A 55,431-nucleotide genomic window follows, 5' to 3' on the forward strand; every position below is an offset into this window, starting at 1 on the left:
ATATATATATATATCATAATGATAACAATAATAATAATAAATAACGATAATAGTAATAAGAATAATATTAACAGTAATAATAATAAATATTGTTAACTAATAATATACATATTTTACTGATAGGATCTTTAGCTTAATATTAACACGCTGTCAAAGATATGCAACACACATATGCCAACAATTAATTAAAGAAACAAATCGAACTTAAAATTAACGTATGGAAACCAATGAAAAGGGTAAGAAAATAATTGAGCTTATGGAAACAAGTTATCGCCAAAATTAATGTGTACCTATTCAATATGGCAACCAAAAATAATACACAACCATGAATTTACAATTATTCAACATAAAATGAATACAATAATAACCAAGACACCCTAAAACACACACAACAATGAATATGGCCTAAACCCTAAATACTAATACAGAAATAATATGGACTTCCTAAAATTAGAAAGAAGAAAAATTCTGCCATAAAAGACAAATTGATATCAAATCTACATAGCTTAAATAAATATTGCTACAAAAGGAAGAAAAATCCTGCAAAAAATAAAAAAATAAAAATAAAAAAAAAATAAAATAAATTGACGTTAGATGCAGATATATATATAAAAAAGAATGATATACAATGAAGATTTAAACTTTACAAAAAATAAAGAATAACAATAAAAATAATAATAATAACTGTTAAATATGCATGTGATAATGATAAATAATCATCATAATAACAACACACAAACAATAATAATAATAATAATAATAATAATATCCCAATATTAGAGTAATAATAATAAGAAAAATAATAATAATAATAACGTAACCAATATATATATATATGTTGTGTGTGTGTGAAGAGAGCAAGGAGACTCACCGTGTGCTACTGGAGTTGGGTTTCCTCGGCTGTGTTGGTATGTTGGCAGCAGGGTGGTGAATCTTCTGGCTTCAGGTACTCGTGCTGGTATTTGGGTCTGCGATGGAGGTGTGCTGGAGATTCAAAAAAGCCAGGAGCAGAGGCAACGAGGCGATGACGGCAGAAACGGCGAGTGGTGGGGGCGACGGCGACGACGACGGTTGCTGAGCGGAGAACAGAGAAGCGTCAAGGCCTTTCCTGGGGTTGCCGAAATCAGGTTAAGACGGAGCAGGGATGGTGCGGTGGCTGAGGCGTTGCAGGTGGCCGTGAAGATGGCTGGGTAATTGCCGGAGCTATGGTGCTCTGTTCGGGTGGCTACTTGTGCTGGAGAAACAGCAGCAAAGAAACGAGGATGGTCTCGGCAGGGGGGCTGGGGTTTGTGTGTGGGGACTGGTATGGTGAGGATGAAGGAAAGATGGATGAGCCAAGGCTGCTCTACAGCCGTGTGTGCGTGAGGAGGAAGATGAAGAGCAGCGGCTGGAGTTGCCGCTGCTGCTGTGCCCCCGGCTCTATTTTTTTTTTTTTTTTTTTGTGCTCTGTCTCTGCCCCCGGCGCTGTGTATAGCCCCCCCCCCCCTTCTTATAAAAATAATTTTGAAAAAAACCCTAAAAACATTTCCTTTTTGGGTTTATGGTATTTTTCTTTTTTTTTGGAAATAATATATACTACTATTATAGAAATAATAATAATAATAATAATAATAATAATAATAATAATAATAATAATAATAATAATAGTAATAGTAATAACAAAGATAAATAAATAAATAAAATAATAATAATAATAGTAATAAATAAAGGTAAAAATACTAATAATAATAATAATTAAAAATAATGTCAATAATAATGAAAATAATAAATAATAATAATAATAATAAACAATATAAATAGAAATAAAAATAAAAGTAATAATAATAATACTAATGAAAAATAATAATAATAATAAAGAAAATAATAATAATAATAAGATTAGTGAAAATTAATAATAATAATAATAATAGTAAGAATAAATAAAATAATAATAATAATAATAATAATAATAAAATAACAATAATAATAATAATAGTAATACATATATTGGGCCTGGGTAAAAATGGGGTGTCTACAGCCCTGATATACAGATATTTAAACAACAATTCAGTTATATAGAAATCAGATTTTCAGTCAATTTATTTAGAATTTCAGATAAATTCTATGGGGTTGTGGTTATTTTAGAAATCACAGTAAAAACAGTATATTATAGATATTAGTTACCTATATAGTGTCAACCCCTGATGGATCAGACAGCAGAGCATGGTACCATAGCTACAGATATTCAGTTTAGAGTGCAACCACTTTACTCATATAGTAAGTGGTATAAGGTCGATCATGCCCACGTCGAGACAGGCTCTCCATCAGATATGGATTGAGAGGGCCGATCAAACTGTTGGAGTTCAGTTGACTTACCTTGGTCGGCCATCCAGGATAGGCCCCGCTTTTGGGCCGTACAACCCTATCATGAGGGGTTAAATCATGACATACAACTATTTAGGGAAATTTCTCAGATATTATGAGTACTATCAAACTCTCAGGAATAGTAGTATTTAATATGAAAAATAATTTCATACAGATTGACATGTTAAATTATGTAGTTAATGGTTTTATTATACATTATGTAATATCAACATTTTCAGTTTCAATTATTCATACTATTATTAAATCATATTATTTTTACTAAACTATAGCTCAGTGGCCACACACTAGTAATAGCATGTTTCGTCTTACTGAGCTTTGGTTCATCCCAATGTTGAATTGTTTTTTAGGTGAACCAGCTAGGCGAGCGGAGCAGGCTCGCAGGTAGAGGGGCTATTGTACTGCCCTTTTTGAGAGTGAGTATTTTTGGATGGCATATTTTTGTAAACCCTTGATATCAGTAAGGGTGGTTTCGAGAGAACAGTAATGATTGTATATTGTGGGTTGATTTGACACTCTGGTATTGTATTATGTGTCGATTTATTTTATATGATTGGCCTTCTATTGTTAGGGTTAATGATTTGATATTAAAATAGGGAAAAATGATTTTTATTTTATTAGCAGGACGTTACAATTAAAATATCCATACAACCGCGTTCATGATCTACTAGCAGCAAAAATATCACGCTCATATTCATATCATGTTCAACATCTTGTCATCTAATGGCATGCCCACATACATAAATATTTTACTGATAATTCTCAAGAATAGGGAAGCCTACTCACCCATACAAGTAGATTCCCTCTATTTTAGTACTAACACCAGGGCACTCATTTTTCTTAGTAAGCCCTCAGGTTATGTATCCAGGTAAAGTCTCCGAGATACAAGTGGCTTCCCTCTACTTTGGTATCCACAAATAATTACCAGAGTACTTGCCTTCCTCAATAAGCCCTCGAGTGGAGTAATCTACTTTACCCAAAATATTTAATTAATTAAAGTCACACGCAGCCAACCATATTTGTTTCACAGAACTTCACACATATATGCATATCACAAACAATCCACACAAGATAAACATACAATCTTCAATCATACCCACACAGGGTCTACATTGACACAATAGGTAATCGTCCACACAGGACTTCTATCACACACATCATACACGTCCACACAGGATTGTCAATTACAACATACATATCCACGCAGGACTGGTCCACACAGGACAAACCAATCACACAGATTACACGGTCCACACAGGACTGGTTCACATAGGACTAATTAAACCACACAGGTTATAAAATAAACACTCTATTCATGGTAAATAGGTAAACAACCTTCTCATACCACTGCCAATGTTTACTTTCCAATATAAACGCTCATATAATGACCTCCTCATACCACTGCCAACGTTATATGATGGTTATACCAGATACGATATAACGACCTCCTCATAGTACTGCCAATGTTATAATGCAATTTACATGAACCACAACACAAATCAATAACAACCTGACCATTTAATCACATCCACAGTTCTACCACAAAATACACAACATCAGTATCTGCAATCAACCAGACAGAAATCACAGCCAAACATTATTCGCAATCTTAATGATTCATCATTCCACAATGCTCACAATCATTTAATTAACAAGAATGGTTTAAACCACACGATTTTTCTTAATATAATATACATATATATAAAATCAGTATTCTCAATACCAGCATGTTTCATAAAAATTATACCTGGATATATAGAAATTATACCTGAAATTGGCCGTTTAAGATTTTTAAAAAGCTATTATAAAATATTTCCCCTTACATGCTCCTTAAAATTCCAGTCTAAAATCAACAAAACGAGACCCTATATTCCAAAAATTTCAAATTCCTCAAATCTCAGAAAAATACCCATATAATACCTCATAGGCTCCAAATACCTCAAAATAATAATAAAATCTTAAATTATCTCACTTACCCTAGTCTTGGGATGTTTCCCAAACTTCTCAAATCGAAAATCCGATCCGCCTATATTGCTAAGAATCTTCACAAGAGTCTCGTGATAGTTTCCGATCGTCGAATCGGGCTAAATCCGGCACGAAAATGAAGAGAGAATGTAGAGGAGACATGGCTTAGAGAGAGAAAGTGAAGGAGAAATAAAATTCTCACTGAAAATCTGATTTCTCCCTATTTATAAACAACTTGCCACGTGGCCTCATCAACGAGACGTCCAGACTCATCGACAAGCCCTGGACTCGTCGACAAGCCCAAGTACACCACTCATGGACGATACTGAAATCTCGTCAATGAAATTCAGGTATTCAAAACCCTCTCTCGGTAAACCCTCGTCGACAAGACAAACATACCCGACGACGAGGCTCTGTAGGTTGCTCGTTGACGAGAAAGTTCAACTCGTCGACAAGCGCCTGTTTATTTCCCTTTAATATTTCTTTTCACTTTTCTCCTATTTTTCTTTTTTCTTTTTTCCTTTTTATTATCTTTCTTATTATTTTAAAAAATTAAAATTTTCCTGGTCGTTACATATAAAAATAAAAAAATCATATTAGATCCAATGTATATACTTGATGTACCTAATATTTTCTCTTAAAGAATATACTCTCAAATCATAAATTTTGAAAAAACTTATAATGTCTTAATAAAAAAAATGTTATTGATGTTTTTAAAATAATTTTAAAAATTTAAAACCAATACAACATTTTTAAATTCTAAAAAAAAAATAAAAATATTTCTCACAACTTAAAAAAAAACCCAACTCTTAAGGAAACGTTGGGCTGGCATGATGAAATACTTTTAAGAAACGTTGGCCAACCATTCCTAGCAAAGGTGGGTTGATGGGGTCGAAATTGGCAGCGGGATAGGCCGCCGGCGATCTAGGTTCGACGGCGAATTTGTTGCAGAAGGGTATCCAATGCTTAGAGGGGAGGCCTCCAACAGAGCATAGAACGTTACCTCCGACGCCCCATCACCCGACACGTAAGTGCTCAATTTCTATAGCGGATAATTATACTCTATTGCCGATAGAACCGTGCTCGTCACCATAGTCATCGACTCTATGTTGGGATTCGTCGTGCACATGAAAATTTCCACTGCCGGCAACTTCTCTCCATATCTGCGTCCCGTGTACGCTGTAAATTCACAGAGGTAGCTAGCTAAGCAACTTCTCTCCATAATAAATTTTTCTTTATTATTTTCTACAATCTTTACTAGATATTTCCCCTTATAATTTTCATTCTACCATCATTCTCATTTGTTAGGACCGGAGGAACCCATGGGTGGGCTTGATGTACACATGGGTGAACACCAACTTAACCCAAAAACTTAAGCCTATTGAGTCTTGGGCCCAACCATATATATAAGCCCCCATCATCCACTCAAATTTTCCAATATGTAACAAACTCATATGTGAAATTCTCAACAATTTTCCCCTCACTTATGAGTTCTAACTATTCCCCCTTGAATGAAAACCATCTCCCTTATGAGAGTAAGCTCTATTTCCCAACAATTGCTCAAGTGGACCTTACCACTAGCGCCTTACATGACTTGGATTGTATTCCACGAGCCTCCGAACCAATCCTACGTCCCGCATATTGACCCTATTCAAATCCATCCCCAGCCTAGATGATCCTTATTGGCCTCCGTCATACACTTGGCCCTCCAACTATTAGCACATCAGGCGAATTAGTTTCACGTCTCAACTTTTACGATGTTGCTCACCCAGAGTTACAAACTGTCGGCTTTGATACCACTTATTATGACCGGAGAGACCCATGGGTGGGCTTGATACACATGGGTGAACACCAACTTGACCCAAAAGCTTAAGTGTAATGAGTCTTGGGCCCAACCATGTATATAAGCACTCATTATCCACTCAAATTTTCTAATGTGGGACAAGCTAACAAGTGGAATTCTCAACAATCTTTCCTTCACTTGTGAATTCCAACTGCTCCACCTTAAATGGAACTTGGTCCTCCAACTGTTAGCACGTCAGAAGAAATAGTTTCAAGTCTCGACTTTTACGATGTTGCTCACCTAGAGTTACGAATCATCGGCTCTTATACCACTTGTTAACACCAGAGGAATCCGTGAGTGAGCTTGATATACATGGGTGAGTACCAACTTGACCCAAAAGCTTAAGTTTATTAGGTCTTGAGTCTAACCATGTATATAAGCACTCATCATCTACTCAAATTTTCCATTGTGAGACAAACTCACAAATGAAATTCTCAATAATCTCCCCCACACTTGTGAGTTTCAACTGCTTCCCCTTGAATGGAAACCGTCTTCCTTATGAGAGTAAGCCCAATTCCCCCAACAATTGCTCAAGTGAGCCTCTTACCACTGGTGCCTTATGTCCGTCGAATTACATTTTTTCATGCCTCCAAACCAATCCTACCTCTCACGTCTTGACCCTATTTAGATCTATCCCCAGCTTAGATGATCCTTATTGGCCTCAACCACACACTTGGTCCTTCAACTGTTAGCATGTCAGGAGAATTAGTTTTACATCTCGACTTTTTACGATGTCGCTCACTTCGAGTTACGAGCCGTTGGCTCTGATACCACTTGTTAACACCGAAGGAGTCCATGGGTGAGCTGGATACACATGGGTGTTACCAACTTGACCCAAAAGTTTAAGCCTATTGGGTCTTAGGCCCAACCATGTATATAAGCACCCATCATCCACTTAAATTTTCTAATGTGGGACAAACTCACAAATGGAATTCTCAAAATCATTTATAGAGGCTATATTTATTACAGTTATGGTACTAAACCAGAGATTTGTGTGAAGTATTATTCTCAAATATTGATTTCTTTGGTACTCTCAAGACTTTTTCTCACCCTTTGCATTTAACGAGGCTTCCTCTACTCCAACTTCTAATTTTTCATTTAACTAATATTCATGGATTTATAATAAAACCATTGGATTTAGATAAAATGTAATATAAAATTATATTAAAATTTATTTAAATCTATTCAAATTCAAATTTAAGGTCTGAAACTCATGCTCTTAAAAGTAGTGCAACATCCTTTATTTCGTGACAAGTTACTCTCACCTATTGACTATAGCTAATGTCCACAAAAAACAATCAAAAGTTTAGTTTAATTTCTCCATCTATAAAAAATCGTATAGCCATCGTAAAGTTTGTAATCACACCTTTTTAATTCTTTCAACACCTTGATTTAATTTTAATAATGCATCACATGCCTCTTTTCTAATTTTTTGTGTGAACAACCTTCTCAAAAATTGATGGATCAATTACTTGAAAAGTGTGTTTATATTTTTTTTTTTTGCTGCAATCAATACCATTTCCCATTTCATCTCTGTGTAATCTTGATCCATAACTAATAACATCTCTTATATCCTAAAATTCAAAAGAATGCTTGCATCTGAATTTTTCAATGCTCAAAATTTAGTTTTTCATTGAATCTATTTGATGTCATCTTGATTAACAAGCTCTAATACCAAATATTAGATTCACAAAATTAACTCATAAAAATTAACTTTTTATTAGAATAATTAGGAACAATTTCTTAATTTTCAATAGGCATCAAGTAGCATAGAGGCACATAAATAAGACTTCTTAATTGTCTAGAGTTTTCTACACATACTAGACTAAATATATATAGAAAACATATAACAAGTATAAAGACTCTTCCCCATGTTCGGAAAGGTCCTGCATTTGAAGTTGTATTGAATTTGGATAAGTTGTAATACAAATTGTATTGAAATTTATCCAAATTCACCCAAATCCAAATTCAAATCCAAATTCCGAAATTTATCCTCCCAAACATTACCTTACCTAGGGGTGAGCATAATTCGGGGAAACCCGAATTAACCAATTTAACCGACCAAAATTGGTCGTTTCGGTTTGGGTAAAAAAATCGATTCAGTCGGTTCGGTTAAGCTTCACCAAAATTCAGTGAATCAGTTTTCGGTTCGATGAATAGGAAATATAAATTCGGTTAACTGATTTAATAATTAATTAAATATAAAATATAAATTAATATATGTTAAATAATTAAGCTTCATCAAAATTTTATTTTTAATAATTAGTTTTAAATAATTTCGGTTAAATTCGATTAACCGAATTACCCGAACAGGTAATCCGATCGGGCGAGGTTCGGTTAATACCCCTTATTTGGTCGGTTTGGTTAATGGAAATGATTAACCAAATTTTTTGGTTAATTCAGTTAATTAACCGAATTTCACCGAACCGACCGTTTGCCCACCCCTAACCTTATCCCATGTTTGGACAGGTCCTAGATTTGGACTAATTTGGATTTGCATTGGATTTGGATAAGATGATGTACAAAATTGTATTAAAATTTGTCCAAATCCACCAAACCCAAATCTAAATCCAAACTCCCAAATACTACTTAAGGTTTCCTACACACAAGACTAAATATGAAAATCCATATAATAAATAAATAAATAAATGACACTATATTTGAAAGCATGAATTTCGAATCTTGGATCTAGATTTGAATGAAGTTGAGTAAATTTAAACATAATTTTGTATTACATCTAATCTATATTCAATATAAATCCAAATCCAAGATCCATGAATCTAATTTACTTCATATATATTTTCTATAACACGCATCAAATGATCTATCAAACATTTTAAAAATAAATTCAAAAAATTTGTAAAGGGAAATAAGCTTTGAGAAAAGCATTTGCCCGAATATATTCTTTTTTCTTGTTGGGAACTTTCAGTTTTCTGGAAGATATTTTGTCGCTTCTAATTATATAAAGTTTTCTTTTTTGTTTAGTGGCTATTTATCATTTATTTGCTATTTGGTTGTCCTCTCTAGTGGCTTTGGTTTGATGCTTTTGCTAGGTGGGTGATGATAAATAATTATCAATCCAATTTCGTTAATGTTTATCGGCATAAATTTTAAAACTTAAATTTGAATTTGAATAAATTTTAATATAATTTTATATTATGTTTGATTTAAATTTCAATTATAGAATTTGAGTAAAATTTGAAGAAGACTTTTTTAGTGTTTTGGAAGAGTCCCTTCTACTAGTGTAAATCTATCCGCCTTTTTCTTCTTATATCTTGGGAATCCTTTGGCTTAGTAGAAAGAAAGGACAAGAGTTGTTAAATTTCACAAATGTGTAATTAAATTTGAGATTGTTTTGTTCACTTCATTAAAAAACAAACATTATTTTTTAATTTTTTCAAAAAAAATTATAAAGAACGAGGCATTAGCAATTAAACTTAAACGAATGAGAGGTACAATTGGTCTAAAAAATTTTAAGTAGCGAGATACCAATGATAGCAGCTGAATTAAGTTTTAATGAATTTCATCCTCTTGTTCAACTTAGTTTTTACAATTAGATATTAAAGCAAATTAAACCATGCGTTTTAAACTTTTGTTCATCCAATTTTACCCTTTTTTTTTCTTTTACACCTTGTATACTTCCTGCTTTGTGAGAGATTGAATGAAGCATAATAATGCTACGTTTGGGGACGGGTTTTGAATGTGAATAAATTTCAATACAATTTTATATTATATTTTATCAAAATTAACACAAATTCAAATCCAAATCCAAGACCTTTCCCAAATACAGGATATTTAGAGACTTTGAATTTAAATTTATACCGGATTTAGATAAAATGTAATATAAAATAATCCAAATTTAAAGTTCAAAATTCATACTCCAAAATACAATGTAAATAGATTTCAAAAGTATGAATTTTCGACTTTGAATTTGAATGTGAGTGATTTTGAACAAATTTTAATACAATTTTGTACTATATCTTATATAAATCTAATACAAATTCAAATTCAAATATATGACCTCTCCCAAAATGAGATGAGGGTATTTTAAATTTCTTGGGTTGCCTCCCAATCAAAATTCCCTAGCAATGAACCTGCATAGCATTTGGATACATTTTAACTTGGGATAATCTTAACCTATTTTTTGATAAGTGACACTAGCATTAAATGTAATTTTTTTTCCCTTTTTATAACTAAAAATGAGTGGGTTTTGAAGAGCCAATCACTTTTCAACATGTTAATGGGACTTTCTTGCAAACCGAAAATGAGTTCCTAACATTAGTTTTTTAATTCTTTTTGAACACTTTGTTGTCTAAATACTTCATTATCTAGATTTAATTTTTGTTAATCAAATCATTTATTTCATTCATATTTTTTAATTAAAATTTTTAAAAATGAACATATGATTTTAAGATACAATTAAAATAAAAATATTAATTATTTTCTTTAAAAAAATGGAAAAATAATAAAAATTATTTAAAAAATATTTTATTATTTTTCAATGGCCATATACAGTACAATTATTCTTGTACACTAATAATGGGTTTTGTAATATAATAATTCAGTAAAACAATAATAATATCATTTCTTGTTATCACATCTTAATTCTAGTTTTTTTTTTTTTTGTCCTAATTATACATTTTTTATTTAATTCAATGATAAAAATAAACATTTGTTCGATCAAGTTTTTTTTTTGTCATAAAAACATTAAACAAGCACATCACTATTTTCAGTTTTCAAATTTTTATATATTTTCAGCTTTGTTTTTGAATTTTGATAGAAATGCCAAATGATTCTTAAGTATTTTATTTATTTATTATCTATTAGAGACTCGTAATCTTCATGCGCACAATTATTTGTGTATACATATGGAAACATAGACTACATAGTTGTGTATAAGACTTCAATTTTAAGTGGCAGCTTCGAACTTGAGCTCAAATCATTCAAGCACATATGAAAATATATAAAATTGTTCATCCTAACAATATGGATAAGATTAAACTTGAATATGAATTTAATCTCTACTCTTTCATACTACATCTTATCTAAATCTAAATTTAATATTTCTTCGGGCACAAGGTTATTTTTTAGGATACCTTTCAAAAACTAGAATTTGAGACTTTCATGTTAGAGTTCTCAAATATAGACCTTGAAAGAATAGAAAAGAGTATAGGGTGAAGGAAGGAATAACTCCAAATGCATGTGTAGCCTAAGCCAATCACTATTATAAAAAAAAAACACACACACACACACACTTTTTTGTACTAATTTATGTTAGGAATATTAGCAGATCAAATCAAGCTCAAGATTCTGAGTTATAAAAAAATATGTTCCGCAACCCTTTTCATGTATATTGTATATTATTAAAATTATTTAAAATATAAAAAAATATTAAATCTTAGGCCTTGTTTGGAACTCAAAAAATATTAAAGAAAGAAAAAAAAACATTAAAATACTCACATTATCATGTAATTATCAAGGAAAGTGAGAAAAAATAAAAAATACATACAATATATGAACAAAAAATTTATTTTACATATATTTGACATTTACTTCCTAATTTTTACACATAGTAAAACAAACTTTTGTATTTGATAGTATTTTATATATAAAAAAAATATTAAGGAAAATAAATTTTATTCTTATTTTTCTTTCTTTTTCTTTTTTCAAATAAAATACTTAATCCAAATAGAGTTAGAGTCTATTTAGATTAACGATTTTATGGTCAGGGGAAAAAAAGAAAGGAAAATAAAGAAAAAACTCATTTTCCCTATAATTTTCCTAAATTCGAATCAAAGTTTAAAATTCATACTTTCAAACGCAACGTCAATATTCATGCATGCGCAACATACACTTAAATCTTGTATATATACATGCAAAAAAACATGCGACTAAATCTCATGAGCAAAACAATAAATTAAAAAATAACATAATTTGAGTAAAAAAATTATTAATCTGTTATCAAATAAGTAAAAATAAAAAAAAAAATTGACATTTAAATTAGAATAAGTCCACGACTCTAGTTACATTTGATTTATAAAACATTTAATCATTAAGAATAGAATAATAACAAAGTTCCAAAAGTTTACCTCAAAAATATATTGTCGGGATTAAGTAAATAGCAATGCAAAAAATTCTCATTAACGTATAATATAAAATAAATAAAAAATAGGATAATTATTCCTAAATTTTGGCATGAGTATGTCCACTCCTATCGTATTAGTAACTTGTTGAGTGGGATAACACGAGATTTTGTATGAATAACTTTTTCTAAATTATTATATTTGCATATAACTGATTGCATCACCATCTTATTTCATTATATTCTTAAGAATAAATATTTCAATCACCAAGTAAAAATACAAAACTTTATCCTTAATTTTATAATAAAATATTTTGGTACATAACATCTTAAAAAATCTCCAAAAAAAAATTGATCAAAATCAAGGTAGGAATGAAATTGCTTTGCAATGCAATTAATGCATTTGATTAAAATGCTAGTTTCAATTTATTTCCAAAGTATAAATGCAATTTCATTCCTAAAATTTGATACCATTTCCAGCTTAATTTCTCAAATCAAATTAGGGATTAGAATTGTGTGAATTTGAACAAAATATAATATAAAATTATATTAAAATTTGTCTATATAGATCCAAGCACTAACCCCAAAATCTATACTCCAAAATGCTAAAGGTTGGGGTTGAGGCATGAATTTAGGACTTTAAATTAGGATGAATTAAAAAAATTTTAATATAATTTTGTATTAAATGTTGACCAAATACACACAAATTCAAGATATTAAAAATTAAGAGAAACAAATATGAATGATGTATAAAATTAAATTTTAATTTATTAATTTACTATATATCTTTTTTTTATTTTTTATAATCAAAAATAAAAAATTTAAAAAGGCTAATTACCTGATATTCCCTGCGTTTATCCAAGACGGGCCCCAAGTCTTCTTCTTCATATCTACCGCTCCTTAACTCCCGCTGAGAGCGCAAGGATAACGTGTACAACCGGAACCAAATAAAAAACAAGGGAGTACGAAGTATCGGGCGAGGCGGTGTCATGAAGAGCGCCTTTTCTGGTGGGAGCCATTCCTCGTCACTTTCTACAATGAAAAGGACAAGTTGGGCAGAGATATGAAATGGCAGTAGTCGTGGACTCCTTCATTACCTTCCTTTTCAATTTTCATCAATGCCAAGACCCAAGGCCAAGGCCAAGGCCACCAAGCTGGATACGATTCATCTGTTCTCTAGAGCGTTGGTTTGGTGTGTGGCTGTCTTTCCTTATCCCCAACTACACCCCACTCCCTTCATAAGCTTCCTCTCCCCCCCTCCCACACACAATGTCTCGCATCATTTGCTTCACTTCCTTCTATTCCCCTCCTGAGTTTTCATGTCATTCGGTAGCATGTCGGGTGCAGAGAATGGCCTGGTGGAAGCCCCTGCATGGCCGGAGCTGAAGCTCCCGGACCTGCTGTTTACCGACACTGCTCGGGAGCTCCATGCAGCTATAGAAAATGAGTGGGATTCACTTCAGCGGTCAGCATGCCAAACAGCAGCGGGACGAGCGCTGTGGAAGCATGTCATCCATGACCCGCTTGCAGGGTTGCTTGCTGGAGAGACATACCTAAGAAGCCTCCACGAGAAGATAAAGAAGGACCGGCTTAATAATGCCCGAGAGGTCTCCGGTGTGATTCTGGCAGTTCGAACCCTCTGGTTTGATACCAAACTTGAAGCTGCTCTCAAGTCCTTCAATGGTGGAGAAACACAGGTGGTGTTGCTCGGTGCAGGTTTGTGATTACACAAGTCTTTCTTGGCTCCTTGCATTTTAGTGCTTCGCATATTTGATTGCATCCTAATACCCAAACAAAGAAGAATAAAGGCAAAAAGATTACACAGATAAAAATAGGTGACCGAAATGGAACAAATAAATTCCTTTGCCTCAATGGACTTAATTCCATTCAGCTGATGATATAGCACCATTAGGGGATATAGAACTGCATACTGTAATTTCTCTAGCAAAACCAAACCAGTATAATGACTAATGATGCTTGTTTTGGACAATTGCCGAGGCCACCAGTCTGTAGTCTTTTGTGGCAGAATGTTATTTGGATTAATCATTGTAGCAAGAAAATGTATCATGTTCACCATGGAGAGGCATAGAAAGGTCCAACCAGCCCAAATGCTGGGCCAGCCAATTCAGGAACTTTTAGAAATGGTTTTAGATTAACTTGAAATATATCATCAGTATAGCATCAAGGAGAACTAGAGAGGGGCCAAGGCTGAAGTTTATAAAATTATAATTTGCCTATAATATAAATTTGCCAACTGCAATTTATGTATATTCATTATAACCACTTTTATATAGCCCCTTTATAAGTCCATACTGTCATCCTCCCCATATAAGATCCCTGATTCCCTATATCCTTCTCTAGATAGCATGTGTCTTAGCAGATGGTTGTGTGGTCTTTTTGAGAGAAGTTGTCCTCATCTAGGAAATGAAAACGTGTTTTTAGTCAATAAAAATTTTGTTCTATTTTATTCTTTTAAAAAATTTCCAAACACAATTAAAATTTCAAAACAAAATAAATCCAATTCTTATTTTTGTATATGTAGGAATGGATGCAAGGGCGTACCGTTTAAGTTGCCTAAAGGAAAGCCACGTCTTTGAGATTGATTTTCCTGAAGTCTTGCAGATGAAAGCCACTCTTCTACGGGCAGCTACAGAATCAATAAATGAAAATCATCTTGTTCTGGAAGCAAAATCGTTGAACAGAGTGGCCGCTGACATTAGAGACAGTGACTGGCTCGAAAAGCTTCAAAAATCAGGTTACGTATTAGATAAGAATACAGTGTGGGTTCTAGAAGGTATCCTCTACTACCTCTCGCACTCGCATGCTATGCAAGTGTTGAATCTCATAGCTGACAACTGCGCTCTTACCCAGACAGTCCTCTTAGCAGATTTTATGAACAAACCATCGACCACAATCCCCAATTCCATATTCCATTTCTATAGCGATTGGCCTGATCATCTCCTTCCCTCTTTGGGGTTTTCGGATGTTAAGCTTTCACAAATAGGAGACCCAGATGCCAATTTTGGGCTCATGCATGACCCATTAAATCTGTTCAATAAGCTCCGCAGCTTGCCTCGGTCAATGCAGACTCACCCAGATGACGGAACACCGTGCCGTCGCTTATATCTGGTGCAGGCTTCTGGTTCACCCAATAAAACTATTCCTTAAGAGACAAACTGGATTCGAACAGAGATACCACACATGTTAGCTTCGATTACAGTGTAGGGGTAGGCAATCATTGTTTGCTACTGTTGCCTAGAGAAAAGAAATGCATTGGTGCAACAAAAATTGCAGAACATCTTATTTAATTTATGGACTCAGAATATTTTTAACAGGGGAAACTGCACCTACTCCCCCTCCCACTCCAAAAAATGGAAGAAAAACACCTTAGCTTCAGCAATGAAATTCCATTTATCATACAGAATATGAGGGAGAAAATTCGAACTGATATGAATGATGTCTTTAATTTTGAACTGGTTGGCTTGCAACAGGTTTTAAAAAAAATACAAAGAAACATTGTTTTGAAAGGCCTGCTCAGCACAGGATTTTCATTGCTCGCCCAAAAAGCTGGTGACTTTTCACAGCACAAAACAAAAATAGGTGGGCGATGGGAACCACACGTTTCATTAGTTGTGTGAAGTTAATAACTTATCATCTTTTATGGTCATTAGAAATTGGGATGCTCTACAGAAATTTGCTTCCTCAAAAGACAAGATAAGGCACCGCTTAGATACATTCTGATAATGCAGGCTAAAGCCTCAGTCCAGATACAAAGAAGAAAACTCCAAGTGCACAAGGCAACCATGTCATGTCAAGAGATTGGGAGAGGGTGTTTCCATGGCTTGAACCTGTGACTGAGTTTGAGTGGAAATCCCTTAATATTGGGTCAAGGCTCACCCTTAATCAAGATAATAACAAAATTAAAAAAGCAATGAATTATTTCATAATTCAGGCCTAATGCATGCAAAGTACTTTCCTGGACAAGGTGCTGTAAGCAACAAGACAGGCGTCAATTTCCAATTGTACAGGAAGAAGGGCAAATTAAGTAGCTTCTATAGAGACCATAAGAGACACCATATATGCTACCACAGATTTATTGTTACTTGCTCTAATTACATTTCAGACAGCTGCCATGTGCATTTTTACTGAAATGCCAAACTTGGGTGTGACCCAATGAACTAAAAGATTTTATTAAGAAAATACTGTGCTGAGATTAAGCATATGGTATCAACAGTTGCACCTGTTCTTATTCATGACAAACATGCATCCAGGTCCCCCAAAATAAGTGCAAAAGACTTCAACAGGCTACCAGAAAGCAAAAGAACACAAATAGAAAAATAGCAGCAGCATCCATATGCCTTATGTAAGGTTGGATCTGCTTCCAAGTTCCAACACACACCCCCTCTGAGGGAGGCATGGAGGGAGGGAAAGAGAGAAATTTCTTATCAAAGGCAACAATATAATTTAACTTCAAAACTTCATAATCATCGTGGTATTATATATTTTTTACATTAAAATATCATCCATAATTTAAGGCAATGTGCTCATACTATAATGCCAGAAAAATTATAGATAATTATCTAACCTGGAAAATGTTGAGAATTCCACTTGTGAGTTTGTCCCACATTGGAAAATTTAAGTGAATGATGGGCACTTATATATATGGTTGGACCCAAGACCCAATAGACTTAAACTTTTGGATCAAGTTGATGTTCATCCATGTGTATCAAGTCCACCTATGGGCCCCTCCGATGCTAACAACTGGTATCAGAGCTTGGTTCATATAAAATATGAAAGACAATGTAAGTACTATGTGTAAGCTCACAGCTTCAAATTATTTAATTTGGAAACTAAAAATGGAGGATATTCTTTATTGTAAGGATTTATTTGATCCGATTGAGTTGGGTAGTAATAAGCCGGAAAAACAAATTGAAACTGACTGGAAGAAAATGCATAGGAAAGCAGTTGGCAAAATCAGACAGTGGGTGGATAATAGTGTTTTTCATCATGTGGCTCAAGAGACAAATGGCCAAATACTTTGAAAGAAGTTGGAGAGTCTTTATGAGAGAAAGATTGCTCACAACAAAGCTTGTGCAATTAGAAAGCTTGTAAATTTGAAGCTTAGAGAAAGAAAATTTGTTACTGAGCATTTGAGCAATTTCCAAAATTTGATAAACCAATTAACCAACATGAAGATAATTTTAGATGATGAACTACAAGCTTCGTTGCTATTAAGTTCTTTACCAGATAATTGTGAGACTCTAGTAATATCTCTTAGCAACTCAACCCCAAACGGTGTGTTGACCCTATCGTTTGTTAAAGATAGTTTGTTTAATGAAGAGACCAGAAAGAAAGAAATGGGTATAGATAATACCCAAGTACTTGTTACAGAAGATAGGGGGAAAAGCCAATACAAAAATGAAAGAGGTAGAATTAAAAGTAGAAGCAAGTCAAGGTCAAGATTTAAAAATCTTGAGTGTCATTATTGTGGTAAAAATGGTCATATCAAGAAGTACTATTACAAGTGAAAGAAAGAAAATAAAAGTAACACTGACAAGTAAGAAAAGAAAGATCAGGATAATAATGATCGTGTTGCCACTACTGTTGGAGATTATTTGATTCTTGCTTATGATGATAATGTAATTAGTATTGCCTGTAATAAAATTAGTTGGGTGGTTGACCACAGTGCCTCTTTTCACGTGACATCAAGGAAGGATTTCTTCAGTTCATATACTTTCGGTGACTTTGGAGTTTTGAAGATGGAAAACGATGCAATGGTACCGATAATTGGCACTCGAACTGTTTGCTTAAAGACCAACAATGGAACATAATTGATACTCAATAATGTCAGGCATGCTCCTAGTGTTCGTCTGCATTTGATCTCTACTGGAAGACTTGATGATGATGGATATTGCAACTTCTTTGATAATGGACAATGGAGACTTACCAGAGGAAATTTAATTGTGACCCAAGGTAACAAATTTTCTAATTTATATTTTATGAATGTTTCTATTTGCTTGAATTCTATGAATGCAGTTGATAGCGATATCACATCAGAGTTATGGCACAAGCGACTCAGACACATAAGTGAAAAAGGACTCGAATGCTTGGCCAAGAAGAATTTGCTGTCAGGTTTAAATGGTGCAAAACTAAAAATATGTATTCACTGTTTGGCCGGGAAGCAAAAAAGGGTTTCATTTAAGAGTCATCCTCTTTCCATAAAAACAGAGTTACTTGAGTTGATTCATTCAGATGTTTGTGGCCTAATGAAGGTAAGGATACTTCATGGTGCACTTTATTTTGTTACTTTTATTGATAATCATTCAAGAAAGCTTTGGGTTCATGCTTTGAAATCCAAAGATCAAGTGCTTGATATGTTTAAAGATTTTCAGGCTTTAGTTGAGCGAAAAACAGGAAAGAAGATAAAATGTATTCGCACTTATAATGGTGGCAAATATTGTAGTCCATTTGATGTGTACTATAGACAACAGGGCATCCGACATCAGAAGACACCTCCTAAGACTCCTTAGTTGAATGGTTTGGCAGAAAGGATGAACAGAACACTGGTAGAGAGAGTCAGATGTTTGCTTTCAGAAGCAAAACTACCTAGATCATTTTGGGGTGAGGCATTATATACTGTTGTTCATGTAATTAACTTGTCTCCTACTGTTGCACTGCAGACTGATGTCCCTGACAGAATCTGGTACGGGAAGGATGTTTCCTATGACCATCTACGTGTGTTTGGCTGCAAAGCATTTGTTCATGTGCCTAAAGATGAAAGGTCCAAGTTAGATGTTAAGGCAAGGCAATGCATTTTTATAGGGTATGGTCAGGATGAGTTTGGCTACAGGTTTTATGATCCAGTGAAAAAGAAACTTGTGAGAAGCCATGATGTAGTCTTCATGGAGGATCAAACCATTGAAGACATTGGCAAGACAGAAAATTCTCAGTTTTAGGATAGTGATGGCTCAGTTGACTTGGGATCCGATTCATTCTGAAAATTTTCCTGATACAGTTGAGATTGGCAATCAGTATGATACAGAGGTAGATGTTCAGAATGATCATGTAGTGGAAGATCACGAAACTATTGATGAGGAAGGTAGTTAGACTATTAAACCACCTACAGCTTCACTCAAGAGGTTTACCAGAGACCGACAGCCCTCCACGAGATATCCTACAGATGAGTATGTTCTTCTAACCAATGAAGGAGAACCACAGTGTTATAAATAACCCATTGAAAGTGAGCAAAAGCAACAATGGTTTAGTGCAATGGAAGATGAAATGAAATCTCTGCTTGAAAACCACACTTTTGAGCTGGAAAAATTACCTAAAGGTAAGAGAGCTTTAAAAAATCGGTGGGTCTATAGATTAAAACAAAAGGAGAATTCTTCACTCCCACGGTACAAAGCTAGATTAGTTATCAAAGGCTTCAGTCAGAAAAAGGGGATTGATTTTGGGGAGATTTTCTCACCAATAATGAAAATGTCGTCAATCCATGTTGTTTTAAGCTTGGCTGCTAGTCTTGATTTGGAGGTTGAGCAGATGGATTTGAAAATTGCTTTCCTCCATGGTGATCTCAAGGAAGAATTCTCTTCCTGTTTTAATCTATAGACTCACCGATTTTTCAAAGCTCTCTTATCTTTAGGTAATTTTACCAGCTCAAAAGTGTGGTTGTCATGCAGAGATTTCATTTCAACTTCCATTGCACTAAACCATTGTTGCTTCTGCTCACTTTCAATGGCTTCTTCATAACACTCTGGTTCTCCCTCATCAGTTAGAAGAACATACTCATCTATATGATATCTTGTAGAGGGCTTTCGATCTCAAGTAGACCTCCTCAGTGAAGTTGTAGGTGGTTCAATAGTCGAAGTACCTTCCTCATCAATAGTTTCGCGATCTTCCACCACATGATCATTCTGAACATCTGCCTATGTATCATACTGATTGTCAATCTCAACTGTATCAGGAAAATTTTCAGAAGAAATCGAATCCCAAGTCAACTGAGCCATCACAATTCTAAAACTAAGAATTTTTTGTCTTGCCAATGTCTTCAATAGTTTGATCCTCCAGAAAGACTACATCACGGCTTCTCACAAGTTTCATTTCCATTGGATCATAAAACCTGTAGCCAAACCCATCCTGACCCAACCCAATAAAAATGCACTGCCTTGCCTTGACATCTAACTTGGACTTTTCATCTTTAGGCACATAAACAAATGCTTTGCAACCAAACACACGTAGATGGTAATAGGAAACATCCTTCCCATACCAGATTTTGTCAGGGACATCAGTCTGTAGCGCAACAGAAGGAGATAAGTTAATTACATGAACAACAGTATATAATGCCTCACCCCAAAATGATCTAGGTAGTTTTGTTTTTGTAAGCAAACATCTGACTCTCTCTACCAGTTTTCTGTTCATCCTTTTTGCCAAACCATTCAACTGAGGAGTCTTAGGAGGAGTCTTCTGATGTCGGATGCCCTGTTGTCTACAGTAGACATCAAATGGACCACAATACTCACCACCATTATCAGTGCATACATTTTATCTTCTTTCCTGTTTCTCTCTCAACTAAAGCCTAAAAATCTTTAAACATATCAAGCACTTGATCTTTGGATTTCAAAGCATGAACTCAAAGCTTTCTTGAATGATCATCAATAAAAGTAACAAAATAAAGTGCACCACGAAGTACCCTTACCTTCATTGGACCACAAACATTTGAATGAATCAACTCAAGTAACTTTGTTTTTCTGGAAGGAAGATGACTCTTAAATGAAACCCTTTTCTGCTTCCCAGCCAAACAGTGAACATATATTTTTAGTTTTGCACCATTTAAGCCTAACAGCAAATTCTTATTGGCCAAGCAATCGAGTCCTTTATCACTTATGTGACTGAATCGCTTATGTTATAACTCTAATGTGATATCGCTATCAACTGCATTCACAGAATTCAAGCAAATAGAAGCATTCATAAAATATAAATTAGAAAATTTGTTACCTTGGGCCACAATTAAATTTCATCTGGTAAGTCTCCATTGTCCATTACCAAATAAGTTGCAATATCCATCATCATCACGTCTTCCAGCAGAGATCAAATGCAGACGAACACTAGGAGCATGCTTGACATTATTGAGTACCAATTATGTTCCATTGTTGGTCTTTAAGTAAACAGTTCCAGTGCCAACTATCGGTACCACAGCATCATTTCCCATCTTCAAAACTCCAAAGTCACCAGAAGTATATGAACTAAAGAAATCCTTCCTTGATGTCACGTGAAAAGAGGCACCGCTGTCAACCACCCAACTAATTTCATTACAGGCAACTACATTATCATCATAAGCAAGAACCAAATCATCTCCAACAGTAATGGACACACGATCATTATTATCTAGATCCTTCTTTTCTTGCTTGTCACTGTTACTTTTATTTTCTCTCTTCCACTTGTAACAGTACTTCTTGATATGACCATTTTTACCACAATAATGATACTCAAAATTTTTAAATCTTGACCTTGACTTGCTTCTACTTTTACTTCTACCCCTTTCATTTTTGTATCAGCTTCTCCCCTTATCTTCTGTAACAAGTACCTAAGTATTATCTGTTGGGCTTTTGTGGAGCCTAGTTGTGTTAAATTTGGATAATGACACGACCTTTATTTAATGAGAGAATTCTATCCTAACGCTTAGTCCATGGAGCGAAGGCTTGGGCCATAGGCAACGCCCCTGGGAAAATTTTTTGGGCCTATTCGGAACGGAACCCTATGCGCAACATATAAAAGGATTGCATTTGGGTGATTAGGGTTTGTGATCAAACTTCGCGAGAGAGTGAGGGAGAATATTGTACTGCTGCACTCTCTGTAATATTTCTCCCTGATAATAGTGAAATCCCTACAACTCCGTGGACGTAGGCAAAATTGCCGAACCACATAAATACTGTCTTGTACGTGTGATTCATTTTTCTTTGACGTGTATTCTTTCTCTATTTTGTTTCTCACAGGTTTCGGAATTTGTTTTTAATTCCCAACATTATTTATACCCATTTCTTTCCTTCTGGTCTCTTTATTAAACAAGCTATCTTTAACAAACGACAGGGTCAACACACCGTTTGGGGCTGAGCTGCTAAAAGATACTACAAGACTCTCCCAATTATCAGGCAAAGAACTTAATAGCAACAAAACTTGTAGTTCATCATCTAAAATTATCTTCATGTTGGTTAGTTGGTTTACCAAATTCTAGAAATCGCTTAAAAGCAGATTTTCTTTCTCTAAGCTTCAAATTTACAAGCTTTCTAATTGCAAAAGCTTTGTTGTGAGCAGTCTTTCTCTCATAAAGACTCTCCAACTTCTTCCAAAGTATTTGGGCATCTGTCTCCTGAGCCACATGATGAAAAACACTATTATCCACCCACTATCTGATTTTGCCAACTGGTTTCCTATGCATTTTCTTCCAGTCAGCATCAGTTTGTTTTTCCAGCTTATCGCTACCCAACTCAATCGGATCAAATAAATCCTTACAATAAAGAATATCCTCTATCTTTGGTTTTCAAATTGAATAATTTGAAGCTATGAGCTTGCACATAGTACCTACATTGTCTTTCATATTTTATATGAACCAAGCTATGATACAACTTGTTGGGAAAGTAACAAGACAACTAACACAACAAATAAATCGTTCCCAAAAATTAAATCTATGACAAGCAAAAAAAACCAACCAACAATAATAATAAATCACACACCACGATAGGAACACCACGATTTTTAATGTGAAAAACCCCTCCAATGTGAAGGGTAAAAACCACAAGGCCTATGAGACCCAATAAAATCTCTACTATAATAGAAGCAAAAATTACAACAGTACAATCACCAAAAATGCTCACAAAGTTAGGGCAAAAAGGATTCCCAAAAGAATCGCGATAAAATAAGAATGAGCGGAAAGAAGTCACCCGAACTCAGTTACAGCTTTTGGGTCAAGTTGGTGTTCACCCATGTGTATCAAGCTCACTCATAGGCTCCTCTGGTCCTAAAAAGTGGTATCAGAGCCGACGGTTCGGAACTCTGGGTGAGCGACATCGTAAAAGTCGAGACGTGAAACTAATTCTTCTGACGTGGTAACAGTTAGAGGACCAAGTGTGTGATCGAGGCCAATAAGGACCATGTAGACCTGGGATGGATCTCAATAGGGTCAAGACGTAGGAGGTCGGATTGGTTTGGAGGCACGTGGAATGCAATCCGAGGCACGTAAAGCGCAAGTGGTAAGGCCCACTTGGGCAACTGTTGGAAAATTGGGCTTACTCCCATAAGGGAGACAGTTTCCGTTTAAGGGGGAGCAATTGGAGCTCACAAGTGAGGGGGAGATTTTTTAGAATTCCACTTGTGAGTTTATCCCACATTGAAAAATTTGATTGGATGATGAGTGTTTATATACATGGTTGGACCCAAGACTCAATAGGCTTAAGTTTTTGGGTCAAGTTGGTGTTCACCCATGTGTATCAAGTCCACCCATAGGCTCCTCCGATGCTAGTAGAAAAGTCCAATTGTCACCACATTATATCATCCATTGTCCTACAATTGAGGAATTCTCTTTATCTCCAACATAGTTTTTTAAACCAAGCAAGCAATATTTTGTACTGTCAATTTCGCAAGCAAGAAAACTTTGCTAACTACTAAATAAAACAAAAAGTGCCACATGGTTCAGATAGAGAATGGTCTAACAAAAGCAAATCCAGTTTTTGTACAATTACTAAAAACCAGATTGCTTTTTGTCTTTGGAATGCTTACCCATGGAACAATGAAATGTATACAGAATGATTAACATTCATCCAAAGATCTAATGCAAAGTTATTAGATTAGATTACTCATGCTCACACATGAAGCATAATCACACATTTTGTGTACATGAGAGAGAGAGAGAGAGAGAGATAATAAATATGAAAATAAAAATTAAAAATCAATATCAAAATAAAAATTACGGAGACATGGGAAAGCTAGGCCACAATATATAACTTCTACTTTCCAACAATGCTATAACCAAATAGAAAATTAATAAACAAATCAGGATCAATGGCACATTAATGAAAAAGAGAAAATCAAACAGAATTTATGTTAAGAATCTATCTTCCAACAATCAAAAATGTTGAAGCATCAAAATCCTTGAAGCGCAAAAGTGTATTACAATTCTGAAAGAAAACCAAAACCATCAAGCTTCTAGGCAACCCTGGACACCCTGCTCAAACTTATCAAAGGAAGATATGGCACTCACAAGTGCATCTACCACTTTCTCTCTGCGGCAAAAGCATAAAAGTAAACCAAGTGTCAAAAGTCACCCAATGAATATCATAAAGAGCCATAAGCTTTAACCAAACTTTAGTTGCCTAAGTTGTTCCTTAAGAGGAATGAACCCTACAATCTGCAGATTCACAAGTTCTCAGTGAATCCACATCAAAATTTTGGCTTTCTAGCAAACTAACTGGTAACTATCTGCCGCATATGCATCTTCACATAGATTGTGCACCAGATCACACATGTGCACACATGCTATTGGAGGCAAAAATTGGTAGAGATAGGGCTTGACTTGGGTCTCAAGACAACCCAACTGAACATTAAGCTAATACTTTTGTTGTGTTATAGATGTAACTAACACAACGTGTGTGGTTACCAACATTTTTTGGCTAAATACATACTATATTTGTATACTAGATTAAGATATATAACAAATATATGCTATGTATTAATATTAAAATATAATATAGCCAATTAGATGGCACCGTCAATCTCATGGCTTTCGCTTTCTTTAAACCTAAAGAACTTATACTCAAGCTTCTGCCTCCGCTTAGCAAATCAGTTACCTAAAACTAAATACGATTAATCAACTTTAAGTGAAAAATGATATACTTAAATTTCAATTCCATTACTATAAAATGACCAGGAATCTAGAACCAGCAACAAAAAACTCGAAAAAATTTGTCACATTTGCCAGGACACAATTGGGCATCAACCTTAACTTTAGGCCACCCAATTCAATTGCCAACTGTGACCTACGAATGTGTGAATGAGAATCTCTCTCTCTCTCTCTCTCTCTCTCTCACACACACACACACACACATTACAACTAAATAAGTTATTTCTTCGATGGACTTCATATACATACCGTTTCAGGCAACAATAAAAAAAAAATCCTATGAAACAAAAAATATAATAAAATAAAATTGCATATATTAGTGCACTATAAAATACTTCACAGTTCTTCAAGAACTTGACAAAAATACTTACCTGCTAGAAACAAGTTGAACATCAGCTTCATTTGCTACATTGTTAAGGGTGGTTAAAGATCTGTATAACCAGACAAGAAGCAATATTCAAAAATGTAAATAACAAAAATATAAAACATTAAAAGCATTAACAGAAAACATTTGTCAGGCAAGCATGCACACAAATACTAAAAGCATGAATTGTTCAAAACCATAGATAGCTCAAAAAGTTTCCAACAACAAAGTAGACAGTGTTTATACTTTATATATAAGGTAGAACTTTTGGCACTCTAGTATTAACTTTAGACACTCCATTTTCTCTTCTAGCTAGTCAAAAGGACAGCAATACTCACTTAAGTCCAGCAAGACTAGCCTAAAAAACTTTAAATACTAAGTGTTGTAAAACTACTAAACTCTGTAATCAAGCTCTGTCAACAAAAACAGTTAACATAAAATAAAATTATAGCAATCACAACAGATGCTCTCTAAACCTACACAATACTTTTCATACAATGTTCAAAGAAAAATTGTGGTAAGAGTTTCAAAAATAAAAACGACTGGTATTTTCTTACACAATTTTGGTGAATTTAAAGTAAATTGATTAGGTGGTTGCTATTTTTTTATTGAAAAGCTTAATTAAGGGTTTAGTCGTCAAAAATAAAAGGCTATTAATGTCTCTTCAGTTATGAAAAAGGGAGGATAAAGTGCTTAAAGCTAATATTAGAGTGCCAAATTGCCAATAGCTCCATCAATATGCATGCGAGTGATGGCAATTTTAAATGACAGCAATAAATGAGTTATGACAAAGATCAATTAATTGACAGCAAGAATATCATAATGATGCATTACAACAACTACCTTACAAGATCATCTAGCATAGCTTCAGCTTCCAACTTTGCAGGGTCATTATTGGCGAGCAATGAAGATGCATTCTTCACAATCAGTCTGAATGTACAAACCTGTATATTATAGGAATAATATGATAATTTAATTGCAAATCATGTACATACCTCCTAGACTAATCTTCCCTGCTTTATTTTTTTCCCCATCTACTTATTTATATTCATGATTAGCTGCTCTCAACTTCTCAGTTATCATAATAAGAATTTTCCACAATCTATTGTATATGTGTACTAACTATTAATGGCTCAGACAATGATAATAAGGTTGTCCCAATCTCTCCTTCTACGGAAAAATAAATACAATTGGACGCCTAACAACTTCATCATGTGTATCAAGGCAAATTAAATTCAATAAAAACCTGACCCATATAGAAGGTCTAAACAAGTTCACTATCTCTTTAAAGTGACAACTTAATTTAAAGCATACCAAGAAAGCCGCAACTGATTTATGCTATAGGAAACAAAAATAAACCTCAACTCCTGTACTAGCTTGAAACGCAACGAACAAGTTCCTCTCTTGCATAACGCAATCCCTAGCAGCAGATCTAAGCAGCCTCAGAACTTCCCCCATGTCCCTGTTCGAATCGTCAGAACCGCTCGGCGCTATCAAGAACTAACGAAATCAATCCCAAATTAACACAGAGAGAGAGAGAGAGAGAGAGAGAGAGAGAGAGAGAGAGAGAGAGAGAGAGACGAACTTAGCAAGCGATACGCAGTGCGAAGGCTTTCGCGGGAGGCATCGATAGGAGCGAAGAGGAACTTCGAGGCTTTCTTCTTTTGTTCTCTCAGCCAATCCTTCGGTCCCGCTGCATTCGCAGAGATAAGAAGAAGCACAGAGACTAAAGATCTACGAAGAAATTAGAGTTTCGGAGAGAGTGTGGAAGAACGTGAATAGAGAAAAAGAGATAAGTAATCACGCACAAATGCCAATGGTGAAGGCGGTTGCAGGAGGAGGAGGCACGAGCGCGAAAAAAGAGAGTAGGGCAGCGTCGCGGCGAGAGATCTTGATTCGAAACGGAGAAGGTTGAGGTTGGTGTTGATTGCGTTGAAGTTTAGGGAAGAGCTGCTTTGAAATAGGGATCTTTGGCGGGGATTGCACAGTGGGTGCGAGAGATGACGGGGAGGGGAGCACTGCGGGTCTCATGGTGTCTGATTTTCCGTTTTCTTTTTCTATTTTTTTCCGGCGGAGTGGATGAGTATTGAAGTAGTATTTTCCTAGCGGAAAAAATTGTTCTTAGAAATCGTTTACCGCTGTCAAATAAAAATAATAATTATAATCACAATAGTAATAATAATTCTCCAAAATTTATTTTATTTTGAAAATATAAATAATGTTCCCCTACTATCTCTGCCAGTTTGAAATTCAAAAATATTAAGAAAAGATAAATATAAAGAACTTTATATTTTCAATTTTAGTTAGCAAGAAAAGTAAAAATAAAAAATATACCAAGTCTATGAATAAAAATATAATTTTACAGATTATTAATATTTAATTTTTTAAAATTTTTGGTCATATTAAAATAAATTTTCATTCTTTATAGTATTTTATATAGAATGAAAATATAATAGAAAATAAGTTTCCTTCTTATTTTCCTTTACTTTTCTTTTCATAAATAAAATCATTAATTCAAATAAATTGCAAATGTTAGGAGTCATTTGGTATTGTTAGCCTTGGGGGCTACATAATCATATTTAATATGTTTTAATGATATTAATCTATTTGTGGTTCCTAATGTATTTTATCTTTGCAGATCATGTTTAGTACAGGTTCCAGTGACGAATTTATGAAGTACTAGATCAAAAGCAAAAATCGAATCGAGTAGACGTCGAATAGAAGAGATCATATGGACACTCACTCGGAAATGATTCAAGCACACACAAGGATGCTTAATGTAGAATTGTTTATTTGTAATGGGAGTGTTTGAGGTAATTTATTTTGCAACTCTTGCGGTTTTGTTTCTTACATAATTTATGAGTAAGAGTTGAGCAATTTGCATATACATATTATGACACTTGAGTTTATAGGTTTTCACTAAGTTGCAAACTCAATATTAATGGTTTTCAAAGATAAAACAAAGAGTTTGACAAAACATCTTATACTCAAATATGTTTTCAAATGAAACAAGTGTTAAGTGGTATTTGTGTTATAATCTTTTATATACTTAGTCTAAAATAAGTTTTATGTCCTAAAACCTTAAGAAAATTAAGTATATATTCATAATGACAAGTTTTAAATTATATGAGTGTTATAATCTTTTACAAATTTTGTACTAGTTGGGTCTAAAACCTTAGTTATGCACCTATCAAATTCCTAAATACCCTTTTGGTATCTGGGGCATAACTTTTGTTAGAAAAGTCAAAAAATGATGATCTTGATGTTTATGGAAAGTTAAGAAAAAATTTCACCACTTTCATGTTGATGACATTTTCTGATTTAGGGCACTCGTTGATGATTGAGTGCAACTGGTAGACGAATTCAGACAGAATGTTAACGATTGCTGGCAAAATGTTACTAGTCGACAAATGGGGTCACTAATCGATGAGTGGGGGCTACTAGTCGACTAATGAGGGTCAATAGTCGACGAGTGACATCGAGATTTAGTCCCCAATGGTTAGAAAACGACTAGTTCTTGAACCAATCAAAGGGGGATCACTCTCAACGGTCAAATAACGACTAGCAAGGGTTTCAAGTTATGAATACAAGTCCATAGACTTGTTTAGCATGGTTTTTATTATTATTACAAGTATATAGTGAAAAATATCTTTGAATCCAAAGCCTAAGTACTTTGCATTTTAGTTTTTCATTTCAAGTGTTCAATTATCTCTTACTTATTTATCTTGTGTGAATCATTACTTGAGAGATTAAGTGTGAGGTTTGTTTTGTATTTGCAATCAGCTCATTTAAGGAGCATTTCTTTGTAAATTATTTTCTTGTTGTAAGGTTATTTGTGAATTGTTTGGTGAAGGTTCTTTGTGAATCGAAGTGAAAGCTTTTGGTGAGCGCGGTAGGGATTTGTTCACAAGTGTAGGGATTTGTTCCCGAGTTGTTAGGCTTATCCGCTGGTGAAGGAGTATTCTTAGTGGAGTGAAATTTTTGGCTCGATACTAAAGCGTGGACGTAGGCTTAGTGCCGAACCACGTAAAAATTGCAATGTTAATCTTTCTCTACCCTTCCCTTTATTTTATTTGTCTTGTGCTTAATTTACATTGTATATATATATATATATATATATATATATATATATATATATATATATATATTTTGTGGTATAATTGCTTGCAATCTTGCCAATAATTTTATTTTGTAGAGAAAATCAAAATATGCGAAAATAGTCCATTCACCCCCCTTCTTACTCTATATACTCCCGAGTGAGACGATTAACAAGTATTACTGTAAAAAAATTAGAGAAACCAAAACCAAAATTCAAAAATAGAAAGTAAAAATTAGAAACTAGGAACTTAACATTTATAAAATTAATAAAAATTAAATACTTAATTATAAAGTTTTTATTTTCATCTTTAAAAAAAATATTATAAAATTATGATTAAAATTTTAAAAAAATAAAAATAATACAGATTAAAAATTACTATAATAAAAAAATTATTACAATTATTATACTTTTAAATTTTACTTTACAATAAAAATTTTATTGGACATGACAATTGAAAAAAGTAAAAGTACTTTGCAATTGGCTTTAGTATTATTATTTTAAATTTATGTATATTTCTTTTAATTATATTTAAATTTCATATGATCATTTAATTTTTATTTTAGTTTAAAATATATAAAATGAATAATTTAATCCAAAAAAACTATTTATAAATATTAAAATTTCTGCAATAAATTGTCCAAACAATTGAAAACGATAAAATTTGATTTTCAGTTTTTTGGCAAATAGTTGAAAATCAATAACAGAAATAATAAAACTGAGAACATAAACAAAAGTATTTTTATAATATATTTTTTCACTGTGAAGAATCATAAACAAAAAATAGAAACAATAACGATACCAAATAAGTCCTTAGCATCTCATAGCATAGATTTTAAGCCTTAAACATAAATTTATACAAATTTATATACAATTTAGTATAAATTTAAATTATATTTTATATAAATTCTCATAAATTTAAATTTTAAGTCTTAATAAAATGGAGGGTATGCTAAATTGCAGAAATATTTTTTTTTATTTTTTTATTTAAATTTTGAAATTTTTTATTTTTCAAAATTTATGTTCAAACTATTGAAAAATGAGGTGTTTGGTTAGTTGTGCAAAATAAGCTTTTAAAAATTTATAAATTTGAAAATAATTAAAAAAAAAGTAAACTTATTTTTAAATTTTTAAAAATTATTTAGGATCATACGTGCTAAAACTTGAATATAGGTTTAAATTTGTGTGCATTCACAAAAAACCCAATAAAATTTTATACAAAGTAATAAATCAAAAATTCTAGGGAAATAAAATACTTTACAATTTTTTATACAAATTTTAAAGATTTTTAAAAACAAAGTGTACTTCTATAATTATTTAGAAAGTTAGAAATAAATAAAAAACTATTTTAGCAAGTAAATAATGGCATATTATTATTATTATTATTTATGTAGTGACCCAAAGAATAATATGATTTTAATAATAAGAGGGATAAAAATAGAAACAAAAACAGAAGGAGGCCGTAGACTTCGTCGACGAACGCAGATATTGCATTTTGGGGGATAACCATAATTTCAAGGAAATTATCAGGACTCGTCGACGAATACAGGGCCTCGTCAACGAGTGCATAAGAAAATTCGTCGACAAACACAGGGTTTCGTCAATGAGAAAATACCGAGAGAGGTTCTAGGGGCAGCCTGAATTTCGTCGATCAATACAGGGTCTCGTCGACGAATTTAATGAAGGACTCATCGACGAGGTGACGTGTCTCGTTAACGAAATCCCCTGTTCTATAAATATGAAAATCCGGATTTTGACTTCCTAAAGAAGCTAAGTTTTCCCTCTCTTTCTCTCCCCTTCGGTTCTCCCTCTTTCTTTCATCGATTTCGGGCCAAATCTTCATCAGATCGACAATCCGAAGTCACCACGACGCTCCTGGGAAAGTTCTCTCCAAATCTGCTGGAGCGAATCGTTGGTGAAAGTTAGGTAGAAATCATCCCAAATCCAGGGTAAGACTTTTTACTCAATATTTGGATTTGTGACAGAAAAGTGTTATACGCTTAGAAATATTGAAATTTAATACTAAGAGTTTTTATTTACAGGGGTGTTGAATTGGGAACGTTGGAAATCATTCATAAGTTGAGGTAAGACTTTAAGTCGAATTTGACTTAACGGTAGTTATAAGAAGTGTTATGCACGTAGAAATATTAAAGTTTAATACTGGGGATTTGCATTTTTAGGGCGTCGAGTTGGGAACCTTGGTGTACACGATTCGGTTCGGTTCGATTTTTGCCAAAATCCCAAACCGAATCGAACTCATTGGTTTTTAAAATGACTAAACCGAAACCAAACCGTATACCATCAGTTTATGAACAAACCAACCGCAAAGTTTACGGTTCGGTTCGGTTATTGTCGATTTTACCAAATTTTGAACTATCAAAACAACACTAACATTACTTGAGCTGGGCTACATGAACAGGCCACAGCCCATTATGGCATTATATAACTCTTGGGCCAAAGCTTTAATTGCAAAGCCCAAAACATTAGGCATGTTGAAAGAAGGATCCATATAAAATATATAAGGTGGGGATACTAGTTCTCTTCCCATTTCCAACCCATGTGGGATGGCTAGCATGTGGTTCCTGCATGTGCCGGCTTTGCAGTTCGCCGGTGGCCTCTCTCTCTCTCGCAAACACACACACACACAGTGACACAGAGATAGGGCGTGTGCGCACCAAGACGGTGAAGATGAGAAGGCACCCACCTCCGTCTACCACCTCATCCCTACCCTCAAGCTCTTAGATTTTGTCCCTAGGCTCTGTGCAGTCCCTCTCAGCGTTGCATCCATTTGGGTCACTGTGACCAACCAGCAGGACAACAGCAGCTATGGCAAACTTCAATTCTCTACTCTTGGGGGACTCAAGTCTGTCATACACAATACTCTGCATTTTCATTTTCTTAAAATTTCTCTGTTCTGTGCAGATTTTATGATTCAAAGTTTTTTCTTTTCTTTCTTTCTTTTCTGCAGGTACATGGTTTGCATCAATGCCCTTTCTGCTGCTTATGCTCTTTTTGCTGCTATGTCCTCATGGTTCAGATGCCTTTTAACTAAAGCATTTATATTATTAGAATTTTTCACCTCCACCAAATGTTGTTCCACGTTTCCATCCATTTCTCTCATTTTCCCAAGTCATAACGTATTTGATGTACGTAAACCAACACGAATCCAAAACAAGATTAGAATTTTTCACCTCCGAAACAAGATCGCCGGCTTCTCCACCCGGCACCCACCTCATGAAACGGATCTAGAAAAATAGTGGAATCAATCATGGCCTCTTTGTAAAAAAATTTGTATTATTAGAATTTTTCACCTCCGAAATCTCCACCACCCACCGCATGGACTACGTCCCAAAAATCTCCGCCATCCAGACTGACCAGAGGTGGATTCGGAGGTGCTTTCTCGTCAGCGACTGGCAATCCAACACCACAGGTAGCATCTATTATATAAAATTATACAATTATTATTTATTAATTCAGTTTTCAGTTTTTTCGATTTGGTTTTGGTCCAAAACCGAAACCGAAATTGAAACCAAAATTTTTCATATTTCAAAACCAAAACCGAAACCGCAAATCGAAAAACTGAATCGAAATGTGTTTCGGTTCGATTTTCAGTTTTTCGGTAAATTTTGTACACCCCTACCTGCGGGTGCGGGGTAGAATTTTCTTAGGGGATTTTTAGGAATCAAGTAAGGGGATAAATTAAGTTAGTTTCGTTTTAAGAAAATGCATGTATATGTATATATAGCATTTAGTTTCAGGAAAAATAAATATATATTTATATATATATGATTTATATTTGCAAAATACTGTGAAAATGATCGTATGTTGAACATGTGAAAATCCATTGGTGTGGCATGAGTAAAAATATTGTGAAATACTGTTTTCTGGGAATGTGGATGATATGGATTTTTATGATGGAAAATTGGCGTACGGGCCGAGATTTTATATGATTTGCCGGCGTACGGGCCGTGCTATGTGGATGTGATTTGTCAGCGTACGGGGTGTGCTATGATTTGCCAGAGTACGGGCCGTGCGATGTGATGTGATTTGCTAGTGTACGGGCTGTGCTATGATTTGCCGGCGTAAGGGCCTAACTATGATAAAATGTGTAATACCGGCCTACGGGCCGATGATTTTTCATGATACACGTATGTATGCAAAATGATATGATTGATGTGAAAATTAATGATATGAGATATCCATGTATCACAATTTTAGTATATATTATATGATATCAGAACCTAGTTGGCTTGGTCTAGGTTAGCACTTGCACGGTACCATTGCTATGTGTCCATGGTCTTCGCGATCATGATATTTGTGTTTATGCCGCTGTACGGAGTGGTGTGAGATTGGATGGTCGATGTGGTTATTAAAGAAGTGTGTTGTGATCGCCCCTGGTGTACGGACCAAGTCTGGCAGACCCATCGGACCTACAGACTACTGTTTGACTTGACTGTGATCGGCCAACCATTGTCAGGTCCCGCCTTCGGGCCACACAACCCAGTCATGTGGGGATAATACATGACAACAGCAAATTAACCTACCAGGAAATGTTTTTATGTTATTATTATGATATGAGATAAGATATGCTTATGAAATGCAATATGTTCTGTCATGTTTTGATATACATATGTTTTCCCAGATTTGATAAACAATACTGAATATGTTATATATAATATATGTAGAACACAGAATACTCATGTTGCCACACACTGGTATTAGTTTATTTCCCTTACTGAGAGGTGTCTCACCCCTAAATCCTATAAACTTTTCAGGAGCCCTAGATAGGAGAGCGGGAAAAGCTCCGATGAGCTAATGCTATGTATTTGCCCTTTTTGAAAGGTAAGTTTTGTAGAGACAGTTAGATTTTTGGGGAAATGTCCATAGGTCTTATTTTTTAGATGTATATATGAAAGTACGGTGAATGTAGTGGCTTTGGTATTTATGGTAAAATGATGGATGTTTTGTATTTACAATATTGTGAATATATATATTTCCTGCTGCTTAGGCTTCCGATTGTATTCTGATGTATCCCTGGTACCCACGAGTTTAGGTGGATGGTGACCTGCTGAGTTGGAATGTATGACGTTGATATTATTATTATAAAAAAAAAATTTGTGGAAAATGAGCGGGTTGTGACAATTTATTTTTTGAACAAATATTGTAAACTTTTAAAAAATATATTTTTAATTATTTAAAAAGCCTAAATTGAAAAATAAAAACCATTTATTTACAACTAAATATGCCCTAAAAAACCATTATATTCATATTATTTTTCTACAATTATTTATTCAAAAATAAAATCTTAGATTATATAAAGCATGCATAGTACATGCCTATAGCAACTAATGACAATAATAAGGATTGCTTAGTTTCGAAAGGCCTGGACCTGCTTTGTTTTGAATCCACTACCCTTGAGATCAAATTGATGATTAAGATTATAATTTATCACATTATTTACATTATTTGTTCCCACATCATCAAAATAATAATAATAATAATAATAATAATAATAATAATAATAATAATAATCAAATATTAATAAATTTATATGAAAAGTAAAAGTCATATGTAGTATATAAAATTTGAAAGATGATGCGAACATGTACACGGTAAATGATATAAATTTATTAGTATGGACAATTTAAATAAGAAATTAATTTAGAAAAAATAAAATACACATATTAAGCATATTAACATCGAATGAGAATTTTAAATGTAATTTGGGTAAAATTTAAATCTACACATTTGATTAAATATTTTTAAATAAAATATCCCAATAACTATAATAACTCGAAGAATAATAGTATTTAAATAATAGAGAGAAAAAAAAATGGAAACAACAATAGAAGGAAGCAGCAGACTTCGTCTTATAGGCTCGTCGACGAAGGTGTACCTCATCGACGAGAAGATACCAAGAGGATATTTTGGGCGACTCTAAATTTCTTCGACAAAGGGAGAATTCATCGACGAATTGCCTCTTGACCTTGTCAACGAGGTGACGTGGCTCGTCGACGAAGCTCATGGTATAAATAGTGCAAACCTCGGATTTTTACGTAGAAAAGTCAGCAGAAACACTCTCTCTCTCCTTTCTACGATTTCTCTCTCCTCTCTTTTCGATTTCGGCTTCGCTATTCGTCAGATCAACGATCTGAGGCCACCACGATGCTCCTGGGGAAGTTCTCTCCAAATCTACCAGAGCAGATCGTTGGTGGGGTAGAGTTGGAATTCATCCCTAGTTTAAGGTAAGACTTTTTATGTAAAATTTGGTCATACCATAGTTATAGGAAATGATATTCGCGAAAAAATACTGAAGTTTAGTTATGAGAGTTGTCATTTTCAGGGTGTTGAATAGGGAACCCTGCGAGTGTAGGACCGGTATTTTAGGGGGTTTCTTTTCAGTATTAGGTAAGGGAATAAATTAAAATAGTTATTTTCCATTCAAATTATTATTATTTATCAGCAAATTAATTTTCAGGAAAGCATGTATTATATTTGTATATCATAGAGAAAATGCATCTTTGAGAAAATACTGCTATTATGTTGAAATGTATATGTATGTATGAAATGCTAGAAATTATGATTTTAGAATATAATGTATGGTTTTATACAGTAATGCGTGGCATGAATGTTACTTTACGTGAGAAGTATTATGATATGGTAATTTTATGAATAAAGTATGTTTTCAAGAATTGTGAAATATTGCAGTACATTATAATTTCAAAATACATGATAAATGAATTATTTATTCAGAATGATATGTATGTAATGTTCGGCGTAAGGTCGTGTATGATGTATGATTTTGATGTAAGGTCGTATGTATATGTATGATTTTGGCGCAAGGCCACAGATATGAAAGTAATCGGCGCAAGGCCGTAAGTATTATGTTATTATAGAAAATGCTATCAATCTATTTATGTTAAACTCTATATTATTATGTATTATATATTATCAGAACCCGGATGATAGTTCAATTCAGTTACAGGAGTACGGTACCGTTGTTATATAGATCAAATATCTATGTTCAGACTTGTGCTAACCACCCCACAAGGGGGTGAGAGATGGATAGTCGATGTGGCTTTTAGTGTAGAGTTGTAGACATCCACCTAGCAGTCCAAACCAGGGTGTGGCGGGTCCATCGTACTTACAAACATTTTTGACTCGGCAGTGGTCGGCCAGCCATTGTCGGGTCCCGCCTTCGAGCTGCACAACCTGTCATGGGGGATAATACATGACATCAGCTAGCTATATAATCTGGGTAAATTTCCGTATTATTAGTTATATCAGACGTTTCATGATCAGTGCGAATTATTAGAAATTATGAAAGTTATGATTATTCAATATGTTATGATGAATGTTTTTTAGGTATATGAAATGTACTGTATATGTTTAATTGTATCAAATAATCATGTTGTCACACTGCTGTATTTAGTTTATTTTCCCTTACTGAGAAGTGTCTCACCCCCGAACATTAAACAATTTTCAGGAAACCCAGAAAGACCGGGGATCGAGGCCGTCATTGAGTCAGTTGTGTTACCCTGCTATGAGGGTAAGTTTTAATATAGGAACGGGAGATGTACGTTATGGGTTCCTAGATTTGTATCTATTTTTTTATTTTGGGAGATTGTATATAAACACCATGTTTTGGATTATATTTGACTCTGGTATTTTGTGTAAGAACCCGAACCATGATATGTGGGTTTATTATGTAAAAGAGGGGTAAAAATGGAATTCTTCAGACTTTGTCGACGAGGCCATAATTCGTCGACGAAGGTAGAAGACTTCTCGTCGATGAAATTCAGAGGTTCATTGACGAGAAAAAACCGAGAGGTCTGGAAAGTTGGAAATATCAGGCTTCGTTGACGAAATCGTTGTCTCGTCAATGAAATTTCTAAAGACCTCGTTGACGAGGATGCCAATTCGTCGACGAAATCCCCCAGGTCAAAGGTATTTATAAGGATATTTGTAGTTTCTTCTTAGCTAAGTTATGGATTTCCTTTCTCTCTCTCTAGGATTTGAAGCTTTCTCTCTCTTTCCTCGATTGCTTCACCGTTTGTCGCTTGAATCGCAAATTCGAAGTTACTCCGAGGATCAGTGAAGGATTCTCTACGTTTCTAGCGGATCGGAATCTCGTTTCAAGCGTTTTTGGGTTTCGGGCTAAAATTGAGGTAAGGCTCGGTTTTCATTTCTAATTCAGTATATGTGTAGTAGTATGGATTGTAAGCATGTACTGTACTGTGGTTTGTAGGTTTTGGAGTCTCGGTTCGTAGTTTTGAGGACCGTAGAGTTCGTAGTTGGAATTCGGGTTAAGGTAAGGGGATTCTGTTTATATCAGTTTATTTTCGAAATCAGAATCGGTAAGCTTGTAGGCTACGATCGTATGTATGTTTTGATTACTTATTTGAGGAAATCTATCAAGTAAAAATGCGGGATTTTCAGGTTATAGTTTTTGGGGAAAATTGGGGATTTCGGGTATCATCTCTATTTTGTTTGGAAATCTGTTGGTTGTGTTAAAACTGTATTATTAAGGTGACCGAAATCCATATTTGCATAAACTGTATACTTGAAATTGTAAATGATTTTGCCGTAAACCAAATAAGTGTGATATGTATGGTTGTATGTATTTGTTCTAGGTATTTGTAAAACAGCTATGTGGCGACTAATTACCGTACGCTGAAATGTATAGGGACGTGAGTTCCAAAATGATTCCAGGGGTTTGTAAAATAGCCATGTATCAGTTAACTACCATGGGCGAGAGTGGCTGGCTCTATATCCGGGGTGTGAAACTAGGTGACCTTGTGTAGTTGCTTATGTAGCAATGTAATCATTGTGGGCCTGAGTCGTCGCTTCGTAGTTGCATGCATAGCAATGTAATCGCTGTGAGACTAGGTGACCTTGTGTAGTTGCGTATGTGGCAATGTAATCACTATTGGGCCTGATTCGTCACATTGTAGTTGCGTGTGTAGCAATGTAATCGATGTGAGACTAGGTGACCTTGTGTAGTTGCGCATGGAGCAATGTAATCACTATTGGGCCTTGATCGTCGCAGCGTAGTTGCGTATGTAGCAATGTAATCGTTGTGAGACGAGGTGACCTTGTATAGTTGCAAACTAGTGTGACGACACTAACCGTATGTATGTATGTATGTATCTATGTTTTGGTATCGTATGAACTGGAATGGTTTTTTGAAAATACTGGAACTGTATGGAATTGTATGAAACTGTACGAATTGTTTCAAACTGTATCGTATGTATAGTGTTATGAAGTATGTAAAATGACACTGATATGCCACACACTGATATAAACTGTTTTCTTCCTTACTGAGAGGTGTCTCACCCCGAATGTATGTACAATGTTTTTCAGGTCCTTCAGGTAGCGGTAAGTAGCATCCTAGCGTCCAGAAGCAAGGGGTGTCGTAGCTACTGCTAGTACCTTTTAGTTACGAGTTTTGGTATCCAAGTTTTCAGGATAGTTTGTAGACACCTGAGGTGTAGCGACCTCAATTTTCTAAATAAGAAATATAACATAATAAGTGGAAAAGTCAACCCAAACCCGTGGGTAACGGGGACACCTGTCAATCACAGCAGAAACCTAAGTAGCAGTAAAATAAAATCTCAATCATTCAACCATGAAACATAATACCATAGTTATTTACATTCCCAAAATACTGTATTTATTTATAATTTTCCAAAAAGTCAAAATAACACTAGGATCGTACAACAAAAATCTCCTGATCCTAGTTCAACGCTTACGCTTCTAGTAGGGAAGCTAAACCCACTTAACGGCGGCCTTAACCCGCCCGTCCCTCTAGGTTTCCTGAAAAATATATTAAGTTCGGGGGTGAGACACTTCTTAGTAAGGGAAAATAAACTAAATACAGTTGTGTGGCAACATGAATATTTAAGGCACTTATACGAATACAGTACATTTCATAACTCTGTAAACATTCATCATATCATATTGGATAATCATATAATTTCATATTTATTAATAAATCATAACATACATAAAACATTTATTATAACTGTAATACTGAAAATATACCCACGATGAATAGCTAGCTGGTGTCATGTATTACCCCCCATGATGGGTTGTGCAGCCCGAAGGCGGGACCCGACAATGGCTGGTCGACCACTGCCGAGTCAAATATGTCTATAAGTACGATGGGCCTACCACACCCTAGTCTGGACTGCCAGGTGGATGTCCACACTCTACTAAGCCACATCGACTATCCATCTCCCACCCCCTCGTGGGGTGGTTAGCACTAATCTGATCATAAACATCTTATCTATAAGCTATGGTATCGAGCCCATGGACTGAACTAAACTAACATTCGGGTTCTGATAACATATAATACATGATATAATAGCGGCCTCGTGCCGATCATTTTCATAAATACGGCCTCACGCCGAAATCATACATAAATACGGCCTCGTGTCGATATCATAAATACGACCTCGTGCCAATAACATAAATACGGCCTCGTACCGATAACATAAATACATGGCCTCGCGCTAGAATCATTTTAGGTATATACATTCTGAAAATAAATCATTTATCATATATTCATCAAAATCATCACAACATAACTTATCTTTTCATAATACCTGAAAGCATGCTTTACTCGTAAAATCTTTCATATCATAATACATTTTGCGTAAAATAATATTCATGCCATACATGTGCTGTTAAAAGTCATACTTCATATTCTAAAATCGTGGTTTTCTGGCATCTCATACATACATATACATTTTAATCATCATAACAGTATTTTCCCAATCGTACATTTCATTCGTAATAAACAAATATAACATATGCTTTTTTGAAAATAGATTTACTCATAATTAATAATAATTTGCATGGAAAATAACTGCTTTAGTTTATTCCCTTACCTGACTACTGAGAAAGTCCCTAAAATATCCTAACCTAACTCCCGTAGGATTTCCTAATCAATACCCTGAAACTGAAAATTTTCAGTATTAAACCTCCGTATTTTCATGCGTACATCATTTCCTATAACTATCGCAAGACCGAATTTGGCTTAAAAAGTCTTACCTTAACTCAGGGATGATTTCGAACTTCGTTTTCCCAACGATCTGCTCCGGCAAACTCGTAGAGAACTTCGCCAGGAGCGTCGTGGTGACTTTGGATTGTCGATTCGACGTATATCTGGCCCAAAAATGATAAGAGAGAGAGAGAGAGAGAGAGCACCGAAGAGGAGAGAGAGGGAATGAAGATAGCTTAACAATGAAGTTAAAAATTGGATTTTTACATATATATATAGAACTGGATTCGTCGACGAGCCACGTCATTCGTCGACGAATCCTTCATTAATTTCGTCGACGAAATTCAGTCCTCGTCAACGAAGCCCTGATACTTCCTTTTTGGTTTTTCCTTCCAAAATGCAATTTCGCGTTCATCGACGAAGCCGACTTCTTCCTTATGTTATCGTTTCCAATTCCCCTCCTCTTATTATTTAAATCCCATCATTATTCGGGTTATCACATGGGGTACGTGTTGTAATATGGGAATGTATGTCTTAGTTTGTATAGACTTTGGTATGGTCTTGTATATGTATAAAAGACCGTATTCCGCTGCGTATCTGATGAGTATGGATTGGTATGAGTATGTATATAGGGCAACCGTGTACCCCACAGGGTCGAACCCTCTTATTTGTATTGTATCATGTATGTTTAAATTGATACAAAGACAGGTTAGGTTACTTAAACTCACACCTAGGACCCACCTGCGGGTTTGGGGCATGGCATTATGTACTTTGTGGTTATGAGATTGTGATTTACATTTACTACTGCTTAGGTTCCACTGTGTATGACAGGTGTCCGCGTTACCCACGGGTTAGGGTTGACTATTTTATTTTTTATGTTTTATTATAGAATAAGTTAAGCAGGTCATTACAATAACTATCTAACTATCATAAAATGCTCATATAACTCATTATAACTACTCTTTTAACTAAATTTAAATACCTTTTATAGTAGCCCGAACCCGATAAGGTTCCTATAGCTCTAACACCACAATTTGACACCCCAAAAATGTGCTCTAATACCATACTGTAACGACCCGAAAAATATGTTGTCTCTGATACCACACGACCCAGATCCCAGTAGGGTCTAGGGTACGCCTTTCCATAACTTAATTTAAAGTAAGTCGTAGAAATAATTTAAACCTCAAATACCATACCAGAATACTAAACCACCACAATTACATAGGTATCTTCAAGTAACAATATTACATCACAAGGAATACAAAAGCATGTTTAATTCAGTGACACACAAGCACTTACTCTAAATTATATTTTCTAAACCCCGCCCCAAAGCTCGCTAAGCTTGATTCCCTGTATGTTCTAAAATATAAAATGGTTATTGGAGTTGTAAGGACCAGAACCTGAATGGGTTCCTAAGTATAAATTTTCAGCGGAAGCAAATAAAACACAATTATTATTTTATTATTATCAGAGTACTAATTGATTCCATTACATCAATATCTTCAATATCAACAAAAAAGAAAACATTTAAAACTTATCCATTTAATATTACATCAATATTTATTCTAACAACTCTTTCTAATCCCCGCCTATGCATTTGCTACTCCTGATTTCTTGTATGCTCTTCAATGTTATCTGAAATGTAAAATAATGATTGGGGTGAGACGACGCTCAATAAGTAAATAATATTATTATTAGTGTGTGGCCAAAATGAGTTTTCATAATATTTTAATCTCGTAAAATAACGTTTAATATTGAAACTTCAATACTGCATTTAAAATAAATGTAAATTTAAAAATTTCTATATAAAACTTTTACCATCAACTATAGCAGTAAAATTTTTATAACTATACACTGCAATTGTTAAATTGAACTTGTTAACTTTAAAACTATAACTATAGTACTTAATTATATACATATATAATTTTCCTTATACGTTTCCTTTAGATCATCATTTAAACACAAAAATGGTCATGTTCACATAAACATATACTTTTCCTTCAAATCATCAGTAACTTTGTGCACGTAATTAAATATGTACATGCATATATCGTAAAAACCACTCTCAGACCTATTAATCTTAAGTCATGTTTATCCTCATGACTGGGTTGTGCAGTTCGAAAACTGGACTTAACTGGCTGGTCAGCCAAACTAAATTAACGTGCATCATCATTAAGCGAGATTTTCCTTATTAAGTCTTAGCCATGAACCAGATGTGCACTTAGGATAAATTCACTACAATATATAACCACTCTGTAAACAACGTAGGTGCACTCTGATCCATTTTAACTTTAGGGTATGGTACCGAACATTCATAATTTTTTGTATCCTCTAAGTCATAAGGGGTTTTGAAAATATTTTATTATATAATTTATGCAATTAAAATAATATCATGAAGATCTCATTTTTACTCATATTTTCATGAAATAAACAACGTAAAAATAAACTCATGTCATCTTTATTCATATTTTTGTGAAATATGCAACATAAAAGTAAACTCTTGTCACATGGATTTCGTGTTAAAAATATTTTCTTGAATAGAAATTAATGTTATAAAATACCCGAAGGGTTTAGAACATTTCTTAACTAAAAAATAAACGCAAGTATATTAAAGATAAAACTGATATAATTAAATATGCATAAAAATAAAATTGAGAAAATTTTATGAAAAATAACTAACATCATCAAAATTTACTTACTCTTACTTAACCTTGTGAGATGGTCACAACGAATATCTCTGAAAATGAGATCAGAAATAGTAAGTAAGTGAGAATTTTTAAGTATAACGAAAACTCTTTCTCCACCACAAATTCTTTCACTCACTAATCATTCTCTTCTTTTGGAATTTTTTTGTGAAAAATGAAGGTTGAGAGCTTCCTATTTATAGGAAAATTTTGGGAAAGAAAATGGAATTTATAAAAGTGTGGGGAGAGAGTTGCGGGTCTTGGCCTCTGTTCTTCGAGTAGCTTCACAGATATCCACCAACGCTTGGCCTCCTTAGTCATTTTAAAAGAGGCATAAAGAATCTTCTTTTCATCTGTGCAGTGAAGGATTGCTAGTAACTCCTCTATCTCATGAACCCAATTTTATGCAACGATTGGATCAGCTTCTCCCACAAAAGTTGGGGGATTCATGCGGATGAATTGCTCAATAGTACAACCCTAGTCAATGGGTGGACATTTATGTTGTTACGCCTCGAACCTGGAAATGACCTCAGGGTGTGATTTAGTAACCTAATTTGTCCCTGTATCATATAATAGTCCATGATACTATATAATATAAGGGTCCAACCCCTTAGGGTTCACATATACTCTATCTATCATCACATACACAGTATATAGGTAGTAGAAAATCCAACCTAATACATCCATAAAACTATACTAGAGTCTATACAAAACAGGATCTAATTCCCAAAAATACATAGCATACCCCGGGTGTCTATATAACCCAAAATGACTACCCGGCAAGGGACTAGTACTTACACAAGTACCCCTACATAGCTAACCAACCACCACGCTCCTGAATCGCTAGGACGCTATTGTCGGCTATTTGAAGGACCTGAAAAACATTTGTATAATAGGGGTGAGACACCTCTCAGTAAGGGAGAAACATGTTATATCGGTGTGTGGATACATGAGTGTTATTTCAACAGTAAACATACATTTCACAATACCAGTATTTTCACAAATATTGTTCCAGTATACATACGATACAAAGCAATATGATATAGTGTCGTGACACTCTTCAACCAAAGCCAGATTGTCTGGTGGTATTTCACACCCTTCGACAAAAGTCAGATTGTTTGGTAGTATTTGACACCCTTCGACAAAAGTCGGTGCCCCCGGTAACCTGGCATAGCATAAGCCCCCACAGCGTTGAAACGGTGCAGATCTGGTGTTCTCACACCCTTCGGTAAAAACCGGTCTGTTTAGTGGTATTGCGCACTTTTCGACAAAAGCCGAACATCAAAGCCTATGGTCTTATTTTGACTCGATTCAATATCTCAGCCTACGGCGTTTTAATTCAACACGCTTTGATATATCCGCTACAGTATTATGCCGACTCGATATTTTCACAAAAACCTCGAACATTTTGGAACTCACATTCCTATATCTCATTTGAATAATTCACAGCCTATGGTAGTTAATCGGCATGCTTTTGTACACAATATACATCATTCAAATTCATCACCTCATTCCACACTTATTTGAGTAAACAAACAATCACATATCAGGTATTTCAGAAATACAATTTAAAATAATCAAAGGTACGGTCATCTCTATATCACAGTTTATACCAATATAAGGTTTTCCAACAAAAACGGAGATGATACCTGAAACCCTCAATTTTCCCAAAAACTGTAAACCAAAAATCCTGTAATTTCAACCGAAAGATTTTTTCAAATAAGTAATCAAAACATCTATAGAATCGTAAACTACAGTTTTACCAATTCAGATTACAAAAACAACTGATATAAATAGAAACCCCTTACCTTTCCTTGAAAACCAAAACACGAACTAAATCGGTCCAAAACAACGTCATGGGACCCCCAAAACCTAAAAATCGAAGAATGATACTTCAGTATAATCCTATCAACTACATATCTACTGAATCAAAAACTAAATCAAACCTTTACATCAATTTTAGGATAAACCTCGAAAATCCTCGAAACGAAATTCCAATCTGCTATAAACGTAGAGATTCTTCTCCTAATTCATGTGGTAACGTCAAATCGTTGATTCGGGCAACTGACAACCCAAAACCTTAGAGAGAGAGAGAGAAAGAGATAGTGGTTCGAGTTAGAGAGAGAGAGAGAGAGAGAGAGAGAGAGAGAGAGAGAGAGATTTGAGTTTTCTTAGCAATGAATAAATGAAAAATGATATTTATAGCCCCTTTGACCCGGTCCAATTCTTCGATGAGATGACGCCTTTGTCAACGAATCATCTACGCATTTTGTCAATGAACCGGTTCCTTCGGTGATGAACCTTATTTTGATATTTTACAACTCGTTCAGTATCTCTTCGTCGACGAGGCTTTGAATTTCGGCGACAGAGTATAAGGGCCTTCGTCGACGAGAACAATGGCTTCGTCGACGAAGTCTGCTAAATTTACCTTTTTACCCTTTTATTATTTATTAAATCTGAAATTCTCGAGTTGGGTTCTTACATCTATCCCCTAGAGTTTTGCATAATCTCTGTAATGACCCGTTAAGCTCAACCATGTTGCACTGAAGTAGAATCAATGTCCTCCTCGTTGGAAGCCCCCATATTGTTGCTTTCTCCAACATTCACGTTGTTATCTCTGGGGTCCATCCTGAAGATAAGACATAAATAAATTTAGAATCCCAATATCGTAATATGATCGATACAACCATTTAACTAGAAAACTATAAAGTGCACAATACCCTCATACAAAAATACTTAAGCTTTCCTTCAGTGACCTTCCTTGCACAACTAAATCAATTTAACATCCTAGTTCCCAATTTAAGTTTTAGTCTCATTGCTCAGGCACAAAACTGTCAAAGGTTTTCCTGAGATTCTTGAAAGCGTCGACGGTTGGAAATACCGAGAGCATGTTTTTTAGGAAACTGTTGACGATTTGTGAATGCCATAGAAAATCGTCAATGGTTTGCCCCCAGAATGCTTCACTAAATCCCTCTCTTTGTGTAAGTTTAGTCATTTCAAGAAATAGGCCTCTAATCACAACACATAAATTACAACATATCCAATAATAACCTACCAATGTCATAATCTACCCGTTCATACCTTCATCCTAACTCACACCTATACTCTGGTAAAATTATCTGTTAAAGTCTACCAAACTTATCAACCTAAGCTCTGATACCAACTGTAGTAGTCTGAACCCGATAGGGTTCCTATAGCGCTGATGCCATAATGTGACGCCCCAAAAATATGCTCTGATACCACACTGTAATGAATCGAAGAATTTGCTGTCTCTGATACCACATCTGTGATGACCCAGATCCCAGTGGGGTCCAGGGTACGCCTTTCCATAACTTAATTTAAAGTAAGCAGCGGAAATAATTTAAACCTCAAATACCATACTAGAGTACTAAACCACCATAATAACATAGGTATCTCCAAGTAACAATATTATGTCACAAGGAATATAAAAGCATATTTAATTCAGTGACACGCAAGCACTTACTCTAAACTATATTATCTAAACCTCGCCCCGAAGCTCACTAAGTTTAATTCCCTATATGTCCTGAAATATGAAATGATTATTGGGGTGAGAGACCTCTTAGTCAGAAGGAATAAATTATTATCAGTGTGTGGCTAAAATGAGGTTGGTGTAATAAAAATACATCAATTAATTTAACTTTAAATGAAATGGCATTTGTAAACTGTATCCACACCTATATAATTGAAAATACATATTTTCCTTCGAGTTTCGGCTCAATAGAAGACCCTATTTACAAAAATCCACAAATATGCATAGAAGAACCTCCCTTCTTGGACTAACTTCATGTTTAACCCCCATGATCGGGTTGTTTGGGCCAAAGATTGGACTTAGCTTGGTTGGCTGACCAAAATTAAGTCAAAGTAACATGTGTCTAAGTATGATTTGCCTACCGCATCCTGGTCCGGACCCAGGAGGGTACACAACCCTTCTCAGGCCAAATCGACTATCCACCGCCTACACTTCCACAACAGTGTGGTTGTACTAATATTTCTCTTTAGCTACGGTATCGAACTTTTAACACACTTGGTCCATCAAGGTTCTTAAACCATATATTGCAATTTACATAATAAAACAGTAAAATGATCTCATTTTCTCAACACATAATTCACAATAGTCTTTCCACAATTTTCCAACTATCCACGGGATCGGTATTAAACCATCAAATTCATAATATCCGCATTATTCCCAACAATTCAAGAAATCAATATAATACCACAACTTTTGTCGTATAGCACCATAAAAATTTCAATAGGTTTAATTATGTAATAAAAATAAATCATTCTCATGCCACACTATTTGAGTGTTAAATCATAATCTAATAAATTGACCGAAAAAAGTACATCATAATATGGTATATTTTGCTGAAAATAAGGGATCACCTCTACAGTTTTAATTTAACTCAAAATATATATTTTAGGGGAAAAAAGAGATGATCACCCTACTCACTTTACTCTTCCCCAAATGAGTGTATAATAAACCAAAATCATCAATTTCATACGCTTGATTCATTTAAAAAACCTGATACAATATTCATGTATCCACAAACTCAAGTTTAATCGATTCAATTTCAAAATAAACTGACATAATCTAATCCCCTTACCTATTCCCGAAGATATGCCTACTACATTCCTAAAACTGTGTCTGTAACGTTTGGAAGAAGAAACCGTAGTTTCCTTAAACCTTGCCAAGGAGAGAGAAGCCAGTAAGTTGATGTTGACTTTTTGAGTACGATCCCTATTTTGATGCTGACAAAGCACATGTTTCTTATATATGTATTTAGCATGTGAACATGTTTATTAATTTAACACACACATAAGGAAACATCGATGGAAGTTTGTAGGACTTAAAACCTATACGATCAAGTACATTCCATGAAGTCAAAAGAGCAAAAAGATGAAGAATACATTTATTTATTATTGTAATTGCACTTAATTTTTATTATTTGGTCTAAAATAATGCATGCATCCGCATGATATGACTTGAATTGTAACACCCCAAACTCTTAAATATAACTAATTTGTCAAATTTTTCAAATCCCACTCTTGCTTTGGAGTGAGACCTAGAAACCTCCAATTGGAAATTTACTCATGTTAAAATGACGACGATCACGACTAGGACCCCATGGTGGTGTCTGATCGTCGATTCAATAGCAGATTTAACAAGAAATTGAGAAATTAGGGGAAAGTTACTTTACCCCAGGAATGGTACCTACGCCACTCTCACGACAAATCCGCTCCAGTAGAAATATCGGTGGCGGAGTTAGGAATCCTACGATACCTTCCGTTTTTTGATCGGTCGAATATCCATCGAGAAATTGAGGAGAAAGGAAGAAGAGACAAAGTGGAAAATGGAGCAGTGAGCGTGAGAGAATAGACGCTGGAAATCTCTCTTTGTAATTCAGAGAGTGATTCATGAAGCTTCAGGTTAATTTCCTTTATCTTTTTTTTTTCTTTTACTTACTTTATCTAATAGTATTATATTACATTATATATATATATATATATATATCTTTATTCCAAATTTTTTTTACTATTCCTTTTTATTAATTTATTTAATTATTTAATTTAATAATATTTAATTAATTGATTAATACTTTTAATTAATTAATAAATTTTTTTATTTAATATTTTTTTTCGAGTTATTACATTCTTCCCTCTTTTACGAAATTTCGTCCTCGAAATTCGTTACTTAATCTTTCATTTACATAATTCTATGATTTACTATACCTCATACCATTCAGTAAATATATCTCCCAAATAAATTTTTGCATCATCAATAATTAAATAAAATCATCATCATTTTCAATATAAATTCATATCTGCCCTCTTGGCTTTATCTGCCTCCTCCAGGACCATCGTATATCCACATGCTGGTCCATCTCTACCTAGTGATTTCTGCTGATTTTCCCCACCACCATAACCTCTAAAATCAACTAACCTCACCATCGAGTTCAAATCCCAAGTTCTAATTTCTCTGCTCGGAAGTATCACCATCGATGGATTTGCCATGATTTTCTGAAGTTAGTTACTTCTTCAGAAAAACACAAAAGACCATCAAGGGATTTCTGCCCTTAAGTTTACGAAACACAACTCAGAATTCCTAACGGTATCTTAATCTACCTATCACTATCCTTATCGCAACTCAATCCTATACTCTGATATAAATCATCCCTGACCTAATACTATAATATTACTATATCCAGGCCATGTGAAATTAATCACACTTCTAGCTGGACATTTGCTCTGATACCATAATGTAACGCCTCGAACCCTTAAATATAACTAATTTGTCAAAATTTTCAATTTCCACTCTCGCTTTGGAGTGGGACCTAGAAACCTCTAATTGGAAATTTACTCATGTCAAAATGATGACGATCACGACTAGGACCCCATGGTGGTGTCTGATCGTCAATTAAATAACATATTTAACGAGAAATTGAGAAATTAGGGGAAAGTTACCTTATCCCAAGAATGGTGTCTACGCCGCTCTCACAACAAATCCGCTACAGTAGAAATGTCGGTGGCGGAGTTAGGAATCCTGTGATACATTCCGTTTTCCGATCGGTCGAATATCCATCAAGAAATTAAGGAGAGAGGAAAAAGAGACGAAGTGGAAAACAGAGGAGTGAGCGTGAGAGAACAGACGTTGGAAATCTCTCTCTGTAATTTAGAGAGTGATTCATGAAGCTTCAGGTTAATTTCCTTTATCTTTATTTTTTTTTCTTTTACTTACTTTATCCAATAGTATTACATTATATACATATCTTTATTCCAAAACTTTTTTTACTATTCCTTTTTATTCATTTATTTAGTTATTTAATTTAATAATATTTAATTAATTAATTAATTAATTAGTCTTAATTTTTTTTCATATTATTTATTTATTTTTATTTATTTATTTATTTAATATATTAATTTAATAATATTTAACTAATTAATTGATTAATAATTTTAATTATTTAATAATTTTTTTATTTAATAATTTTTTTTTCGAGTTATTACATGAATGCTCAGATGATCGTAGATTGACCTTAGGGCACCTAGAGTTTAACCAAAATCCCATTTCATAAAAACTAAAATCAAATAAAGGTTTTGAAATAGCTTTAGGTCGGTCAGCCGACGTCGGGTTTTTATGCTTAATTCAAAAGCCTCGGTCGACTGAACCCTTTAGTACAAATCAGCTTGGTCAACCGAACCAGCCTTGAGTCAAAGTTTGACTGTTTTGGTCGATTGAACCCTTGGTAGTGTAAATGCCACGGTTGACCGAATCGTTTGGAAGTCAACATTTTGACTTCGCTCGATCGACTGTTCTGTTTTGAACGTATCTTCCTCGATTGACCGAACCAACATGTGTCTGACCCCCAACTGTTTGATTGACCAAACTTATAGTTCATTTTGGCCACGGTCGACCAAACCTACGAAGGGTTCAAAATCGTCCTAATATGGTCGACCAAACTTGTAGTTCAAATTATCCACGGTTGACCAAACTCAGTGATGTGGTTGACCGAACCTTTAATATGGTTGGTCGAACCTCTCGGGTTGAAAATTTTTTAAAGGGCTAAAACGTCATTAACTTTTAATTAAACTTTTCCAAAATACAGAACGTGTTCCCAACGGTCATAATTTTTGGAAAATTCATAACTCCATATTAGCAACTTTGATTAATTCAAATTTTCTCTCTAATTCATTGTTAATCAAAGTTCTCCCAAAACATTTTTTATTGTCAAAATATTTCTTTTGGGGCAAAATCTTTTATACAAATCTCTCTAACTCTCTTTTATGTTTTTATTTCAAAATCATTTTTTGAGGAAAGTATTTCATTTAGAGCATTTTATTTGCATATACTCTCACTTAGCACTTAATTTTTGAAAAACATTTTTGAGAGTATTACTTAGGTTTTCTCCCGGTTATTTCTTTGATAAATATTTTTGGGAGAAAATTTTTTACAATACAAATATTTTATTGAGTTTAAATTCCTAAATTCTCCAAATATTCTTTATTTGCAAAAATATTTATAGGAGAAAAATAATACTTATTTTTCATATATTTTATTTGTGTAAAATTATTTGATAGCACCCTTACTCAATTGAGCATAATGCATATCATTAGAGAGTGCATATAATTTATGAGCTTAAATGTGTACATCTCAGCTTATTGTTTGAAGCATGTAATATGTACAAAAATATTTTTATTATATCGGTTGGGTTTGTAACGCCCCGTCCCTCTACCTGGGTCCGGAGTGCTACTAATCAATTCATTTACCTGATAATTTACATTCTAATATCATGTACGTAGCGGAAAATATAAATATAATTTCCATAAATATAATATCAGAGTTTACTATTTCTATCTATAATCCAAAATAATTATTCATCATCTGTATTCTCATATATACACATCTAGTATTCACAATCATCCATATCTCTAAAAACTTAAAACATAAAACATAAAACATAAAACATAACTTAATATATATATCCCAAAAATATCATCAAAATTATACCCTTTTCTCTTCCACAACTCAAAAATGCTATAACAGCTCGAGCTCTCTAAGCTCGATCTCATTGAGGTCCTGAAAAAAATAAGTTCATATTCAGGTGAGACACATCTCAATAAGGGAAAAAACAATATATATTAAAACAGTGTGTGGTCAACCTGAGATTTATAAATAACATATTAATATCTTTTGCAAACCATTAACATGAATTTTGAAATCATTTTTTGATCCTAATCATACACATGCAAAATATTTACTCACGAGACTACCCAAAGACAGGGGTGATTACCCGCCCATACAAGTAACACCCCTCTGCTCTGATACATTAGACAACCCAAAGGTCACAGTTGAAGCATACCAGGGCACTCACCTTAGTCAGTAAACCCTCAAGTGATAAATGAATCTCGTACTCACACAGTTTATACAAAAGTTTACTAGCGAAGACTCCCAAGAATAGGGAAATCTACCCGTCCATACAAATATTTTCCTTCTGCTTTACCACGTTATGCAGCCTAATGCCACATCTGATACAATTAGGGCACTCGCCTTTCTTAGAAAGCCCTTAGTCGAAGAGTTTGTCCTGCCCAAACGTAACATATTCTACTAGCATAAATACTGATAATATCATAGTACATTATTCTGTCCATTATTTTAGTAATTCACATTCGTTCATGTTCTCAGCTTTAACATTGCATAGCATTTCACTTTACATAACTTTTTACATTTTACATCGTTCACATTTCATATCCATTTCATTCACATTTTCATTTCATTTCATTCATTCGTACTATAGCTCCTTTTAGCTGTATATCAGTTAGTCCACATATAAATGCGCTAAAATCTGCTAACACAACTCATTTTAGCTGTCATCAATTAGTCTACAATTCCTTTTAACTGTCATTGTATACATGACTTCATTAACAAACACAAGCAGCATAATTCATATCACATTTTTATCCTTAGTGCATTCCTTACATAACCTACATCTCATATGTATAACATATATTTGTATAGAATTTATATTTACTCATGCTACACAATTTAGTAGTAAAATTCCTACATTCCCTGTAAAATAGGCCAATCAACTTTTAATGTTCACATACTAAAAATATACCTTTCATTTCTTACATAATTATCCTGAAAATATTATTTACTTTCATTGGTTCATTTTCACATATACATAGTTAAATAAGCAGCCCTAAGCTCAGAAAACATAATTTACCTAATTGACATTGTATACCCACATGAAAACTCATATACATATATAACATAGTCCATTTTTATTTAATTCATAAAAACCTGATTTATTATATAGAATTTCCCCTTACCTGAATCTTTGAACTACGCCAACATGGACCCCGAAAAGATACTTGCGGTGCTTACTCGAACCCTGAATCAAAAATTTTAGTTCCATTAAATCAATCATAAATAAAATACTATTTTAACATTTTCTAGACCCATAAATTCTAAATAAATAATTATATCTTCAAATATAACCAATTTACTTAATTCTCAAAATCCCACTCTCGTTTTGAAGTGATACTTAGGAAATCCAAATTAAAAATTTACTTTGACCAAAATGACGACGATAGCAACTAGGACCACGTGGTGGTGTCTGATCGTCGATTTGGCTAAAGATCTAAAGAGAAATTAAAAAAAAAAAGAAAAAAATTACCTTACCCCAAGAATGGTACCTACGCCATTCCCACGACAAATCCGCTCAAATAGAAATGTCAGCGGCGAAGTTAGGAATCCAACGGTACCTTTTGTTTTACGATTGGATGAAAATTCGCAAAGAAATTTTTAGAGAGAGAGAGAGAGAGGTGGTCATGGAGTGAGAAAATCACTGGAGAGTCGTAGGGGGGTGGGACGGTTGCAGGGAGAAAGGAATTGGTCAAATTGAATTTCACTTCAATTTGAAATCAACATGCATTTGAATTTCACCAAATTTGAAATCAACATTGGATTGCATTTAATGCAATCCATTATATTATATTAATAATATAATAACATTACACACACACACACACACACACATATATATATATATCTCAGTCCTGTAAATGAGACCGGTTGGGCTCGGCTCAAAATTTAAACTGGGGAGTCTTAGCTCCATAAGTGAGACAAGTTGCGCTCAACTTTGTAATTGAACTGGGGTTTACCTCGTCTCGTAAGGAGAGGTTGTAACGACTTCTACTCCACCCGTTTAAGTGAGCAGATTTAGTGGAATCCTTGGGGGGTATGCCTAAGGCGGCGACGTAGGCTGATTTGGCAGAACCTTGATAACATATATCGTGTGTCGCTCTCTCCTTATCTTATTTAATCTATGCCCTTTAAATTCAACATGTGTATGCTTGTTCATTTATGGTTATAATTATTTGTATGCACACTCTTTATTTAAATGAGATATGTTGCACGTGTATGTTTGAACGCATAGTTTCATCATTTTTCATACATGCTATTATATCGAATGAGATATCAACTATGGTGAATCAATGTAAATGTTTAAATTAACCAAAATGTTTTAAAACTCAATTCACCCTCCCTTTTTGGTATCACACCAATTCCAACAGTTGAGATAAGAGAGAGACGATCGGAAAGCGAGAGTGGAGAGAATTTGGGAGAAAAGAGAGAGTGAGACACAAATTAGAGGAAGGGGGAGAGAGAAAATGAGAGAAAAACCCTATTTAGGGTTTCTCGCTACTTAAAGACTCTCAGCCCATCTGAAACCGCCAACGGGTTGGTCTTGTACCAAACCGGGTTACTATACCTTTCAACTCTAAATTATTTTTCTATCACTATTTTGAAAATAAATATAATTTTTTTTTAAATGCATGCAAATAGTGCGTGTCTTGTAGCTAGTTTTCATAATTTTAATTATAATTAATTTATAATTTTTTAAAAAATAAATTTATAATTAGTAGTGTATGTAATACAAAGACAACATTGTATATATTTCTATACTTTTTAATAATTTAAATTTGAAGTAATTGTATAAATTTTGTATATATAGATATAAACAAAAGATAAAGAGCGTAAAAATTAATAATTTAGATTAATTTTATAATATAGAAGTATTGGAAAGAAAAAATTGTTGGGTTAGACCAATCATAAAGAGAAAAGTCAAAAAAAAAAAAAATCAGTAGTACCATTCCCTTGGGAATTTTTTTTCTATGAAAGAGATTTATGTTGGGAGTTTTTTTTTTCTATGAAAGAGAGAGGAGTTTTTGAAATAAAATAAAAAATAAAAAATAGTGGAATCCACGGGGACCTTTTTAGGGGTGAGTATAATTCGGGGAAAACCGAATTAACCAACCGAAATTGGTCGGTTCGGTTCGGTTAAAAAAATCAGTTCGGTCAGTTTGGTCATGTAATCCAATATTTCGGTGAATCGGGTTTCGGTTCGGTGAATAGAAAACATTAATTCGGTTAATCAATTTAATAATTAATTAAATTTTAAATTTAAATTAGTAAATGAAAATCATGTTATTCTATATTTCTATTCCCTCTCAGTCTCACACTCTCACTGCTCTTAGAAACTCAGAAGTCAAAACTCAAAAGGCCCTCCCTCACTGCCTCTCTCCCGCTCACCCGAGCAGCCAAGCTTAGTCCACCGTA

The 55,431-nt window shown here is 34.2% G+C and overlaps 2 protein-coding genes across 4 annotated transcripts; one reads left to right on the top strand and one right to left on the bottom strand.

Annotated features, from left to right (window-relative positions):
• Positions 1-13,004: 13,004 nt before the first annotated feature.
• Positions 13,005-27,627, bottom strand: LOC131163021 (uncharacterized). 3 transcript variants are annotated; one of them, XR_009138902.1, is made up of 7 exons: positions 27,319-27,563; positions 27,096-27,203; positions 26,870-27,000; positions 26,354-26,454; positions 25,518-25,577; positions 14,814-15,427; positions 13,005-14,032 (listed from the first exon to the last, which is right to left on the bottom strand). XR_009138902.1 is itself a non-coding variant. In XM_058119708.1 (6 exons), the coding sequence occupies exons 1-6, from the start codon at positions 27,539-27,541 to the stop codon at positions 24,445-24,447; spliced, it is 708 nt and encodes a 235-aa protein (XP_057975691.1). In that variant the 5' UTR covers positions 27,542-27,627; the 3' UTR covers positions 24,288-24,444. The 3 variants fall into 3 exon arrangements, 2 of the variants coding, with proteins under 2 accessions (XP_057975691.1, XP_057975692.1); XM_058119708.1 differs by lacking the exons at positions 13,005-14,032; positions 14,814-15,427 and adding an exon at positions 24,288-24,529 and having other exon boundaries at positions 27,319-27,627; XM_058119709.1 differs by lacking the exons at positions 13,005-14,032; positions 14,814-15,427 and adding an exon at positions 24,485-24,529 and having other exon boundaries at positions 26,359-26,454.
• LOC131163019 (uncharacterized) lies at positions 13,117-15,720 on the top strand. The gene is made up of 2 exons (XM_058119707.1): positions 13,117-13,967; positions 14,794-15,720. Exons 1-2 carry the CDS (start codon positions 13,571-13,573, stop codon positions 15,417-15,419), a joined length of 1,023 nt encoding a protein of 340 aa, XP_057975690.1. The 5' UTR covers positions 13,117-13,570; the 3' UTR covers positions 15,420-15,720.
• Positions 27,628-55,431: the final 27,804 nt, after the last annotated feature.

This window comes from Malania oleifera, chromosome 8 (assembly GCF_029873635.1).
Source record: "Malania oleifera isolate guangnan ecotype guangnan chromosome 8, ASM2987363v1, whole genome shotgun sequence".
Classification (NCBI taxonomy): domain Eukaryota; kingdom Viridiplantae; phylum Streptophyta; class Magnoliopsida; order Santalales; family Ximeniaceae; genus Malania; species Malania oleifera.

What these genes read in the sequence shown, in the direction of transcription:
- LOC131163019 (XM_058119707.1), top strand. Translation starts at nt 13,571, where the DNA reads ATGTCATTCGGTAGCATGTCGGGTGCAGAGAATGGCCTGGTGGAAGCC. An exon ending in GGTGGTGTTGCTCGGTGCAG is followed by an intron (nt 13,968 to 14,793) that starts GTTTGTGATTAC and finishes TTGTATATGTAG; the next exon opens with GAATGGATGCAAGGGCGTAC.
- LOC131163021 (XM_058119708.1), bottom strand. Translation starts at nt 27,541, where the DNA reads ATGAGACCCGCAGTGCTCCCCTCCCCGTCATCTCTCGCACCCACTGTG. An exon ending in CGCCTTCACCATTGGCATTT is followed by an intron (nt 27,204 to 27,318) that starts GTGCGTGATTAC and finishes CTGCGAATGCAG; the next exon opens with CGGGACCGAAGGATTGGCTG. An exon ending in AAGCTAGTACAGGAGTTGAG is followed by an intron (nt 26,455 to 26,869) that starts GTTTATTTTTGT and finishes TATAATATACAG; the next exon opens with GTTTGTACATTCAGACTGAT.